We start from the raw sequence: 72,089 nt of genomic DNA on the forward strand, positions 1-72,089 counted from the left end.
ACCCCTCCCCTTTGATTTTATTTACGATTCAGCCTCAATTTTTTTTATTTATTCGATTTAGTCTAACTCTTTTTTATTATCTATTACCATGTTATTTTATATTTGTAGTTTATGTATATACCTATACATATATATTATTTATTTCATCTTGTTTTATTTTTTTCTTCATAAATGTAAATATATGTCTGTATTTATGCAATTATATATATGTGTATACATTTTTATGTTTCTTGAAACCATGCATATACATGTTTTATATAAATATATCCAATGTACGTTTTATAATTTATTTTTATACATATGCACGTCTATATGTATATTTATACTTTATTTCTTTACACATATCTATATACATGTATATACTTATATGTACTCTTCATAATTTATAACCTATATATCTATATACGCTTATATTTCTAATTTTTATAAACCTATGTATATATACATATATATATGCTTACGTATATTTCATAATATATACATCTATATATATACACATATTTTAATTTACATACATATATATGTATGTATATGTATATATTTTATATAATAGTTTTAAAATATATACTTACATATTTTTCATATTTCCATTATTTTTTATATATACATATATATATCTTTTAAATTTGTACAATTTTATTCATTTTATTTATTTATTTATTTACATATCTATTTTGATGTTTTAGTTTTTTTATTTGCTTATTTATTTGTTATTATGTATACATGATTGACTTGTCTTTTATATTTATTCCATTTTTTGATGATTGTTTGTATTATTTGTATTTACATTACCGAATTCATTATATTAACATCGTGGTTTGTTTTTATTATTTTTCGTTAAATTGTCTTTGTCCAATGCATAAATTATGACTTTTTTTATAAGCAAAATTTCGTGTTTAGATTGGAGAAAGTCGTACCCTAACTTACTGGGTTTCGACTTTCACAATAAATCTAAAGACACGAATCTTTTCAAACTCAAGTTTTTAAACGATCTCAGGAATTAAGAAAAGATTGTGTCCTAACTTATTGGGCATGATCTCTTTTCTAAACCCGAGATAATTAAATGCTTTTTTAATAAGTAAATTTTTCGGCATGTATTCTCGTATCGGGAATTCGATACGTTACGTTGTGTCCTAAACGCATTGGATATGATACATCGTTTTCTCGAGATGAGGATTTTTCTAAAAAATAATAATGCAATATTTAGCGTTTGGAAATTTGAGAAAACGTGCGCTAATGTGTTGGGTTCGATTTTTCTCGTTCAACCAAATAGCCAAATATTCCTTCAAATTTCAAAATAAGGTAATGTTTCACATTTGGTAATTCGAGGAACGTGCCCTAATGTGTTGGGTTTCGATTTCTCGTTTAACCAAATGGCCAAATATCCTTTTGAATTTTAATCCATATCATTCGAGTTTTTTTAGGATCGCATTTTAAATCTCTTTAAAGTTTTCAGTTTTTCGATACTAAGACATTAAGTAATCAACTAGGTACCAATTTTGGGCGTATCGAGGGTGCTAACCCTTCCTCGTGCGTAACCGACTCCCAAACCCGTTTTTCTAAATTTTGTGGACCAAAATCATTGTTTTAATAAAATTAAATCGTTTATTAAAAATAACCACTTTTTGAGGTGATCCGATCACACCTCATCAAAAAGAATTGGTGGCGACTCCCTTTTTCGTTTCGTTTTTCAAAATCCAAGTCGACCCCGTTTTTCATCAAAAAATGGTGTCAACATGGATCATGCCAAGCTTGATCTGAAAATTATTTGCGGTTATAGCCAGCCTTGCAATGATAGCTTGTATTGTGTCGAGGGTTGGTAGCATGTAATCTCTCAGTATACGTTCCTCTTGAGCCATTTTTCGTTCTATCGATAGTTGTAGTGGTGGTAGATCTAGTAAATTAGGATTGTCGAAAAGTGGATTTTTGTGTGGTGGATTAACAGCTGCAGGTGGGTTATTTTGCATCTGTTGTTTTTTCTGTTGACGATTTCTAAGAATTATTCTCCTTGGATCAGCGGCTGGCTCCATGGGTGTGCCCATACTTCGAGTCTTGTATTGAAACCACAAAGAAAAAAAAACTTTAGTAGAGAATAATAAAAGTAAATAAAAAAATTAAAGTCCTATCTATAGTTTAAAAAAAATCCTAACTATCCTATTAAATGTAGAAATTAAAACTAATTTAGTGGTGTTGCCTCCCCGAAAACGGTGCCAACAACTTGACTGCCTCCGGATGTACTAACATCTAAAGTGTAAATCCTCCAACCAAATATTATTGTTAGACGATATCCGCAAGTATACGGGTCCGGTTGTAATTTATATTTATACAATGAAGTATTAGAGTACTCTGAGGATCGTACCTAAGAGAGGTGAAACTAAACTAATTCTAACTTCCACGTTAACAAATCTAATTAGTAATTTAATTAAACTATATTACGATAATTCTTAAGGTGATGAAAAATCATATTTTATAAAAATAATTAAAATGCATAAAAATAAATATAGAAAAATAATTTGTAGACTTAATTAGTTTTAAGGACAGAAGACTAACTCGCTTCGGTGGTCATAACTAACTTCTATTTGGGGTTTTATTCAGTCAACTAGTCATTAACCTAGAAGGATCTCTCGATCTTCCATTAAACTAATGAGTCGACATGAACTGCTTATCTCTTAACCTCATAGTCCAGACCGGATTGGGGTAAGGTGTAGTTAAGTTGCGCTTCTGATAAAGTACTGCTAGCATAGTTTATTCCCATAGTATTTTGTCTTTCCTTTGCCCCAACATGGCTCCCACAGCATAATCGCTGGCGTCAACATGAGTTCAAAAGGCAGTGTCCATTCGGAGCTACTACAATTGGTGTTGCTATAAGTTTTTTCTTTAACTCTTCAAAGGCTACCAAACACTGTTCACCGAAATTGAAAGGTCTATTTTACTCCAACAAAGTGCACAAGGGTTTAGATATCTTCGAAAAATCCTTAATGAATATTCTATAAAAACCTGGATTACCTAAAGGACTTCTAATACCCTTGATACTAGTGGGAGGTAGCAATTTTTCTATCACTTCAATTTTTGCTTTGCCCACTTCAATTTGTCTCTATGATATGCTATGCCCTAAGACAATTCTTTCATGAACCATGAAGTGGCATTTCTCCAGCTTAAAACAAGATTCGTTTCTTCACAGCAGCATGGAACCAAATCCATATTTTTCAAACAATCTTCAAATTATTCCTGAACACAGAAAAATCGTCCATAAAGACTGCAAGAAAATTTTCCACTATGTTAGAGAATATGGCCATCATACAACATTAAAAAGTTTTCGGGGCATTACATAACCCGAACATCATCCGTCTAAACGCAAAAGTACCATATGGACATGTGAAAATTGTCTTCTCTTGGTCATTGGGGGTTATGGAAATCTGATTATATCCTAAAAAACCATTCAAAAAATAGTAGAAAACTTTCCCAGCTAACTATCCAACATCTGATCAATGAATGGTAGTGGAAAATGGTCCTTCCTAGTTTCCTTGTTAAGCTTACAGTAATCCATACATACTCTCCATCCAGTGACAGTGTGAGTTGGTATGAGTCCATTGTTGTCATTACTTACGACTGTGACACCTCCTTTCTTGGGTACATATTGCACAGGACTCACCCATGAGCTATTTGAAATAAGGTAAATGATGCTAGCGTCAAGCCATTTAATAATATATTTCTTGACAACTTCTTTCAAGATAGGATTCATTGTTCTCTACTATTCAATGAAATTGCTAGGGCAATCCTCCAACATAATCTTGTCCATGCAGAAGGTAGGGCTAATTCCCTTTATATCAACCAGGGTTCATCCCAATGCCTTCTTAAATCACCGAATAACTTCTAACAACCTTTCCCCTTGCTCGGATGTCAGCTCCGTAGAAATTACTACCTGAAAAGTACTGTTTTCACCCAAATATACATACTTCAAATGTTGCGACAAAGGTTTTAACTCCAGTGTAGGAGATTCCTCTATAGAAGGTTTAGGAGGATTGAAAGGTTGATTTGATAAATCCAAGGGTTCAAACTTCTTCCCTGGTCTATTTGCTATCTTTTTTGGCTTCCATAAATTTATCTAATTCATTAAAACTTACTGTATCACTCTACTCAAGTGAGTCTTCGTAATTTTCAGAATTGTTGTGGTAATTTCTGGTGAATTCCTCCACTACTGTTTCTATCAACCCAATGGTGTGGCATTCATCATTAACATTAGCACATTTCAAAGCATTAAATACATTGAAGGTAACCTACTGATCATTTACCCTAATGGTCAGCTCGCCTTTCTACACATCAATTAATGTCCTGTCAGTAGCAAGAAAATGTATTCCAAGAATAATTAGCACATCTTGGTCAGCTTCACATTCTAAAATAAGGAAATCAACAGGAAAGATAAATTTATCTACTTTTACTAGCACATCTTCAAATTTACCTTCCGGATGCACATAGGATCGGTCAGCCAGTTGCAACGTAACTGTAGTAGGTATTGTTTTTCCAATTCCTAGCTTTCTGAAAATAAACATAGGCATTAGATTTATACTTGCTCCTAGATCACATAATGCCCTACCAACATAATGATTTCCAATTAAACATGGGATAGTGAAACTCCCTGGGTCTTTCAACTTCGGAAGTAATTTATTCGTCAACATTACTGTGCACCCTGCAGTGAGAGTGACATTCTCAAATTCTCCCAATCTGGGCTTCTTTGACAATATATCTTTCATAAATTTTATGTAATTGGACATTTGCTCCAAAGGTTCTACTAGCGGTATGTTGATATGGATTTGCATCAAAACCTCCAAAAATCTTTTGAACTGAATATCCTACTTGAAATTATAAAATCACTGAGGAAAAGGTAAAGGTGGTCGTCCTTTAGGTTATTGATATTGTTTAGCCGTAACATTATTATTGACAACATGTTCTGATTCTGCCACAACATTTGGCTGCTTACTCTTTTTAGGTTCAATATGTTTTTCAAATGACTCTAGGATCTTTACCTGGTTGTTATTCGAGTCATCCTCTTCTGACTTGGCATCTTGAGCAATGTCATCAAGCTAAGTTCTGCTTCTAAAAGTGATAACCTTGCACTACTCCTTCCCTTGTGATATTGAGTTCTCAATATCACTTGGCAATGCTCCCTATGGTCTCAAATTTAGAGCATTCGCTATTTGCCCCACTTGATTCTCAAGAGCTCGGAGAGGTGCAGCTTGACTCTAAATTGCATTATCAATCTTGGTCATATACTCCTTCAGAAAGGCTTCAATAAATGATGATGATGAAATTGAAGCCTGACCTTACTGGACATTTTGCCTAGGCATTAGGTGAGTATAACCAGGTAGTGCATTGATGGCATTCTATCTTGCCGTATTGTTAAAATTCCTTGCACCTTGATTATTCCAACTAAAGTTTGGATGTTGCTTCCACCCAGGATTATACATGTTGGAATAGGTGTTATTGTTACGGTTGAAATTACCCATGTAGCACAGGGATGTTGGATTTGATGGGCATTGATTAAACATATGATCTTCACCATAATAAACACACGATAGTTATAATGATTTTATCTCTTGGATTGCAGTAGGCCTTTTCATTGTTTTGATCATATTAGCCAAAGAAGATATATGGACTATCAACGAAGTGATCGTGTCCAGCTCCATAGTACCAACATCTCTCTTTCCCATCTCAACTCTTTTGGTAGGATATTGATAATCATTATTAGCAATCTTTTCCAAAATATTATATGCTTAATTATAAAATTTGTCCAACAAAGTACCATTGGCAGAAGCATCAACTACCATCCTCATATATGCATTCAACCTATTATAGAATATCTCCATCTGAGTCTAGTGTTGAAATCCATGCATCAGATATTTTCGAATTAAGTCTTTAAATCCTTCCCAAGCTTCATATAGTGTCTCATCTTCCAATTGCCGAAAAGATGTGATGTCATTTCTAAGCTTGACATTCATATTTGGGAGATTATACCGTAGAAAAAATCTTTGACAAAGATCATTCCATGATGCCACTGTTCCCGACGGTAAAGCATCCAGTCATGCTCTCGCACGATCGCTTAAAGAATATAGAAACAGTTTAAGTCACAGAGCATCTTCAAGATGAAACACTATATGAAGCTTAAATGTAGTCTTGGATCTTCAGTGGGAAGTCCACCAAACTGTCCTACTATTTGTAACATTTGAAACATTACTAGTTTCAGCTCAAACTGCTGAGTCTGTATTTGTGGTCTGACTATCCTTGGATTCAGGTCATCCAAAATTGGCACAACATGCTCTCAGATTGGTCTATCTTGGTCATCTATCACCCTATGAACATGAGGATTAGTGCTCTGACCATTCAAATTATTATTCAGACCAGATGTCACCCTACGAAAAGGAGGATTAGCATCTTGATCATTCAGATTATCATTGAGTCAGGATCATTCCCATTACTAGCCATTTTTCGCAGTTCTATCCACTTTTTTCGTAAAGTTCTTTCCATCTCTAGGTTAAAAGGATATTTTTTGTTAGCAGGAATGCCTCTTCTCATGCACTGAAGGAAAACTTGTAGAAATTAAATATAACTAAGTTAAATAAAACTAACAGAGTTAAGTAAAATAACCAAATCAAATTACACTAAATTGTGCAAGTATACACATCGAATCAAGTAATAAAATGATAAGTGTGATCATCTCCACAGGGATCAGATTAGGTATAAAAATGGTCAAGTTGTGATAATGATTAATGTTATGGCAAAACCAAGTTAAATACGTAGTGGTAAATTAAAATAATAAGGATACGTGCAAAATGTGTACTGACCAATATTGGAAAATGTTAAGGCAAAGTAAGAGTCAAAATGCAATGACAATTATGAGAATAATATATTGAATAAAATGCAAGCAAATAAATAAATAACTAAGAATGTTACGAAAAAGGATAGGAGGTCTACGATGTTGATTGGAAGGTTGATATTACTAAGAATCTACCATTACTTTCAATAATGTGCCAGCAAAATCGTACTTAACCCACTGCTCAGAAGAGACCTAAAGTGACCTACTTCTTTCGAGAGCAAGATCTTAAGTTACCTGACCTGTTTCTATAGGCTTTAGCATAGCACCCTGCACTGTTTTGTCTTTATTCTATATAAACGTTGCTCTATGTCTAGAGTCTGCTATAGGTATTCAGTCAAATACCCACTTGTATCATTCAATTTTAGTCCAACTAATCCAACCTTTTCATAATTAGATTCACTTTATGGGCATACTACACATTCATCTATGTCTAGAGAATATACGCATACAGTTAGGAAATAAAAGAAATTGAATGAAACAGATGATTAAATCAAATATATGCTTCAACCATTAAAGAAAATAAAAGTTTCATCATGTAATCTCAACCCTATGAGATTTAATTCATGGGTTGGCAATTAAAATTCAAGTTCAAAATAACATATAACATCGTTTTGATCAAATCAATTTACGGGAGAATACAATAAGAAATAATGAAAGAACTCAGAAAGATGGTTGTCACCAAACCTATCTGCAATCTAGTAGCATAGTATCCTGTGCTAGCTGAGAGGGACTGCCTTCAGCTTCCTCTTTCCGTCTCTACTCAACCGCTACCCTCTATTGTTGCCTCAAAATCTCCATACTTAAGGATTCCTCCTTCGGCTTTTTATAACCATTTCTTCCTATGGTAACTCCAACAGCCCACGATACATTCTCCTTTTTTTTACGTAGATTTTTCTGGTACAAGTAGAGTTTGGCTAAGACTAGTATGCGCTGACTATTGACTCATCATTTTCCTGAAATTTCCATGGCATATAAGGTGGCAAACTGTCCAACCTTTTTCCACAGCAAACCTTCACTCCATTATTTCTTTCTCCACATCCTGCACTTGCCAAACCACCAAACACAACCCTTTCACATACTATTAAAAGTATCTAACATGTAAACACAGTCCAAGATCCTAATGCAAATGATAAAAATACTAATAAGATGTCCTAAAATGCTACTAAATGTACCCAAGTACAAGCAATTAGCTAGGTCTAAAGGAATGAAATATAACTCTTGAAACTGCCCCTCTACTTTTTAAAGGTTGGCTTTCACCTTCCCCTGCATCCATTCTTTTACACAGTACTCCAAGAGCACTTCAAGCGGGATGGTTTTAAGGAAAAATGTCGAGATAGTGGTTAGTGTTAAGGCAATAGGGAAGTGTAATGGTTATTTCACTCGAGTTGTGAAAGGAATATAATTGGAGTTCGCTTTTAGAGCTAGCCATAAGAGGAAATTTCGAGGATGAAATTTTCTTTAAGGGTGGGGTAGTTGAAACACCCAAATACCTTTATTAACCCAAAATTTAAGGAAAGTTAGGATTTAATTGAATGGGTTGGCAAATTGTCGGGCTTCACAAAATTAAAGACTAGTATCTATTTTTCATTATTTATACGCTAAACTTACACAATTTTGTAAAACTGAAGCAGTTTTATGTATCGAAAGAAAATTTGAACTTGAAGCTCGCACTGGAGGAAAATTTGAACTTGAAGCTCACTCGCTGAGACCCAAAGGCTGTAGAATTCTAGAGCCAAAGGAGGAATTACTTGGGCTACTAAATATTCAAAATTAGATGTCTAAAAATATTATTTTTGGACTCTCAAAATTCACTTGATCCAATTCTCAACTTGGTTGCTACAATTGGACAACTTCATGCAAAGGAGGAGGTCTAAAGCATACATCTAAGGGAGAAGGAGTCCACGTGTACAAGTAAGGCCCAAAAACCATCTAAACTCCCATGCATTAAGCAACCATTCTGATTCATTAAACGCTTAATTTACTAAAATTAACAAAGCCATCAACCCCTCTCCTATAATCAAGGCCGACCACATGTGGAGTGAAAAGAAAGGGATCCAAATGCTATTTTAGCCGTCCCTCACATGTATAAATAGGGTCTCACTCTCCTTTAATTTCATCATTCATCACTTACTCATCCTTCATCCAATCATCTCATTCATTCTTTCATTTTTGCATTCTCTCTTCATTTGAAAGAAAATTGAGTGAGCAATTCTAGAGTGTAAAGCTCTCAAGGTAGGCCACCTGAGGAGTAATTTACACCAGAGCAAGAGGAGAAGAAAGAAAGAGATAACCACGACTAATATCATGGAGAACCACAGAATTCTAATTGGAGTTTTCTTTCCCTTTACTCTTTATTTTTTATCTAAGTTTAAAAACATAGTTGCAATTTATTCTATTGCTTTTTCTTTTATAATAATGACTTTTTTTTATGATAGAATGATTGCAAATTGTTGATTTAAATTACCCAAGACATGTTTTTAATGTTTTGTGCCTTATTTGTTTATTCATTCAAATAAAATCAAGAATATGTTATTCATGCATTATTAATGTAATGATACAATTCAATTAATTATTCAATTGTAACCAGATTGTGATTAATTGACACAATATTTAAATGGTGCATGTTTGATATTTTAAAGATAAATTGGGTCAAATCAGTAATAATATCAAAAGGTATTTGTTACCTTACAAAACTTTAGGGTTATTGAGATTAAATTGTTTCAGTATAGACATATCATTGTTGCTTCACATAATCTCTAAGGAATGGTACTGCATAATATAATCTTTAGTTAAATATGACATAGACATATACATGTTGACTAATAGATAAACATAGGACTTCAACAGAAGATTATTAACTGCCTTTGGACCTACTTACGTCCAGAGTGTGAATACTACAATAAAATATAGAAAGACAAGGCAGTATCTGCAAGTGTGCGACTCGAGTTGTAATATATTGTTACAATGAAGTAGGGAGAATAAATCAAATTTGATTATATGTGATTAGCTCGCTTCGGTAATCTCCATCAACTATCATTTCGGGTTCCTCGTCAATCAACTAGTCACTACCCTAGTAGGATCTTCCAATCTTTCACTAAAATCACGAGCCAGCAAGAACTACTTATCTTCTAACCTCACAGTTAAGACTGGGTTGGGGTTAAGGTGTTCAAGGTTGGGCAATACCAATTTTGGGTTTATTCCCACCTTGATGACTTCCTCGATTTGTCAAGCCTAGGGTTTGTTTTACATTCTTCCTTTCCCAAACAACTGATCCGTGGAGTGACCCTGCAAAACAGTTAACAGATCATACCTCCATTTGTTAATCCCCCCATAGCTGGATTAGTTCCTCATGGCTTCCATAGACTATATATAATCAAAGTAATGAGAAAGCATGCTAATTAAATTGACAGATAGAGAAAATGAAAGAGCCTGATTGTATTGAAATTAAGCACGAATCCATAGAGTTTGAATGCTTCCACAATTCAGATATCTTGAAATCAACAAGAACAATTGAAATAAATCTGAAACCCTAAAAAAGAAAGAAAGCTAAACTAAATTTACAAGAGAGAATCTAGGCTAAAGGAATGATGTCCATAATAGGTGAAAAATGAGCCTATTTATAGCCTTCAAATGGATGTCGTCCCTAACCCTAGGTTAGTTGACGTTCCTGAGCTTAAAGTTTGATTGTGTAGACCAAAATGCCCCTACTTCATGTGTTGTTTCTATCATAGAGTCGATGTCGCGATACACCAGGATCTATGTCGCACATAGCAATCAGTATACTTCTTAGCATCTATCTTCAGGGGTATGTGGCGACACCCTCAGTCTGTGTCACGACATCGAAGGCGGTCTTGAGTTTTCTCCATTCTGTTCCCTATGTTGCGACATCGAGTCATCCATGTTGAAACATAGCGACCAGTATCCATTTATTGCACCTTCTAATAGTGTCCTGCACACTTAAAAACTGCAATAGCTCACCCTCAGGCCTTAGTTGGCCCCGAAGGTCAATAAAAGACGCAGTTTTCACATTTTATTGAATGTAAATAAAACTATGAAAAATTAACTAAAACATAACGAAAATGCTTGTATTCAAGCTCCTTAAATGTGAAAACTGATTTAATATGCTACACCGAATTATGGTAGATCAAACTCCCCCACACTCAATTCATTGTTTATCCTCAAGCATCATAAACAAAAATGATAAATAAAATGATGACCCTTGAGCAAATATGATACAAATATTGAATTTGGAGCATATGACTTAGGCATTTTATGCTTACTAACAATTTCTGCATGATGCACAGTTGATTTACCACCTTTGATTTCAAACATCTAAGTTTAGTATGTTACACAATATACAAGTATTAAGGGTCTCACCTATAGGAATCCATCAAAAAAATCATACAAGTACTTTGATTATCCAAGCAGAATACAAATAGTCGTTTATGTGTATGTTTCGTATGGTGTATATTCATGTATAAAGGTATTTAGGTCACATAGGACTTTTCAGCTTGGAATATTCTAAGGCTAAGGATAGGTATGGAATTCAAAAATAGTAAGGATAAAAAAGGTTACAAACATGAAAATAGTTTGGCACATCATATTGATCCCTATTCTTCCCCCTTTAGGGACCCTTACTCACTCACCACCTTTACTCTCCTTCTTTCACCTTTATTGTCTCTCCATGTATAGGAAATCGTAGCTTGACATAATAACTATGCTAGTTTCTGTGAACTAATAAATGTGTAACAACCCGATTTTGGGTCTAGTCAGAACAGTGGTTTTGGGACCACAAATCTGATGAGAAAAATTATTTTAATATTATTTTTTGGTATTTACAGCATGTGATTATATATGAGTGAAAGTTACGTAAAGAAATTTTACTGTTTGAATGCTTAATTTGGTAAAAAGGACTAAATTGCGTAAAGCGTAAAAGTTGAGTTCTAATAGCTAAAGGTATTAAATAGCAATAGAAATTTAAAGTAGAGGTCCTTATATGGCACTTAGACCATTAATATGTTAGTGGATGATAATGGCTTGGCATTTGTGTAAATTTTAATGTTTTTAAAGGTTAAATTAGTAAATAGGTAAATAATGATAAATTAAGTAAAGTAAAAGATGGTTGTCATCTTTTTCCCTTATCCACCACCGAAATTAGACCTAAGAAACTCCATGGAAGGATCTTAAACATTCGGCCATCATCTCTCCATTGCATGTAAGTGCAATTTTGCTCGGTTTTTAATAATTTCTATGTTTTTGTAATCGTTGCAACTAGTACTAGCTAGCCCGTGTCTTCGATTTCAAAACTTTTAAAGATTTTGATAGTTTTCATTGATGAGCTTATGTGTTCTTTGATGTTTAATGGTGAAATATGAATATTTGATGTTAGATTTCCATATTTTATAAAGTGATTTTTTTGATGAAAATGTCAAATAGGGATTAAATTATGAAATATGCAAATTGAGTGGTTAAAATGTGAAATAATGAAAGTTTTGGAATGCTAGGGGAACTATAGTAATTAATCTAAGATTAGGTTATATTGAATTGTGTGAATTGTGTATTTGTGAAATAGAGACTAAATTGAATAAATCTAAAACTTTAGGGGCTAAAGTGAAAAAAATGTCCAAATAGGTATTTTTGGATGAAATTGAACGAATAGGTGATTAAATGAGTTAAATTTTAATTCATATAGATCAAGAAAGAAAGAAATCAAATTTAGATCGGGGGAAATCGAAAGTTGACGAGTAGTTGATCCGATCCGTTCGTTTTCGTACGAGGTACGTTCATAAGTAAATAAATGTTTTTGAATTTAAATGTATATGTTTTATACATTGTCGAATTGATTTGTATGTAGATATACATTGTTGAATTTGATTCGTATATGGATATATTTTACCGAATTGATTTGAGCTTTGGATGACTGGTTTCGTGCATGAATTGATTTAATTACGAATTCAAAAGATTCGAATGAACCTTTGTAAATGTATTGGATATTGATGTCATGATATTAGGACTTCTGAGGTGAGATTTCATGTAAGACCATAGCTGGGCTATTGGCATCGATTTGAGATTTCGTGTAAGACCATAGCTAGGCTATTGGCATCGATACGAGATTTCTATGTAAGACCATGTCTAGGACATGGCATTGGTACGATACATTATGTACGAGTTTTCCCAAGTACTCATAGTGTTCCAAGTGGTTCAATGGGTAATCTAAAGATTATGTCAAAGAAAAGACAAAGTATGATCATGTTGAAAGGATACAGGTATGTACGAAAAATTCTTGAGTAATGAACTCGATGTATATTGGACATTTTGGCAAGAACGTAAATGAGTAAATCATACTTATGAGAATGATTGTGTGATGACCTTGTGATTATAGGTCTATACTTATGAGGTATAAATATGTGGTAAATTTGATTGATGAATGTGTGAGGCTTTTAGGCCAAATTAAATTGAGACATGATATGCTTAAGTCTTTGTTGTTGATGTATAGGTGAAATTAGCCAATGAATGGCATGTGAATATATGATAATGATTAGCTATTGGAATGGCTAGTTATGAATATGCTTTGGTGTTATGTTTGTCGAAATAATTGTTAATACAAAGAAATCATGGAAGAGTAAAATTTGCAATAAAATAGTTTTGGACAACAACAGTTGTATAACTTTGAAAAATCACCAAAAATTGTGGAAATCTCATTATAGGTTGAATAATACATGAAATTAAATCTTATTTAGTCTAGTTTCACATAGAAGAAATGGTGTGAGCAAAAAAATCTTATATTATGAGATATTTGAATTTTTGTGAGATAAGGTTAGAATGATTTTGGAATCCCCTGTTCTGACTTTATAAAATCATTAAAAATTGTATAAAAATAATTATGGGTTATAATTTATATGATTAAAATTATTAATGAGTCTATTTTCAAGAGAAACAAACGGAAACATCATCCAAATTTTGTATTAAGAGATAATTAATTTTTAGAGAAGAAAGGTCGGAACTGTCAAATAGTAGAATAGGGACGACTTTGAAGAATTCACTGTACTTATTGGTTAAACCAAAAATTATAAAAATTTTATGGTAATAATATATGTGAGCCTAGTTTCAGGAAAATCAAGAAGATCTTAATTTTGAGTTCTTTAGAGCAAGATATAAATAAATTAGTGACTATGACACAAGTAGATAGCTTGATGTGAACATGAGTAAATAGTGGATCTATGTGCAATTATGATTGTATTATCTTGAGAACATATTGTGAGGATTGGTAAAATCATGTTAACAGAATTCTTATTATTTACATACCAACTTACTAAGCTATATAGCTTGCCCCCTTTCTTTCTTTTTCCTATAGTGTCAGAGATACTAGCTCGGGTTGGAGATCATCGGAGATTCTATCACACTATCAAGCTATTGATCGGTATCAACGTATTCAAGCATTTTAAGTTTATGGCATGTATAGGGACTCAGCCATTTTGTGTATGAGTTATTATGTTTTGGCCAAATGTTTTGGCTTGTAATGGTTAAAGGTTTTATTTATGTGTAGCCACGTAACTTGGCTCATATTGGCTAATTGGTTGTAAGCCTATATATATATATTAATTATATGTCAAAGTCTTGTGATGTGAGTTGTGTTTGCATGATACATGATGAGTTGTGGGGCCCTCATTTGTTGATGACGTCATAAGCAGAGAGTTACACTGGCGTGTCTCGAGCCATATGGGCATGTGACCCTCCAAAACATGAAAATTTTCTTAGTGTTCCAAGGTTTTTGGTTTAGTTTCGAACCACTTCCAACGTATGTTTAGGGCCTCGTAGGCCCTTATAAGGGACGGGTAGGGGTGTTACAGAACGAGTTTCTATATCTTTTGTTACTTTGTCACTTTTTTTTAGCTCATCTCACTCATGTATGCTTTTTTAAAATTTTGCAAGAACTTTTCTACTTGTATTACTTTTGCTTTTTGAATTTCTCTTTTGTTTTGCACTCTCATGCAAACTTATAATTCCCATATCACACTAATCTTTCCTCTTTCACTCTGTTTTTACCCTCAATACGTATGGACAGACATCTATAAGCGTGCGGTGCATAACCAAAGAAAAAGGGTAAATACAAATTAACATATAAAGATTAGTGGTTTGTAATAAGGTTGATCAAGAAGTGTCACCAGGCTCAAAGATCGGTATTAAAGGTGAAATATAAATGGGACAACTTTTTGGCTCTGGATGTATTCCAAACAATGCCTTAGGTCATCTCTAAATATCTCAACATGCACAAACTTAATCAAGCAAACAAATACAAATTCAATCATTTATCATTCATACTAGCATGTTTGTTTCCTTGTATTTTTTATATCACTTGGTACAGTTGATTGCTTGATGCCTATTTACAGTGAAACATATAAAACTTAGTAGTCTAATAAGAAAAAATTTAAAATCACCTACCATCATGCCAAATTTATTTATAAACATAAGAAACCTATGTACATGATCCTAATCAATCACTTGTATTTCTACATGCTCAAGCACACCAAAGACAAGAAAAAATCAAAGAAAAATGTAGAAATTGAAAATAAACAAGTTTTTTATGTTACCCCCACACTTTAGTTGACACATTGTTCTCAATGTGTAGCCCATAAATAGATAAGGAAAGAAGTTACCCGATTGATCGTGATTGCTCCAATTACTAATGGTGGGTCATTCTTCCTTTGATCGTGTAAAGCTTGAATTGTTTGTGTCTCCTTCGTGTTGGGTTCCTACATAGAAAACTTAACCAAAATGCAATATAACTAAAAAAATCTTCTATTAATCCTACTCCTACAGAGTCAAAATCAAAATTAGTCACAAGTTAATACAAGTCTTTTAAAAGTAACAAAAATAAAACTCAATGCTCTTCCGAATCATTTAGAGGTTGGGACTGCCTTTGCTCCATAGGTGCATTGCCTTTCCTCGAGCTATATTTTTTATTGGAGCTCCCACCTTTTTAATGCGATTGTCGGCTCGGGCTATGAATTACAGGTCCTTTTAGTGTCGAATATTGTAGTTGGAATGCCACTTCATATTCATCCTCTGTCCTGGGATACTCTTAGGTGGCACCTTCCTCCTTAGAATAAGCTCCCACTCCTTCCCCCACATGTTGATCCGGTATTGAACCAAACATATCTGGAGGATAATTAGGTTTTGGCAACCCATTTATTCTCACAAATTCTTGAAGCACAGATCCCTTTTCTTGCATCCATCTAATCATGCCATCAAGCTTTGCTTATGTGCTTCCAATCATTTTTATTTTTCTTGACATTTCCTTTCTTTTGAATGATGGGGGCACATCAATCTTTTCCTTTCTTCTTTGATTCCAATCCATAATCTATTTTTGATCGAGCTACACACACTGTGTGTACATAGAGCCACTAATCACACTCTTTGTTGGTCGCATGAATTGGTCATTCTCCTCTATGGGTACCTTTGCTCTTTTACAAAGTGTTGTCACTAGATGGGGAAAGAAAATTGTAATCTTCTGACCATCAATGCAATGTTTTATGTTTGATAAATCTATTCTTTGATGCAAACCTATTTTTCTATAGAATACTATATAACAAGATAGCTCTAAAAGTATTTATGTTAAACACATTTAACGCATGTGCTATCCTAGTACAAATCAATTGCATCCACAACTTGGCCATTGGAAACATGATTGCTTGATTAAAATTGATCGGTAATCCTGTACCTAGCCGGACATTCCATTCACCCCGCTTCTCAGTTAAATATTTTACGATGCTCTCCATATCCAAATATTTAAATTTTTTAAGTCACTATTCTCTAGGAAATCAGTTTCATAATAAGGAGTATCATAAAATTCGCAGATAGTTTTCGGGTTGAATGGAACATCCTTATAGTTTTCGGGTTGAATGGAACATCCTTACCTCTTACAATTACTGTATTCCACCGGACACTATGCGATATCTGTGTCTCTCCATCGAGTTACGCAAAAGCGTTCACATCTATGGTATCGAATTAGCGACCAAATTTATTTACAAATAACTATTGTTGGTTCGAATCCCCTTCCCTGAATGAAAGTTTTTCCTTGAAGTTCAAGATAATATTTTTCAGCATTTGGATTTTTAAATTTTAAGGGATTTGAAATTGTTAATGGTTCTTGCACACTTTGCTTTTTAAACTCTATAGGAGGCATACTTACTAGAATCTACAAGCAAAATAATCAAAATATTTAATGTAACAGTAAGAAGGGATAAAAAGAAAACTTGAACCTCAATCTCTTTATGCTTGTATGTGCTTTTTTCTTTGTTTTGTTGATGACCACTCCCTCCAATGCAACCCTTTGAATTGGAGATGAAGGATTGGGAATTTAGGTTTTTGGTGAGAAAAGGGGATTTGGGAGTTGAAAGGTTTTGGAGAGTTTTAGAGGAGTTTAAGTGTTAAAATTAGGTTAGGCTAATATAAAAGGGGGGTTTATACTTAAAAACATGAATTTTGAAGTTAAAATCCAGGTGTTTGAAGGGTTAAAAAGTTGGGTTATGCTATTGGGTTAGGTTGACCCTGTAGAAAATTACAGCAATGTTGCGACACATGGGTTCCGTGTCACGACATCCTTAGCAGATTGCTCATGTCGCAACACCGGGGTTCAATGTCGCGACACACCCTTCAGTTTTGAAATTTTGAGAAACTGTTTTCTATGTCACGACATAGGTTAGTGATGTCATGACATCGAGTTGATTTTTGAACTTCTCTATTACTACCCACGAGGTTACGACACAGAATTGTTTGTGCCGTGATGTTAACCTTGTTTCCCAAATTTTTGATCTTCAGAATGTTTCAAGCACTTGTTAGACCTGTCTTTGTGCTACTTGTAATACATTAAAAACTTAGTTAGCGAAGTATATAGTTAGTAATAATCAAATGATAGGCAGATGTTTGGTCTTGCTTTCGGACTTGTCCGTCAGCTCAGTCAATATGCACCAGGATGATCCTTGTGAATTGTTTCTATATGTATTAGTCCAACACCCATCATGTCGCTCTATTCATCCGCGGTTGTCTCTTTCTCTGAATTTACCTTTCCTGCCTGCTTTAACGATCGATAACTCTTTTCGCAAGTCATGACTATTAGTGATTTGCAAAGCTACATACCTACACAATTGCTTTAATTGGTTTTTAGCATTCATGCTTCGGAAAAAGATTGAGGATTGTGGTTCACAATTGTTGTCTATGGTGTTTGTCATTGATCAGGTATTGCTTTTCAGAAGTACTTTTTAAAGCGATTCACGAAGGGGTAGGGAAAAAATATTCTATTGTGCTATTGAAGTTCTGCTTCTATGGGATTTTAAATTCATCCATCAGCCTTTAGATAATTCTCTTTGATGGTTCTCGTAAGACTCGAATATTTCATAACGGCCAAAGCTCAATGCTTATGCACATCAATTTTTTAATTTGATTAAACCCTACTATATGATCGTAAGTTCTGTCAACATATATTTTTCCCACTCTTTTCAACATCTGGAAAATTCTTGGATCTATAAACTTTTTGGGGTGCTTGATTTAGGACCAAGTATGTGAAAAGGACGGTCGATTTAGGCTTATCCTTCAGGGCTATTGATTTCTCTCTTTTTTTTGTTCTGTGAATTTTTGAATCGACGGACATTTTCTATTAACTCAGTCCTAACTATCATTGTCTCCGTTGGTGGGTCTATATTATACTGTTCTTGTAGTTTAACTTCGTTAGCATTACCCAAGATTTCTAGGACGATGAGTTCCATGTCTATTTGATTCTTCAATTAACTGTCCATTTCCTTTATTAACTCCATATCTTCTCTTTTTGAAGTTTCGTTTGATTCATCTGAATATTCTTTTGTCTACTGAAGTGGATAATAATCTGGGAGTTCTCCTTCTTTGCAAGCATCTATGATGGCATTCTTCTTTCTACTCCATTTCAGACTTAACACCTCTTACTACCTTTCTAATGGCATATCATCGTGGTCATTATCAGCTTAGGGAAGAACCGGGGTTTCTCCTCAGAGTTGACTTAATTCAAGCATTAGTAATCATCGATTCTCCAGGATCTTCTAATCTTCCACTAACATAACGAGTTAGCAAAAACTATTTATCTTCCGACCTCAAAGTTTAAACTGGTTTAGGGTTAAGGTGTTCATGGTTGGGCAATACCAATTTTGGGTTAATTCCTACATTGATGATTTCCCCGAGTTGTCAAGCCTAGCGTTTCTTTCATGTTTTTCCTTTCCCAAACAACTAATCTGTTAAGTAACCCTACAAAATAGTTAACAGATCATACCTCCACTCATTAATCCCCCATAGAGGGATTAGTTCCTCATGGCTTCCATAGACAATATATAATCGATGTAAAGAGAAAGCATGTTAATTAAATCGACAAGATAGAGTAAATAAAAGAGCTTAATTGTATTGAAATTAAGCACGAATCCACAAATTTTGAATGCTTCCATAATTCAGATATCTTGAAATCAATAAAAACAATTGAAATAAATCTAAAATCCTAAGAAAGAAAGAAAGCTAAACTAAATTTACAAGAGAGAATCTAAGCTAAAGGAATGATGTCCATAACAAGTGACAAATGAGCCTATTTAGCCTTCAGGTGGATGTCGTCCTTAACTCTAGGTTAGCTTACGTTCTCGAGCTTAAAGTTTGATTGTGCAGACCAAAACACCCTTGCTTAGTGTATTGTTTCCATCACAGATTTGATGTCGTGACACACAAGGACCTGTGTCAGGACATAGTAATCAGTATACTCCTTAGCATCTATCTTCAGGGGTATGTCACGACACCCTCAGTCTGTGTCACGACATCGAAGGCGGTCTTGAGTTTTCTCCATTCTGCTCTCTATGTTGCGACATCGAGTCATCAGTGTTGTGACATAGCGACCAATATCCATTTAGTGCACCGTCTAATGGTCTCCTGTACACTCACAAAGTGTGTTAGCTCTCTTTTAGGCCTCATTCTACCCCTAAGATCAACAACAGACTCAATTTGCACATTTTATTTAATGTAAATAAAACTATGAAAACTGAACTAAAACATAAAAAAAATTCTTGTATTCAAGCTCCTTAAATGTGAAAACTAGTTTAATATGCTACATTGAATTACGGCAAATCACTTATGACTAAAGATTCTAAGTTAGTAAATATTTGAGTTGCCATGGATTTTTTATGGAACATTTATTAACATTTTTGTGAACTAATTAAGTTAATGAGTGTAATTATTCTAGCTCATTCATGTCATTGCTATTAAACCTCGTGAATTGTTGCTCCATTTTGCATTTTCATTTTTAGTCATTTAATTTAGTTAACTCATAATTCCCACTTCACATTTAATTTATTTTATTTTTCAAACACCAATTTTCCAATTAACATTTTACGACATTTGCCTATACAGCCCCTGTGGAGACGATACTCGATACTTATCACATTTTCATGAATCAAGTTTTTGGTGTCATTGTTGATCTGCTGCGATTCGTTGTAGAATGTTAAACCATTTTCTGTACTTGAGGAGCTCGTATAAAAGTAATTTAGTCATATTTTTTTACTTAATTTTCATTTATAGTTAATAAATAATAATAAAAAGTGTAACTTGAGCTATTTATATGACCTTAAGGGCCAAAATAGGCCTAAAGAAAGGCTAACGTATTTAGTGAGTGTGCAAGACATCATTCGGAGGCATAGGAAGACAAGACTGATCGCAATGTTGCAACATGAAGCGTCAATGTCGCAACACAGTGAGCAGAGCACTCAAGAGGAGAAAATTGCCTTCAGTATCATGACATAGCCAGTAGGTGTTTCTACACAGCCTTGTAATCAAGCCTCAACTTGTAAACTGTCATCAGTGTCACGACACATACTAGAGGGTGTCACGACATCGCCTTGATGAGGGAAATTAATTATTCAAGAGCATTTTAGTCTGCACAACAAACTTTAATGCAAAAATGTCATTAGAATTAGGGCAATGGACAATGGCCAACCCTAAGCCTATAAATATATAACTCTAAACACTCCATAAACAGTTCTTATTCAATTTTTAGTTTACGGCTTCATTTAGTTTTAGTTTTAGTTTTCAATTTTCTTTAGTTTATTTTGTACTAAGGTTTGTTTTCATTTGTAATTCTATTCTAGTTTTTATTTCCGTTCGTCGTTGAACTCAATTTATGGATTCATCAACTCTTCGTGGATTGTTGTTCGCACGGTTATCAATATATATCAGGATTTTTCTTAAACTCTATTCTTAATCTTCTATTTATGTTCATCTTTTCAATCAATTTTATAATGTTTATTAGATCCATGAGGAACTGATCCTTTTACAGGAGATTAGCGAGTGGATGTGAAAGTAATTAACTTCTATGTAGGGTTTATTAGTGGATCAACTGGTTGAGATAGGAAGAACTTAAAACCCTAGGCCTGACAACCCAAGGTAGTCATCTAGGTGGGAATAAACCCAAAATTGGTATTTCCTATCTTTGAACACCTTACCCCAATCCGGTCTGGACTGTGAGGTTGAGAGATAAGTAGTTCTTGTCGGCTAATTAGTTTAGTGGAAGATCGAGAGATCCTTCTAGGTTAATGACTAGCTGACTGAATAGAACCCCAAATAGAAGTTAGTTATGACTACCGAAGCAAGTTAGTCTTCTGTCCTTAGAACTAATTAAGTCTACAAATTATTTTTCTTTCTTTATTTTTATGTATTTTAATTATTTTTATAAAATATGATTTTTTATCACCTTAAGAATTATCGTAATATAGTTTAATTAAACTACTAATTAGATTTGTTAACGTGGAACTTAGAATTAGTTTGGTTTCGCCTCCTTTAGGTACGATCCTCGGAGTACTCTAATACTTCATTGTATAAATCTATATTACAACCTGACCCGTATACTTGTGGAAATCACGTAACAATAATATTTGGTTGTAGGATTTACACTCTAGATGTTAGTACATCCAGAGGCAGTCAAGTTGTTGACGCTGTTTTCGGGGAGGCAACACCACTAAATTAGTTTTAATTTCTAAATTTAATAGGATAGTTAGGAATTTTTAAAAAAAAATTATAGATATGACTTTGTTTTTTTGTTTTTATTTACTTTTATTTTTCTCTACTAACATTTTTTTCTTTGTGGTTTTAGTGCATGACTCGAAGTAGGGACACACCCATAGAGCCAACCACTGATCTAGAGAAAATAATTCCTAGATATTGTCAATAGCAACAACATCAGATGCAAAATAATCCACCTACTACTGTTATCCACCACACAAGAATCTTCTTTTCGATTAACCTAATTTACCAGATCTACCACCACCACCACAGCTATTGATAGAATGAAAAATGGCTCGAGAGGAACGTAAACTGAGAGATTACGCGCTACCAACCCTCAACGCAGTACAAGGCAACATCGCAAAATCGCAAATAATTTTGAGATCAAGCCGAACATGATCCAAATGATTCAAAATAACCTATAGTTTAGAGGAAATATTTTTTAAAAAATATCAATAAATTCAAAATGGTACACCGGAACAGACCGATACCGATATGTATTAGCTTCAATAAAAAAAAGGCAGTACGTCCACTGGTGCAGTACTGACTACCTTAATTTATATTCCCGCATGTTTTTCTTATTAACCTCGAACAAAGAATCACATACTATAGTACCGTTGCCTACCATTGAATACCCAAAATAAGCCTCATAACCCATTAATGACAACACCATAAAATCTATTGTGAAATGGTTTCCTTGAGCAAACCAACCCACATCCTTGCATTTTCCCAAAGTATAAAGGTTTCCACCATCTACAATGGCAGTGTGTAATTTGGCTTAGTGTTTTGGTTTAAGTTTAGATTAGGTGGGATGTCGAGAATAGGCAATAATGGTGGTAAGTTTTGTGGTTTAGTGTAGTTGGTTGAGTAAGGAAGGGTGGTCATGTGTGTGGAATTTTTATAAGGAGTGGTTACTATTATAGGTTTCCAAGTGCCAATGTACAAGATATGTTCAATTCTTTTGGCTATATGTAATGCTTCATTTAATGATTTGGGTCTAAAGAGTTGAAGTGATTGGGAGATGTCATGCTTCAAGTTATTGATAAAAATGCTTAAAAAATATGAGTCAGATAGCTTCAAAAGGTTAAAAACACCTAAGAAGTCTTCATAAGAACCCACAATAGAAAATGAAAAGTAACAATAAAATATCCTGATAGTTATGCACCTGAGTTGCCACAAGCAACTTAAGCTAATGAATCTCAATATATTCTGACCCATAAAACATTATTTTGTTGTATTTATGTTATTTTTCATATTTATGCCTTGTATGGTTATTTATAATAATTCAATTTACATAATAGTTTGTTTGTTAATATCGCTTTGTTTTTCAATTGACAACAGATTTTGCATGATTCATTTGTTTAAAAAAAAAAAAAGAGGTGAAGTATTTGTGTTATATTTTCATTAGAAAAAAGTTTGAAATATGGTTAAGAAGCCAAAGTGTGTACATACATATATATTTAAGGTAAAAAAAAATCATTACGTAATGTTAGAAAATATATTTATTTAATTTTGATTATAAAATATATAAATTTAATGTTGCATAGGTAAAACTAAAATTGCAATATCAAAAAGTTTGTAGTCTAACCAAAATAACTAAAATTAGTTCGAAAAGTGTTTCATATTGCAACGGTAATAAAAGTAAAATGGTATTAAGTATATTTTCCGTTAAATTGCAAAAGTTTGTATCAAATAATATAATAATTTATTTTTTATTTGTGGTTTCCATGAATAATTATTGCAAAAATAAAACTAAAAAAAATGGTATTAATGATTTGTTTAATCAAATTGGATGAAACAATAGAACCAATGGCTTGATTTGTTCAACCATCGATTCGATTATGAAAACCTTACTTTTAAGTACTATTTTTATATTTATCTTGCCTTTATAGACCCCGTATTTTGTACAGACCTACTAATTTAGATCGTAACAAATTCAATTTTTAATTTGTGAATATCAAATAATACAAAATAATAGTTTTTAATTGATCGATTTTCTTTATCTTAATTTCTGAAATAAATATGAATCATAGTATTTGTCAAGTCAAGATTTGTGTTGAATCGAACCGATTTGATTAGATACAATTAATATTTATAAAAAACATTTAATTTAATTATTAAAAATATTTATTTTCTTTTGAGTTTTGACATATAAATTAAGAATAAATAAATTTATACATTATAGACTAGATTATCAATATATTAATACTATCTTTTTATATATATAATATTAATCTCACACATTTATTTTTTATTAATTATAAAAAATGATATTACCCTTATTAATTATTATCATATTTAAAATAAAATCATACTCATATATAAAATTATATTTATTTAATTAAAAAACTTGGATTTTTATTATTTTATATTTATCTAATTACATTCGACAATTTTATAGATTTTTAATTTTTAATTAATAATATATTGTGTTATTTTTTAAGTGAAACTTTGAAAAGATACGGCAAAATTAATTAATTTCAAATTAATATGCTACCATATTAATTAATATTACTTTTGTTAATATCATATAATAATACTAATAAATTATTATTTTAATGTATTTTTAATAATATAATTAACAATAAAGGGTATTCTCATCAATTTAAAAATAAATCAAACTTGTGCTTTCATATATATGGTAGCTTCTATTGTCATATGTGTTGCATGTAATTTTCTCGTTTAATCTTTAATCAATTTTTAAATATTGCATTTTAAATTGCAATAATTAACATAAAATATATTATTCATATATTATAATGTGAAATTTTCCATTCATAATTAAAACATTTTTTATTGAAAGGTATAATTAAAACATTTTTAACATATTCAACATAAAATATAGTTTTACAATGCAAAGTAACATTATTCAAAACAATAACTAATTAACATAATTAAACTAAGTAATAACTGAGATGCTTAGAATTATATTCAAATAAAAACTCTATTTTACATCAATAAAATTAGCATAACATATTATTTTACATAAAATTGTTTTAACTAATAAGTGTAATTTAAATTGTAATTATAATTATAATTATCACAACTTTTCTCTGCATTTTATGTTTAGTGTTCCATTCAAGTAATAACCCTATTTTGAAATTAGCACAATTGTTTAAACTAATAATTACAAATTAAATTATAACTCACTACAGGCTTTTAGCGGCATTTTTAGCGGCGTTTGGATAAAGAACACCACTAAAAATCAAGCATTAGCGGCGCTTTTACAAAAACGTCGCTAAAGATCGAGCATTAGTGGCGTTTTCCTAAAAGCGCCGCAAAAAACCAAAGCCCAACGACACCGTTTTCAGAGTTTTTGGGGGCATTTAGAGGCGTTTTTGAAAAAGCGCTACTAATGCTCGAGGCTTTAGCGGCGTTTTTGAAAAAGCGCCGCTAATGCTCGAGCCTTTAGCGGCGTTTTTGGAAAAGCGACGCTAATACTCGGGCCTTTAGCGGCGTTTTTGGAAAAGCGACGCTAATACTCGGGCCTTTAGCGGCGTTTTTGAAAAAGCGCCGCTAATGCTAGCCTTTAGAGGCGTTTTTGAAAAAGCGCCGCTAATAATAAAATCTAATTATCTCATTCTTTGATATATTCTCAAGTAATGTTTCAATTATATTTTTTTATTATAAGTTGAAAAAATTAATATTTCGTTGTATTTATTATATATTGGTTAAATTTACATTTAAATGATAACAAATATTATTGTTTAATACAAAATGTTTTTATTAAAGAGAAGTCCTAACTCCTAACTATTTATTATTATTTTTCAATCACAGTTTATTTAAACTACTAATTTACTAGAAAAATATATTAAATTATGAGTAAAATAAAATACCATAAAACTTAAATTGTTGTGTTGTAAAGAATAAAAAATAGAATAAATTTTTATAAGAATAATAAAATTTGATAGTTCGACTAAATAAATAATCAAAGAAAGTAATATAAAACACCAAATATCGTGATAAATAATATTATATATTGATAATTTTATTACCAAAAATAATTTTATATTTAGTTAATCAAACATGAACACAACAATGACCTAATAGTACCTACTCAAGAGTAAGAACTGAAAATGAATGAAAAGGGACAAATGAGGTTCTTACTTGGTCTAATACCCACTAGAAATTAATACTATGTTTTTTAGGCTGAGAAAGAGTTATAGGAAAATATTATAAATATTGAAATTCGAATAAAATTTATTAAATATTGAATTTTAGAAAATAATTAAGTGAAGTTGGGATTCAATTTAGCTAGCTAGTAGAGTCGGTGGGGTTAGTTGGACGATTTGCTCCCGAAAAGAAAAAGCTGTTTGTTTTTTCTTGATAACAAAAAGTGTTAGCTGGGTGTCGAGTCTAGAGCCGAATGCTGCTTCAAGCGGTATAGTGGTAGTGGTGGACAAGTAGGTCTAATTTATCTGAACAACCCAATTGCAAAAGAAAGCAAATATCTTATATTTGCAATCATTAATCGAATTACGTTGGGTACTTCGTTAGGGTGGGTGAGTGGCGAGTGCTGAGGTCCAGAGTTGGGAAAACAAAATGAGCAGAGCAGGGTAGGGTTTGCATTTGGATTTTGGTCGGGTTAGTGGATAATGATGAATAAATATCATCATAATGTTTATTATTTTAGGATTACAATTTTGAGTTCAGGGTTTAGGGTTTAGGTTTAGGGCTTGAGGATTGGGGTTTAAGGTTTAGAGTTTACATTTTAGTGTTAATATGAGGTTAGTGTTTACGGCTTATAAGATAATGATCAAATTTACTGTTTTAGGGCTTGATGTTTATGGTTTACGGTTTAACGTTAATGATTTGAATGTTACAATGCATGGTTTAGAGTTTAAGGTTTAGGTGTTACCAATGCCCAATTTCAAAAAAATTTCCCACTTCAAGCTCGTTTTACCCGAATCACCCATTTCATTGTTTAAAAACAATAAAAAAATATAACTCTAAGCCTAACCATATTTTGGACTAGGTGGGTTGTATGGGTAGTGAACATTTCTAATTATCATTTAAAGAGTAGATAACATATATTTTTCTAAATTTTGAAAGGTTTTATATTTTTCGTGATTTAAAATTTTAAAATGAATTTTAAAAGATTTTAAACTTTTATTTTTATAATATTTATATACTTTTAAAGAAAAGACCAAATTAATAAAAATTACAAACATTAAAGACTACAAAATTATTTTATCATTTTCTAATTGCTACATTGATAATTTTAACCGCAAAATTAGATGTTTAAATTAAAAAAATAAAAAATTTAATATCTCAAAATTAAAATGTAGAGATTTCCTTTTAAATTTCAAAAGCGTATATATAGGGTACTACATTCATTACACCGTAAGTTCTATGATTTTGGGCCGACTTTGTTATACGGGCATATCCATATAAAAATTTTGGGCTGACTTTGTTATACTGGCTTATCCATATAAAAATTTTATCCATATAAAACTAAAATCATTCCACTTCGAACATCTAGCAAAATAGTTATATTTTAGTTTGGAAGAAATATCTCTAATAAAATGGAGATTATATCGGAAATAAATAATATAAAATCATGATTAACGTCTCAATCTTTAATAGAAATTTGATCTGTGAGAGATTAATTGCTTACATTGGATAATTCTAACTTAATAATTAATTACAGTCATTTAATAATTTTTTTCTTATTAAAATATACGATATTTATTTTGAGAGTACTTGATTTTTTTAAAAAAATTCAATTTATAAAAAATAATAATAAATATTTTATAAAATCACTTAACTAATAAATTTTAAAATGAAATAATTTTTACGGCGTTTTTATGAAAAAAGCTGCAAAAAGTAAACAATAGCGGCATTTTTATAAAAAAAACACCACAAAAAATAATTTTACTTTAAAATAATTTTTAGCAGAAAAAATATAAGATTTTTAACATAACAAAATGGCGTCGTTTTGTACAAAATAAAATGATTTTTTTGTGGCATTTTTTGTAAGCAATAGCGGCGTTGCAAAAAGATATTCAAAATCCCGCCCACTCCAAAAAAAAAAAAATTTGGTTACCTGCTCGTTACTCCCTCTTCTCCTCATCTCCATCGCGCGCCCTAAATACCCCAAATTTTGTACTTAATTCTTTTTCCCTTTTAATCTCAAAATTCCATGAGTTCTTTTGGCCCAACATCTCGTAATACCGTTCAAATCCCTAAACCTTTTCTTTTTCTCTCCATGAATTTATATATATATGCATATAACAAATGATTCATTGATTTGGGGTTTTGTTTCTTTCTGAATCAGGACAAATGGGTTTTTCGATCTATACCAAAAGACCACAGGGATTGATCTATGGAATTCCCATTATGAGGTTTACAATTTAGTTTTTAAGCTTTGTAGGGTTCTGTTTGTTGTTGTTCTTTATTCCATTTTTGTGTGTTTTTGCAGAGAATGGAAGAAAATTACAGGAGGTTGAAGGAGATAAACAAAAAGCTGAGAAGGGAGATTAGGTATAATGAAAATTATATCCCTTTCCCATGGTGTATATATATATAAACCAAAGCTAGGGTTTATTTGTCAATGAAAAGAAGGGTTCATGCTTTTTTTGTTGTTGTTGATTAAGGGATCTGGGTTTTTATTTATTTATTTGTAGGCAGAGAATGGGTGGAGACTTGAATGAACTTAACATTAATGAACTGCAAGCTCTTGAAGCTAAAATGGATTCTTCTTTGCTAGCTATACGTGAGAGAAAGGTTTGAAATTATTGGAACTCTTTCTTTGTACCAAAAGGGTGTGTATATATATATATGTTGTGTGTATGTGTGCATTATTATATATATTGGGTTTTTGTTTCTTGATTGTTTAATATGAAATTAGGCATAGGGTTCAAACTTTGGCGACGGTACTTTTAGTTGTTTGAAACTTCTTTGGTTTTACTCGACTTGCATTCTTTTTACAGTCATCAATATATTTTTTACATTTCTTCCATGTAGCATGGAGTCACAAGAAGTAATTGATGCAGAACTCTCAGCTCGTGTTCTGCAGTTGATAAATGTCACTGATAGTGGATTGCACAGCCAGGTACACTGAGCATGGTAGCTCGGTTTTGATGATATTTATTTTTAATACCTCTAGGAGGATGATGGAAGTGATAGTCTTGCAGTTCAACTAGTAGATGAAAAACACTGGGAAGATCTCTTCATCGTTATTGCTGTGGTGAGTATTTTCTCCAATCCTCATGTTTTACATTTTTCCAACTATAGGTTTATAGTGCTACTTTGCAGGGAGATAATTTTTCCCCCACAAGAATATGAAATATACTTACGATTAGATTTTGCAAGATTCTGTCTCAATTAATCTGCATCCTTTCTCGTGGTTTGGTATGATTGATTACTAAGTGTTTTAGATCTTGAAAGAATGAAAGCAGCATATGAAAATCAGTAGTCTGACCTGCATTATTTTGATCATTTGAGAATGCGTAATCTCAGATCACTTTCTTCCCATGCTTTGCGTCTACAATTTATTTTCCACTTAGTTTCCACATATTACTTCCAAGCATCTTATTGTTTATCTTGAATATGAAGATGAACTTGCTTGTTTATCTTGATTACAGAGTATAAAACCCACTTGCCTATGCTTATTTATCTTGTGCCCATTAATATGAGATTTTCTTTCTGATGAAAACGAAATCAAAGACTTTTAATTTGTAAATACCAGAGATTCTCTACCACTTTACCTTGATATAAAATTCCTCCTGTGATACGTTTTTAAGTCTGGGAAATCTGTAATCCTACTGATTTGCTTTACAGAGCTATTTTAAATATATTATCATCGGAGAATGTGAAGATTTTGACATATTTCAATCACAAGATGGTAGGTAAACCATTATTTTGGTCTCATATGGAACATTTAGGGTTAGAGCATCAGTTTCTATTTTTCTCATAATCTCGATTGAGCAGATATTTTATATGGGCACCTGTTTCTTAACTTTGCCATGGTTGTACTGGTGTTCACTTGAGTTCATGTTTGGAGGAAATTTTTGACAGTATATTACATATGTTGTGCATGGTTGCAGAGCAAGGAGTGTTTAGAGAAAGTTACTCAAACAATATCTTTTCTTGCTCAACCACGAGAATCTCACTTGCTTTTACTTACGGGTAAAGCTTTTACTTCCTTTCCAACTAAACATAACTTGCAATAAATGCTGTGAGTTAGTCATCTTTACTGCCGTATATGGATAACTCCAATATAGTGCAGAATATAAGTATGGATGTCAATGGTTGTTTTAGTGGCTTTTTTTAAGTAAAAGCTAAGAGAATGACTTGCAGGAGAGGTGCAGAGGGATAGAGCTGCAGAGCTTTTGGGTTTGCGTGCATGCAATTTTCGGCCATGACACTCAAGCAAACTTGGAAATGAGTTTCGGGTGTTCACAAACTATGACCCTGGGGAGAGATTAGGAGGATGGGAGCAAGAATAATAGGTGCCTTTTTCTTGCCATCGTTTGCTAAGGATATTTTCTCATGGATGAGCTTCATGCAACCTAATTTTTATCCATTATCAAGGCATTTCCAACACTTACCCTTGGAAAAATTAACCAGCTTTTCTGCTAATTTTCCCAGAGAAAACATGCAGATGAGAAAACTTCCAAGCAAGTTCATCCTCATATTATGCATTTTGGTCTACTTTTTTAAACTAGTGCAATTTTCCTCACTTGTGTAGATTTCGTAATATATAAAACTATTTAAGGTTGTTTAAAGTTGTACTGACTCATGCCTACTCATTGCCATTTTGAAATGTAATTAGGAAGTTGTTCCAAAACGCACAATATAGATGGAAGAAGCCATACAAGTTTCTCATATGTATTATTTATTTTAGTTTTGATTCTAAATTTTTATTTTTACTTTAATATTTACAACAACTTGAGTTCTAACTTTTGAATTTTAATTGTGTTATTAATTTATTATTTTAAATTCTAAAACTAAATTCATTAATTTTTATATTTAGTTTTAAAGTTAAAATTTTCATAGAAAATTTAATTTAAATAATTTTTTTATTTATCCTTAAAAGTATATTTAAAGTTCAAATTTAGAAAATAAAACATAATATAATATTTATCATAAAAATAAATATAATTTGATTAAAATAAATTTTTTTAAAGGTTATGTTTTTAGCGGCGTTTTTGCGAGAAGCGCCGCTAAAGGTTTGATCTATAGCGGCGTTTGTGACAAAAAGCGCCACTAAAGGTTATGTTCTTTAGCGGCGTTTGTGGGAGAAGAGCCGCTAAAGGTCTTGGTCTTTAGCGGCGTTTGTGGAAAAGGCGCCGCTTAAGGTCATGGTCTTTAGCGGCGTTTATTTCTAAAAACGCCGCAAAAGTTAGCACCGCTATCATTAGCGGCTTAGCACCGCTATCATTAGCGGCGTTTTTCGCGGTGTTTCTCAAAGTAAATACTTTTAGCGGCGCTTTTTAGCGACGCTAAAGGCCTAAAAAAGCGCCGCTAAAAGCCTGTTTTGGTGTAGTGACTATTTTTAAATATAAATTTAGTAATATGATGAAAAATAAATGGTATTCTTATAAGGTCAAATTTTTTTCTAAACTCATCTTTTTATATATACTATTTTATGTATTTAATATTTAATTTGTTCTTTTAAATATTGTACTTTTAATTGCTGAAAAAAAATTAAATAAGTTCGGTTAAATATTATTGTCGAAACCATTTTTTTGAAAAACAAAAATTAGTTGTCGACTTTAAAAACAAAAATTGGAGTCGCCACCGATCCTTGATTGAGGTGTGATCGGCTCACCTAAAAACGACTTTGGTCTGCGAAATTTGAGAAAATAGGTTCGGGAGTCAGTTACGCACGAGGAAGGTTTAGCACCCTCGTAACGCCCAAAATCGGTACCAAATTGATTATTTTAGTGTCTTAGCGTCGAGGGTTAAAAATATTTTTTTAAAAAAACTAAAAATGATGAAATCTGAAAAGAATAATCAATTGTTCAAGTCATGCGATGAAATCGAGACCCAATACGTTAGGGTACAATTTCTCAAAATCCCTGAACTTTGAATATCACTTTTTAGCTTTTAAAGAAAATCTTCATTTCGAGAAAGCAATATGTCATGCCCAATACGTTAGGACACCACAAATTAAGTTCCCGAAAATGATTTTTATACTTATGCACTTCTAATAAAGAATATTCTCGGTTATTTAGGATTAATAAAGAAAATCGGAACCCAATACATTAGGGCTCAATTTCCTCGAAAATCCCGAATATCGAATATTGCACTATTTTTTAGAAATTCTTATTTCGAGATGACAAAACGTCATGACCAGTAAGTTAGGACCCAACATTTCTGAATTCCCGAGAATAAGCTTTTATTTGAAATATGTACAATTGTAAAATAAATATTTGGCCCTCTAAGTTCATCGAATAGAATCGAAGCCCAGTAAGTTAGGACACAATCCTTCTCAAAAAACGTGAATGCCAAATATTTAAAAAATTTAAAAATACGATTTTAAATGCTTTGATGAAACCAAAATATATTTTAAAAGTATGATAAAAAAATTTAACATACAATATGAAACAAATACTTTAATTTAAACTATACATGTACATATATTATAGAAAATACGTGTATATGTGCATGGAATATGAAATATAAAAGATGCATATGTATTATAAAATGTCAATGCATATATATATTTACAAAAGTCATGAAAATAAAATAATAATAAAATTTATATAAAATATGTACATACATTTTAAGAATAATAAAAATAAAAAAATGTATAAGCACAATATATTAGTAAATTATGAAAATATGGATATATAGGTATATATAAAAAAATGCAGAAAATATATTTATAATAGTTTTGAATAGAGTATGTATCTATATATATTATAAAAAAATGTATATATATTTGGATTTTAAAATATGAAAAACTATATAAATATTATAACATATAAATATATGTACGTATATATATATGTATATAAAACTAAGAAAAAATAAAATAAAATAAAATATAAGATATGTATATATATTTAAAAAAATTAAAATATATACATATATAATAAGATGCATATATGCATATATATGTATTGCAATAACCATAATAATAAATACTAATAATAATACAGTAATAATAATACAATTTAACAGTATTAATAAAAAATAAATAATAAAAAAAACCATAAAATGACAAATTAAGGATTAATTTGAAAATAAACAGAGTTTAAAGGTTGAATTCAAAAATAGAAAACAAGAAAGGGAGCAAATTAAAACACGCGAAATAGAAAGAGGACCGAAATAAAAATTTACCCAAATCACCCAAAACGCTGCGCATCATTTGGATCAAATTGAAACAGAAATAAAACATATTGTGAAATTTAAAAGAAATAAAAAAATGATTTAAAAACACTGTAAAAAATTAGGGGACGAATTTCGGAAATATCCCATTTTTAAGAAATGCGCGGATCCTCCCCGGGTCGGATTGGGTCGCACACGGGCATAGTCTATACGGTGCCGTTTTAGGGCCACTGAAACAGGCCCTAAACGATGTCGTTTTAATCCATATAAAAACCCCATTTTAAAACCCTAAAAATCATTTTCTTTCTGCCTTTTGAAGTCGCGCCGTTGCCATCTCCCTTCCACCATTTCAGACCCATTTCCGACCGGCCACAACGACGACGACGGCGCCTCGACGGTAAGTTCCCTTTTTCCTTTTCCCTTTCCCTTTCGTTTTTATTTTTATTTTTAAGAATCAAAGGAAAAACCCAAAATAAAATAAAAAAAACAGTAAAAAGAACAGAAAAATTAGAACAAAACCGATCACCTTTCCAAAATTGTTTTTTTTTTCTTGATTTCGTATTTTTTAATACTCTTCAATACAATATTTGTCTCTTTTTTTTACCCCCCTTTTTTACACTGATTCCCCCTTTTTATTTGCTGCTGTTTGTGGTTTTGCTGCAGGTGGAACGCGCTGAAGTGCGGGGCAATGTGCACAACGCACGGAGCGACGTGCGCGACGTGCAGGGGGCTACTGCGGGTTAGGCGACGTGGCGATGGTGGTTCTGGGGCTGTCTGCTGCTTAAGGGGTTTTTTTAGTGCTTTGGGCTAGTGGGTTAGGGTTTGTAATGGGCTTTAGGTTTAGTTGGACCCAGGCCAAAAATTGGGTATTACAATTGTACTTTTAAATATTTTAATAAAATATTCAGGTGATATTTTTAAATTAATTAATTAAGGATTTTTTTAGGATTCTGTTAATATTTAATAGTAGGATATTATTTTTTTATTCTAGTAAATTCATAAAGTTTATTTATTGATAAAAGATAGATTTTTAATATTTTTGTGTATACTAAGAGATACCAAAAATTATTCTACTTTGCAATGTTGGTTCACTCAAAAATTGTAACTAACTCAAAGGATCGTAATTAGATTTTATATTTTATATTTTTAAATTTCGAAGTTTTTCAAAGCACGTGGTTAATAAAGTATCAATTTTAAGCGTAAATTTTCAAATCTAGTTTTTCTCTAATTTCTTAAATTGTGAATTTTAAAAAATATATTATAAAAATATAGGGTAAGCTATTAAAATAGTTATTTTTGTTTATCTCAGGTTACATTTTAGTCATTTAAGTTTGAAATGTTACGTTTTAATCACTTATGTTATCGTGTTGTAACATTTTAGTCACTAAGCCATTAATTGCCTTCAATGGTGTAACGGTAAATTGATATGACACATTAAATCATCATTTCAAACAAAAATTTTAGGTTAAATTCTACAATTGATCCCTATATTTTTTCACTTTGAGTAATTTAATTTTGTTTCTTTTATGTTCTTTTAACTTTCATTTTTTCCATTCTCTTCTACTTCTCCCTCTGTTTTCCTCCCTTCTTATTTCTTTTAATGTATCTTTTCTATATATTTCATTTGTTAAAACTAGTACACAAGCTCGCCTCACTCAAAAGAGTTAAATTGTTAAAAAAAATAAAAGTATAGGGACTAGTTTTAACAAATGGAAAATATAAAAAAAACTACGTTAAAAGAAAGGGAGAAGGGAGGAAAATAGAGGAAGAAGCAAAAAGAGAATGGAAATAAAAATTTAAAAGAACATAAAAGAAAAAAAATAAATTGCTCAAAATGAAAAAATATAAGGACCAATTGTATAAATTAACCTAAATTTTTGTTTGAAATGATGATTTAACGTGCCACGTTAGCTTACCGTTACACCATTAACGATAATTAACGTTTTGGCGACTAAAATATTACAATACGATAACGTAAGTGACTAAAACGTAACATTTCAAATATAAATAACTAAAATGTAATTTGGGATAAATAAAAATGACTATTTTAATAATTTACCAAAAAAATATAATTGTACGACTTCTATTTTAATTTTAAAACCTCGTTTTTTATAAATATTCAAACCTCAATAACTTAATTTTTTATTTTTAACCGAAAATTAGTCCCGGTGTGAATAATGTGCTACTGCTTAACGAGAACATTCTCGGGCATAAGCGAAAACCTGTCCCTCTAAAAATTCTTTAAATATATAATAAAATAAATAAATAAATAAAACATATCGGATATTCAATCTGCTTTATCAATAAAAAGAATGTAAATACATCTGCTACGTTCAGCATACATTCTTCAATTAGTGTAAAAATTTTAAATAAAAAAAATAAACCAATATGCCATTCCCAAAACATCATCCCAAAGTGTTATTATCAGACATGAAATTACCAACTCAAACAACAGCATATCAACTCAGACCTGCTTATATCTCCTGATAAGCCGTGCTGCAGGATGCGTTAATGTCTGAACCATAAATGTGTCCCAATTTTTCTATTTTGGTCTCCAAGTATCTTTTGTTTTCTTTAGTTATTGGGTTCAATAATGGAACTCTGCCGGAAATCGCCAAACCATAACCTTTAAGACCGACGTACTTTGCTGGATTGTTTGTCATCAGACTCATTGTATGAACACCAAGATCTCCTAGTATCTGCAGAAAATTGAACACTACATTCAGCGATTTAACGGTGCGAGCAAGTGAAGGAAACCGTGTTTTATAGGATTCGAAACAGTCGGTATAACATATGGTGTAGGTAACAAAGACAAATGGCTGAAGAAATCTTACTTGTGCACCGATGCCCGTATTCCCGAGAATCAATAGGTAAAGCTCCTCATTGGCCTCAACTGTGTCGTGTCCATCATCTTGTAGGTTATAAGCACGAAGCTTGTGGCCTAAACCGATCCCTCTACCTTCATGTCCACGAAGATAAATTAATACACCCCGTCCACTTGCCTCAATTTGCTTCATTGCTAGTGTTCATTGCTAGTGCTAACTGGTTTCCACAATCACATCTGGCCGACCCAAATACGTAGCCGGTAAGGCACTCGGAGTGTACCCTCACGAGAATATCTTGGTCATCACTAATTTCACCCTGCATGTTACACAGTCCAGTCATCAACGTCCTACTAATACAACCTAGTCAGACCGATAAAGTTTTCGCATGTGGCTAATGACACAACAAACTATAGTAACGGCATATAAGAATACTTTTGAATTCCCAGATTTTAGAACTGGTTAGTGTTGCTTACTAAACAAAAATAAGAAACAGATGAAGGTGGTGAATATTCAGATGAAATACTAACTTTAACCATCGCTGTGTGCTCAATCCCATCTAGCAATGACCTATAACAGTATGCTTTAAATGGACCCCACATTGTGGGTATCAATGCAGCAGCAGCCAGATCCACCAGCCTCTCTCTTTTCCTTCTATATCTGTCAATTATTGTAATATAAATAACTTCACTAAATGGGTCACTTTGATAGTCAACAAATGGAAGAATAAAGATCAGTTGTGATGATGATGTTCCTCCATACCCTACTATAAAAGTTGGTCACCGTTCTAACACGTTTATGTTCACCTTCAAAGAAACATTTTCCCTATACTTAAGTCATAACCTTATAAACACCAATGCTTTAGTTTGAGGAGACTTAAGTGGTAAGAAGAGCAAGTGAAGGACCCTAACTTTAACAATAAGATCACCCCTTATGAAAAAGGATCCCATTAGTGTACTTGATTAGATCAGCGGTAGAAATAATCTTCAATTTTTCAGCCTGAGCGAATTCATGAAGCTTTGGCAACCCAGCCATTGAGCCATCATCATCCACAATCTCACATAAAATTGCCACAGGTTCTAGCCCAGCTAATACAGCTAGATCAACGGAAGCTTATGTGTGCCCAGCTCTTTTTAGCACCCCTCCCTCCCTATACTTTAGGGGAAATATATGACCTGGGAGATTGAAATATTCGGGTTTTGAGTCTTTAGATGCTAGTGCCAACACCGTTGTCACCCTATCACGAGCAGAGACACCTGTTGTTGTTGTTAGAATAATAGCTGATCTAGGGACTGGCTTCTGTTATTATTCAAAATTGTCAAACTTAAACCTGATCCCACCATCATTGTTCCTTCACAGTCAAGTTCTAAGTTACTTGTCATGCTTCCTAGTCGTCCACCTATCACTACATCAGTACATAATGTAACACCCCTAACCCGTATCCGTTGCCAGAATAGGGTTATAGAGCATTACCGGAGTTTACAAATTAATTTACAAACATTTCATTTCATCAAGCATTCATATTTATAACCAATCAAAATCAAAACATTAATGAGATTATGTTGGCCAATTTAACTTATTCATGCCATTATAACCAGAATCAAATCATCCAAAATTACTGATAGAACCAATGGATAGTGTGATATATCTCCGATAAGCTTCCAATCCAATCAAGCTTTCGATAATCATTTCAATGCATCTAATAATTATACATATTACCAATAAGAATTCAATTCCAATAATAAAACAAATATTTATATAATATTCATACCAAATAACATTCACTTTAATTAAAATTATACAAAATATAGTTCATACGAACTTAACAGGCTAAATTGCAGAAATACTAAAATTTAGGGACATTTTGGTAATTTTCTATTTTCCTCGAATTTCCACCCAATCTTGATCTAAATTAATATTTCATTCAATTTATTAATTTAAATAATAAAACAATTCATTTCATGCAATTTGGTCACTTTTTGACATTTTTACAAATTTACCCTTTAAATTTTACTTTTATTCAATTTAGTCCCTGATCCTAAAACATGCAAATTAGTCATTTTTAATGAAAACTCATGCTAGTTGAATAATTATATATTTTCCTCCTCCTCTCCATTCCACATCCTTAATGTATATAACATGCTTATATATAACATTATCTATAATTTCACTATTTATTTATATGTTCATTCAAAGCTGTCCACTTGAGTCATAGTCACTAAATTATTTATATCTTGAGCTACGGAACTCTGAATTAATATACGCTAAATTTTTATGAAACTAGACTCACATATATTCTTACCATAAAATTTTCAGAATTTAGCGTATATTCTCACTTTAAAGTCATCCCTGTTCTGCTGTCTGACAGTTTCGACCCTTCTTCACTAAAAGTTAATTATCTCCTCGTACGGGATTCGGATGATATTAATGTTTGTTTATATTGAAAATAGAATCATTAAGTATTTAAAAATATAAATTTAAGCCCATAATTATTTTTCTCAAATTTTCTATGATTTTCCAAAGTCAGAACAAGGGAACCCGAATTCATTCTGACATTGTCTCACAAAATTTATTATATCTCATGATTTACATTTTCATTACTTACACCGTTTCTTCTATGAGAAAATAAACTCAATAAGATTTAATTTCATATTTTTTTCATCCTCTAATTCGATCTCCACAATTTATAGTGATTTTTTAAAGTTAACCTACTGCTGCTGTCCAAAACTGTTTTAGTGCAAGATGTTGATTACTAAGTTTATAACTCCCTTATTCCCTTTCTCTATAATATTTCTCATCACTTTCACTTATTTCCCTTCACTAATATACCAAGAACATAAAACCTTATATAATAAAACTCTACTATAACATCATTTCTATGCTTTTTTAATAATATAAAACTTAAAAATATATTGAAATCTTAATGTTCTTACCTTGTCCTACTAGTTTCAACCTTTAACTTGATTTTCTCTCTCCTCCAGCTTCTCTTTCTTGAATCTAACTTGATATTCTAACTCCTCATAATCTCCTTGTTATCTTTCTCTCTTGATGGATATGGAAATTCTTTTAATTTCTAGGTGAAAATGGTGAATTTTTGGTGGAATGACCAATTGTAAAGAAAGCAAAACTTTCTTTCTTTCTCTCTTCTTCTCACGTTGGTGCATGGAAAAAAATGGTGGGATGGTGATTCTTCATCTTCCTTTTCTTATATATATATACTAAATAAAATAATAAAATAATAATAAAATAATATTTAAAAATCAAATTAAAATATTAATAAACTAATATTTATTTAATTAATCTAAAATATCTCTAACATCATCATTGCCTTCTAGATTTCTCTCTCTTCTAATTGACCATTTTGCCCTTTATAACCTTTAAAAATTTCATCCTTGAGTCATCACTTAATTTGGTAAAATTACGATTTAGTCCCTCAAAATTCTTCACCTTTTCAATTTGGTCCTAATTCATCCATTTTCCTTAGTTTCTAGATTATTCCACCCTTAAAATATTTGCACCATTGGTCCTTCAACTTTTTCATGTTTACACTTTACTCCCTCAAATTTTGAGTATTTACTCTTAATTAACAAAACTTTTCTCACTTTTGTGATTTAATCCTTTCTTGAATTAATATATCATAATATACTTCCCAATGTTGCCATAACTCAAAATTTCCCTTTTTGTCATTTTATATCCTTATTTTACTATATCAAGGATACCTACTTTCTTACTGTAGTAATTTTTGGGATATTACACATAATGAGATCCCTAGGCTATCAACAAACACTACTCATACTACTCCTTCGGCATCTAGTCCAACTTAGCCTTTGCTAAATTCCACTCTCTCCTGGATACCTAATAACATCTTAACTACTTCGTCACCTCAACCTACTGCTCATCAACCTACTGTCCCTCAACCTGCTACCCAACTCAATTCTTATGCCATGATCACATGTAACAAAGCTGGAGTATTTAAACCTAAGGCATACCTAACCAATGCGGCTTGTTTGTCACATGATACACTTGTTGACATTCATGAAGCAATGCAGAATGAGTGTTGGCAAGCAGCGGTGTATAGTGAGCTACAGGCTTTTCTTAAAAACAATACATGGAGCCTTTGCCCTTTTCCTATTAACCGACGAGCTGTGGGATGCAAATGGTTGTTTAAGGTGAATAAAAAGGCTGATGGGACAGTGGAGAGATATAAAGCCCGATTAGTGGCCAAAGGTTTTTCTCAACATGCTAGAATTGAGTTTCGCGACACATTCAGCCCAGTGGTTCGTACAACAACCATTCGCGTTGTGCTTGCTACAGCTGTTATGAAAGGGTGGTCCTTGCGACTGGTTGATGTCAATAACGCCTAGTTTTGAGGTGTTAGGTTGATGTCAATGGCGATCTGATAGAAGAAATCTACATGGAACAACCGTCTGGTTTTGAGGTGTCAGGTGCCAATGGCCAGCAACTAGTTTGTAAGCTGAACAAAGCGCTTTATGGCTTACGCCTCGAGCGTGGTTCCATACTCTCAAGCAGTATTTGGTTACTCAGCTCGATTTTAATACTTCAAAGGCTGATACCTCATTATTTATCTTTACATCATCAGGGAATATGGTGCTACTTCTAATGTATGTGGATGATATTGTAATAACAGGCAGTTCAAATGATGAGGTGGACAATGTGATTCGCCAGCTTCATAACAAATTTATGCTTAAGGACATGGGGTAGCTGAATTTCTTCCTAGGCATTGAAGTGCAGCGCACGCCACTAGGGGTGTTTCTTAGTCAGAAAAAATAAATCTTGGAGATTCTTGCTAAGAATGACATGATAAGAGCTACAGCTACTCCTACACCTATGGTAAATACTCCAAAATTGACTACTTCAGATGGCAGCCCTCCTTTCACCGATGTTCATTTATATCGCAGTACAGTGGGAATACTTCAGTATCTGTGTATCACACGTCCAGAATTGTCATTTTGTGTCAACAAGTTGAGTCAGTATATGAACCTTCCAAGTGAGATTCATTGGAGAGCAGTCAAACGAGTGCTAAGGTATCTTATTGGGACTGGTGATCATGGTTTATATTTCTCTAAAAGGTGAGTTGAGGTTGTTGGTTACTCGGATGCTGACTGGGCCTCTTCTGTTGAAGATCGACGTTCTACCACAGGGTATGTTGTGTACCTAGGACCAAACCCTGTTGCGTGGTGTTCCAAGAAACAAAAGGTTGTGTCCAAGTCGTCCTTTGAAGCAGAGTATCGAAGCCTAGCCATTGTGTATCGGAGCTTTTGTGGGTTAAACAACTGATAGATGAGATTGGTTTGTCAAATTGTCCGCCACCTATGATTTGGTACGATAATACTTCTACGGTATCTATAGCTGCAAATCCCACACATTATGCACGAATAGAGCATGTAGAGATAGATCACCACTTTGTCCGGGAAAAGGTTCTCGATGGAACCCTGTAGGTGAACTTTGTCCCGTCATTAGAACAAATCGCTGATGTCCTTACCAAGCCTATTACACCTAAGCACTTTGAATCATTTCGGCAAGCTCTTCGAGTTCTCACACAAAATGATGCTCTCAAATGTTCAAACAACAAAGAAACCGGGAAAATGTTAAAATAATAACTGATCTAGGGACTGGCTTCTGTTATTATTCTGTTAAGTCTGTTGTTAGTTGATATTGGTTGCTGATAACTGTTAGTAGTTACTGTTAGTTGTTATTAGTAGTTATTGACTACATGCTTTTCTATATAAGCATGCATAGTCCCTACTCAAGAAGATAGAACTTTGATGTATCTCTTTTGAAGTAATACAAGAATTATTCATGTTATCATCTATTTGTCAAACTTAACAGTTGTACCATGCTCTGCATCCTATATGAAATCAATGTAGTTTATCTCCAAACAAGGATACCAAGCACAACAATGAAACAAGAATCCACCATTAAATGAAAATTATCATATTGTAATAAAAACCTTCGAATTTTGGCAAATATAAAAGGTGTAGCTTTCACATGTACTTTGAATAAAGCGAAGAACATACCACTGATACAGTGAAAGCCGTACAAAGTTTTCCCTCATTCTCCTTCTGGGTTACCATTAATGGTAGCTCTAACCTTTCCAAATCTTCAGTTTTCATGCTCACACAAACAATTCCAGTTCCATGCTTGACAATAAAGGCCATGGCCTTAGGAGTTGCCATTGATGCTTCCATTATCAGATCACCCTCATTTTCTCTATCTCCATCATCTACAACAATTACTAACTGGAAATTTTCTTCAATTAGCAGTGTGATAATAACATCAAATTCAAACATGTAACTAGGACAAACAAACCTTTCCTTGACGAATATCATCATTGGCTTCTCGGATGGAAGCAAACCCTTTTGTAGGATGATCAAAGTCGTATTCATCAGCAAATAAACCATTAGTCACAGGAGTTATTTCGGCTGCAAGTGTTTCGAAACTTATGGCATTAGGCTGTACCTCAATCCCAGCTTGCTGTCAACAAGTCCATCGACAAAACTAATCTTCCCTACAACAACTCCATTACTCTTAGGATAAGATAGCACATCCGCTTCTCCTGATACCAAAGCAGCTCTAACTTTACCAACACCCATGAAACTCAAGCCCATCTTTCTTGTACAACTACTTGCAAACAGAACAGGGTTGCACCTATTTGCTGTAGTTACTAGATTCCCATAATTGTACCCTTTAAATTAAACAGAAGGATAAAGAGAAATGAACCATGAATACTTAACACCACCAAAATATATAGCTAATGAAATCCAAACCCAAATATTAAGAAATAATACTTTATAAATTGTTTTACTTTCATAGTCAACTAGTCCTATTTCCTTAAATATCACACTTTAAATGATGAAAATTATCAACCTTTATTCCAATTAACCAAAGATTCCAAAGCATACAAAGGAAACCCCGGAAGAAACATGATTTAATTAAAATTTACATATTAAACATAATTGGAAAAACAAAATGTTTGGAGAGAGGCATTGAGGAAGAATTGAGATTAATGATCGGAAAGAAAGTTTAGAGCATTATTGGAGAATCATGGTCATCGCCACCGCCATGAAAAGCGCTGAGTTTGGTGTGGATGATTCAAAATTTGGGCTGACGTGGATCTTTTTGGATAATTATTGATCATTTACCCCCTTTGTGTTTATGAAATGATCCTTGGATAAGGTATCTAATAATAAAGTATTTCTACTGTAATATTCAGTCATTGATTAGGGTTTCATCATTTCCTGTAATCTTGGAATTTAATTAAAGTTTTAAAACTTTATTAACCTATCTGAATTAATGTCGTTTGATTCATGACAAATACTATAACAATATTCTTTTTCTTTATTTTAGTTCAAATAATTTTAAAAGAAAACAAAAACAATCGCCAACACTAACGTAATAACAAACATTAATATTATTTTTCAAAACATTCTTCCTTTCACCGATTATATCGTTTACTTTAAGCTTACATATATAATATATTCTTTATTATTTTTATTTACTTTACTTTTCAACCAAATTAACCAACTTCTACAAAAACTTTTAATTCGTTCCTAGCTAAATTAATTTCAACAAACAACTAATTCGATTCGAGTAGAAATTGCACGTGATTTTTTAATATGTATTTAACATGAGTGTGAAGATTTTTATCATCCTTTTTTCTACTTTATCAAAGTTATGAATTTAATCCTTATATTTTAACTTGATCTCTTTTAGTCTCTAATTTTTTCAAATTTTAAAATTCCAGTCCTAGTCAAACTATAACTATTAAATCCGTTCAATTAAATTCTGCTATTTCCAAAATCTAATGTGGGAAACATACTATTATATGTGTAATACTATGTCAGTTTATTATTTTCATATATTACCCACTAAAAAATCAATTAATGGATTAATGACAGTCTCTTGTGTTAAGATTAAAATTTCAAAATTTGATGATATAGGGACTCAGAATGATCTAATTGGAGAATATAGACTAAATCTATAACTGCAAACATATTATAGGACTGGTAATTGATTTTAACCCAACATATTTAACTTCTATTATTTGGGTCAAGACTAAAATTTTAAAATTTAAGAAGTACAGGGACTAAAATTAACTAATTCGAAAAGTATTGATCAAATTAAAGTATAAAGACTAAATGCATAACTTCCGCAAAGTATAGGAGCTAATAATAGAATTTGCCCTATATTTTCCTATTGATTTGAAGTTTCTGACTACCTTTACCAATTCTCCAAAGCACATACAAGATGGAGATTTCTAGATTTAATTTCGAGTCTTTTTGTGTTTGCGTTGAACTTTTTTGCTTACTGTTCCAAAAGTAGTAGCAGAAAAATATTCTGAATCCATTATGTTACTTGGCAAGTAATGAATTTCGGATTGGTTATTGTTTGATATCATCTTCGATTCGAATAAAACTCGTAAAATGGATAAAAACATTTATAATTATATATATATATAAATATAAAAGAAAGTAATGTGTTCAATACTTAATATTTATATTTGAATCTGTATTGTAAGTAATTAACACTCAAACCTGAATAATAATTAATCATCCTTACTTAATTTGATCCAACCTCTACGAGGCAAGCTCCATTTAACCAAAGTATTACAGCTGCTTCTTGACATCAAATGCTAGTGGTCCAAGCTTTTACTCTGCTTGGCTTTAAGATGGGAAAGCTGTGGAGTTGGAACATGGGCATTCATTTATTTTAATGGGAGTTGAACCAATGGACAGAATTCATGCATACTTTACGGTCTCAGTTCTAATCCAAATTACTTGTTTTGGAAAGACTCTACCAGTGGGGATGTAAACTACTGTTGATAGCATGCTCAATCAAGGCACCTATGATTTGCCGATGCAACTAGGGACAGCAAGCAAAGTTTGCATTTCAATCCCTCTTTAATGCTTAAATTAGTAGTTTTTGTTTAAGAAAATGAATAAAGATAGAAGATCATGAATAATTAACATAATCAAAAGGAATCCCTAGAGACCTTTTTATGTTTATCTCTTCCTTATCTCTCACATTATAATTTTTTTACCTTTGAAGTCTAAGATGTCTACGGGATTGGTTCATTCTCATATTTTATTCATTTTCTTCTTTTATCAAATTTTTATATATAAATACAATACTTAATTTATCAAACAATACCTAAATTCATATATTTTTATTTTTTTGTAATGTTAAATATTTTTTGTATATTTTAATTATTTAATTAGAATATAATTTTTTGCACATTGAAATTTTAATAATTATATATGAAAATTTTGATAAAATGATTTATGATATTTGAAAAAAAATATTTGATTCTAATTTTTTTATATTTATATATAATGTTTAATATATGTTTTCTTAATAAAATTGAAAAAATAACCTTAACAGCTTGTACACTTTTTTTAATATTGAAAACCTTTTATACATCAATTTTTAAATATATTTTATTTAAAAAATAAATCTAAATCGATTCAAACTATTACTTTGAAAAGCTATTCGGACCAACGCATCAAATTCATATAAAATTTGAACAAATATAATTGTAGCCACTATTTTTTTAATATATATATATTTCAATTCTCTGGTATTTTCAATTTTCAGTTTTTTTTATACACTTTTAGTAAAAATTTAAGATTTCATAATAAGATTTAAAGATGATATATACAAATTTTTTTTTTGAAAGTGATGATACATACCTCCTTAAAGTATAGTAAAACTACAAAAATAAAGTATACAAAATAGAAATCTAGTAGCATTTAAATCTTACTTATGAAATTAAAAATTTTCACTAATTATATATCAAATGCTAACCTTTATAACTTTGTATTTAAGGATTTTAGATTACGTTTTATAATAGAATTATGAGAATGTATAATTATAGGTGGAATGTAAAATTATTCTATTTGGTTCATTTGATAGGAATGTAAGATTTTAGATGTTAGGTTGACCGAATGTAAGATTATTTAAAAGCAAAATTTACTCTATTGTCATTCTTATAGAATGTGTTTTTTTTTAAACAAAGTTTAGTTCTTTTAACATTTTTTTAGTCTCAATTTCCTCAAAATTATAATAAATTATTACAATTTTTAATTTTTTATTATAATTTATATATTAATAAATAAATATATGATGTTGTAATAAATTTATAAATCATAATTATAATAATTTATGAAAAGTGATTGAAACATCAATCATAATCATAATCATAATTAATATATTAATAAGTAATTTATTAAATAAAATATAATAATTGTAATTGTAAGGTATGGCATAGAGGTGATAATGGGCTGGGCGGTCTGCCCGAAATATGGGTTTGGGCAAAAAAATGAGGCCCGTTTAGAAAATGGGTCGGGCCTCGGGCACCACTTTTTTGGCCCGGGCCTGGCCCGAATATATAATAAATATATATTTTTTATTTTTAAATTTTAAAATATTTTTAAAATATATTTTTATTTTTTTATTTTTAAAATAAATTTTTGGTGTTTATTAAAAATGGGCCGGGCCGTGATCGGGCTTAAGAATTTTTTCTCGAGCCGGCATTGGACAAAATTTTAGGCCCATATTTCGGGCCGGGCCGAACCCGGGCCTAGGACGCGGGCCAAAAATTTTTTGGGCCCGGCCCACACCCGGCCCGACCTGGCCCATGATCACCTCTAGTATGGCATGTTCTGGTTCATTATTAGAAAAATATATATTTTTTATTTTTAATTAGTCTTGAACTTTATTTAAGAAAAAAACCTAAATTGATCCAAAATATAAGATTATGCTTATAATCTAAGATTATAACATCTTAATACTATTTCATAATATGAAATTATTGGATGACCGAAATATTAATAATCCAAATATCGTAATTTCAATCTGAAATGTAAGATGAATCAAACTCCGTAAAACCCCATGAAAAAATAGTTTATTTAGAGCTACACGTCCATTGGATCTTAGGTTGAAAAAGTCGATTTTTCTTTTCTTGGCAAGTGCTTTTTTGTTGAAGAATTTATGTAAGAAAATAGGAGAAGTCACATGCATGCTCGCAACTCACACGTATTGTTGTGATCAAAGAAATAATTCCCCTGAGACCCACATTTATCGAACCAATGTTTTCATAGGAGTGGGTGGGTTCCCATCTCAATACTACACCTAAATTCCCACTTGTGCTTTCGCTTAATTGTTTCTTTTCACTGTCTGGGAAAGCAAAAAACAAACAAACAACATAAAAAAGAGTAAACTTTTTTTAGTGTAAAAATTGACAAATGCAGGACCTTTCTTTGATAACAACTCATCAATTGTTCTTCACCACAAGCTGTTTGGCCAATGGATCAGTTTTGATTTCATGATGTGTTGAAAAATGAATCAAGTTCTAACGTATTATGGAATGGGAATTCCATTATTATTGATTTTGATGAAAATTAAATCAATTTAGGTAACACTTCATACCCGGCCTAGACGATAAGGTCAAATTTAGGAAGTTACCTCGAATATCTCTCAAAGCACATTATCGAAATTTAAGTCTTTAAGCCAATCTAGTAGAAATTAGCAAATGCATAGCATAATACATTACTTATACTCTTAAAATACTTTACGTATTGAAATTATTGAAAGTAAGTTAACAAACTAATAACACTAAAATAGATAAGGGGTATGACCGAGCTCACGATCTGCCGAACCGATCAAGTCTGTGATTTACCTGTAATTTAGTCAGCAGAAGAAATAAGTTAGTGATTTCCTAAAAAAATTAATTATTTGTTCAATATATTTAAGTTAAAACCAATAGGGTCCCAATATTGGATTCCAGAGTCAGATCCAGAAAGCAGATCATTCAGTTTAACAGATCATAGCAGTTTAGATAGATGGTAAGTCAGGCTATTCTCAGAGACAGAACATATCAAAATATATGCAAGCTTCCTATTTCCCACCCATTACACACTATCTTCGACCAACCCAACACACCAATCAGGGTATTAAATACCCTTCCAACCCTACACACCACACAGTATCTGTATAACATGTTCTGATAATTATAGACTAACTGCCACATCAGAATATAAATACCAGTGGTTTAACCACCATTTCAGAATAGAATACTTCCTCCTTTACTCAATTTCACCCAATGCAAATCCAGATTCAAACAACAGTTAATACAGAGTCGTACATGGCCACTTAGATACAGTTAATGTTCATACCGAATAATTCAATATCAGTAACAGTTACCATATCCAATATACATCAGATCTCTCAATATTTAGTTTTAGATCATGAAATCATAGCTTATACAGTTTAATTCAGTACATATGGACACTACAGAAAGCCTACAATTGTTTCAAACGACGCATACTACCCGAGAGAAAAATCCAATTTTTGGGTCACACGTCCGTATGGTTTCACGCGACCGGAATGGCTGGCTCATATAGCTCCACATAACCTGGCACTCGCCCATGTGTATGCTCGTGTGTCTCACACGGCCTGGACACCCGCCCGTGTCTCTGGCCCGTGTGGTCTCTAGTGGCAAACAGTGAGTTACACGGCCTGGACACATGCATGTGTCTCTGGCCCTTGTGAACCCTGCACTAAATATTCCCCACACACAGTCTGGACACAAGCCCGTGCCTCTAGCCCATACATCTCTAATTCGTGGATAGTGAGTTACACGGCCTGCCACACTGTCATGTGGCATCAACAATCATGTTTTTTGGCGTCCAAAATTCCTAAAAGTTTGGGTTTTCGGTATGCACCTAAAGTAGTTTTGACGCAGAAACAATACAGAGAAATCTCAAAGCCTAAATTAGCCAACCAGAATCAATCAATCGACTAAAACAGTGAAATTCGCACAAATTAACACTTACTGAACTATGTCAAAAACTTCGACAGAAAACCTTTAAAGAAACCGATACTTACCATTAAATCAACGACACCTGTTCAAATTAGCCTATTAAGAAATGCTACTTTCGACACACACACCTAAAACAAAGAAACCAGAATCGCTTAAAGAAGAGACTTCAACCTACTAACACGGAACTATTTCGACAGTACAAAATCGTTGTTTTTTAGAATTCACAACAGAACTACACAATTAACTCTTAATTGACATCACAGAAATTGTACTTACTTGACCAGAATAGCAAATAAGGAACAAGAAGTTCAGGGACCGATAAAAGAAAATAAAAGAGAAACAGGAATAATAAAAAAGAAAAAAAATGAGGAAGAGAGAGGAGAAGAGGAAACGTTAAAATTTAATGTTTTAACCACCAATCAGAATTCCTAACGCATACGCCAAGACTCGAACACAAGACCTAAAAGTATATAGAAGCTTAACCATTGAACCACTAGGTTCATCGTTGACACAGATTTACAACAAATTAAGCTTAAGTCAACAATTCAAATATAGAGGTTAGTTTAGAATAAAATAGCAAAGCTTTCTAAAGACGTCACTCGAACTCATGACCTTGAACACATAAGCAGGGCACACAACCACAGAAACAGAGATTCATTTATGCTAGCATTTCTTAGTCAAACATTCAAAGTTTGGGGTGTTACAACTCTCTCCCCTTAAAAGAAATTTCAGCCTCAAAATTTACCTGACTCAAGCAGATATGGGTATTTTTGACAAATCGAATCTTCAGGGTTCCCCAGTTGCTTCCTTAGTACCATGATTTTTCCATAGCTACTTAACAAAAGGGATTATTTTCTTTCTAAATACCTTGACATCTCACTCCATGATCTGAACAAGTTCATCCTCAAAAGTCAGATCCAGTCGTACTTCAATCTCCTCAATAGGGACAATGTACGACGGATCAGATCGATACCCTCTAAACATTGAGACATGAAATACATTATAAATACGGTCCAACTCCGATGGTAATTATAACTTTCAAAAACACCTGGTCACCTACAGAAAACTCGATATCTTTTCTTTTTAAATCTGCATATGATTTATATCGGTCAAAAGCAGCCTTAAGTCGATCTTGGATTAGCTTAACAGTATTCTCGGTCTCAGAAACTAGCTCGAAACCCAAAACTCGATGTCTACCTAACTCAGTCCAACACAGAGGAGTACGACACTTACGACCATACAGAGCCTCATAAGGTGCCATCTAAATACTAGACTGAAAGTTGTTATTGTACGTAAACTCAACCAGCGGTAGATAATTCTCCCAACTGCATCAGAAGTCAATCACACAACCCGAAGCATATCTTTTAAAATCTGAATAACCCGTTTAGACTGTCCGTCAATCTGCAGGTGATACGCCGTACTTAAATCCAATCGAGTATCTAACGCCTCGTAAAGATTTTTCCAAAATCGAGAAATAAAGCGTGGATCTCTGTCTGACATGATTGAGACTGGCATTCCGTGTAGTCTGACGATTTCAGAAACATATATTTTAGCAAGCTTCTGTAATAATTAATCTATCCTGATAGGAAGAAAATGAGCGGACTTGGTCAACCAATCAATTATAACCCAACTGAGTCCTTCTTAGTGGGTGTCAAAGGTAACCCACTCACAAAGTTCATCGTTACCCGTTCCAACTTTCATAGAGGAATCTTAACTGGCTGAAGTAGACTAGAAGGAAACTGATGTTCAACCTTTACCTTTTGACATGTAAGACAGTGCGATACAAAGGTAGTCACTTTCCGTTTCAGCCCAGGCCACCAATAAAATTCTTGAAGGTCCCGATACAATTTATTTCCATCTAGATGCATAACATAAGGACTATTATACGCTTCCTAAAGAATCGATCACCTTAACTCGTTGTCGTTAGGCATACAAATTTGACTCTTGAAACATAAAACCTTGTCATCGTTCAAACTAAAATTTGAAGTTTCACCCGAATTAATCAGTCGCAGACGCTGAACTAAAGACTTATCACTCAACTATTTTGCTCGAATCTATTTAACCAAGGTTGATTTAACTTGCAATTCAGCTAGCAGACTCCTATCCTCGAATAAACTCAGACGACCGAACATCACCCTCAGGTTGGTAATTGCTGAACGACTAAGAGCATCGACCACCACATTCGCCTTACTAGGATGATACTCTATCGTGCAATCATAATCTTTAAGCAACTCAACCCGTCTACGCTGCCTAAGATTTAACTCCTTTTGAGTTAATAAATATTTGAGGCTCTTGTGGTCAGTGTAAATGATGCACCTCTTACCATACAGATAGTACCTCTAGATTTTCAAAGCAAATACGACTACAGCAAGCTCAAGATCGTGTGTAGGATAGTTACCCTCATCGACTTAAGTTGTCGAGACGCATCAGAACACATGCCAGATCGACGTGGGACGTAGCACTGTACACCACAAACTCCCCACCTGGCTCAGGTTGAACCAAAATAGGAACTTGTTTCAAAATAGACTAGAGCTTTTTGAAGCTCGACTGTTGCTTGTTAGACCAAATAAAAGGGGTTTTCTTACGCAACAGCCTAGTCAGAAGAGACGTAATCAGTGAAAATCCCTCAACAAATCTCCAGTAGTAACCAACTAAGCCTAGAAAACTTTGAAGCTCAAGCATATTCTTTGGTTGTTTCTACTCGACTACAACCTCAATTTTTTTAGGATCAACTCGAATCCCTTTGAAAATTACCACATACCCTAGAAAAGAAACCTCCTACAACCAGAACTCACACTTACTAAATTTGGCATACAATTATTTTTCACGGAGTGTTTGCAAAATGATATGAATGTGCTCGTCATGCTCAATCTCAGTCTTAAAATAAATCAAGATATCGTCAATAAAAACTACAACAAACTGATCCAGATATAGCTGAAATACCCGATTTATTAAATCCATAAATGCAGTGGGAGCGTTTGTCAAACTGAAGGGCATAACCAGGAACTCATAATGTCCATAACGATTCTTGAAAGCGATCTTGTACACATTAGTCTCCTTAACCTTGAGTTGATGGTAACCAGAATGAAGGTCAATTTCAGAAAACACTGATGCTCCATTGCACCCTATCGCATGGCACCTAAGAAACTAGCAGAGCTAAAAGTACAACTCTAGGAACTTCTCGACGAAGGGTTTATTAGACCGAATGTCTTCATGGGGAGCACCGGTATTGTTTGTCAAAAAGAAAGATGGTACGATGAGAATGTGTATAGATTATCGTCAACTGAGTAAGTTAACGATAAAGAATAAGTACCCTGAGCAATGGACACAAGAGCGATACTTGGTAGCAAATCAATACCAAACTCAACTTCTCTATCCGGAGGTACCCTGAGCAACTCTACGGGAAAGACATCCGAGAAGTCCCTCACAATATGAATATCCCTTATAGAAAGCTTTGCAAGAACATGATCAGACACGAAGGCAAGGTATGCCTCGTAACTTTTCTGAACTAGCTTTTCAGTTATAAGGGCAGAGATTACATTGAAGAGGTAATCTGGACACTCACTAATCATAACAATCTCACTATTCTTATCGTGTTTCAGAGTAACCCTCTTAGAGGCACAATCTAGACTAACTCGATGTTTCATGAGCCAATCCATTGCTAGAATCAGATCAAACTCATCAAAAGGAAATTCTATTAAGTCAGCCAGAAATACGACACCCTGAATCTCTAACCGAACCCGTCTATATACCTTATCCACCATAACTGACTAACCTAGAGGACTAATCATAGAAAATTCCCTAGTAGTATTCTCAACAAATTTACCCAATTTTACAGAAATAGTACTAACTACATATGAGTGAGTAGACCCGATATAAATCAGAGCAAAATACGGAACATGATAAATAAAAAACGTACCCGCTATAATGTTGACGTTGTCACTGTCCTCACAACATCTTGCCGCATAAACCAGTGTAGGTTGTCGTGCTTCAATTTGACCTGTACCTTTTCCTAGTGCTCTCTGACCTGTACCAAAACTGTTACCACCTATGACCATATCACGACCCCTAGGTGGTTGTGGAGCTACTCTCGGAGGTTAAACAGAACTCGGCATTGGAGTTTGTGTCGCAGCAGGCACCTGATCTGATCGATGAGGGTAATCTCGTACGTGATGCTCTATTGACCCACATCGAAGGCAAACTCTGAATTTCCTTTAGCACTCGCTTGGATGACGCCTCTCGCAATCACTAAAAAGCTAAATCTCAATTGCTGCAGCAGGTGCCTTGGTCCTCGAAGGCTCGTCGAATCTCGCCCGTTTCTTAGGGCAATATCCAAAACTAGAGGGACTCGAATCTCTCTTTACCCTATATAGACTTCTCTCTCGGTCTCGTCTCTTGTGCTCATTGCGCTTTACCTCCTCTGCTATCTTAGTCTTGTCAACTAAAGCAGTAAAACCCTGCTCCTTCTAAGGAACTATTAGAACCCATAGATAGTAACGCAAACCCTCCTCAAACTTCACACTCTTGTCATAATCAGATGCTACTAAAGCTCGAACATACTTATTCGATTTCAAAAATTCAGCTTCATACTCGACCACAGATTTTTTGCCTTGAACCAAATTTATAAACTCGCGTCAACGAGCCTCCACGTAACTCGCCCCCACATATTTACTCTGGAAGGCAGTCTTAAAGTAATCCCAATTAACCTATTCGAGTTGAGCACCCTGCTCAACTGTCAGCCACCACTGATAGGCTTTGTCCCGGAGTAGAGATACTGTACCCCTCAATTTCTAAGTGGGAGTGTAGTCAATATCGGTCATAATATGCTCAGTAGCCTCTACCCAACACTCTACTACAGTAGGGGAAACTCCAACGACACCTCTAAACAACTCAACACCATTTGACCGGAGTCACTCAATTATCGACCCTTGGCTTTTGGATCCAGAATGGGTCCCAACGACCCTTTCTAATGCTCATATCATAGCTTGGAACAGTGCATCGTCCTGAGCTGTTGGAGTCTAAGACCTACTCTTAGTAGTAGAAGTGCCAACAGTCTCGCTGGTATTTAGATTGGGCATACTACCTAGAAAGGATGACTCTACTTGAGCTCTTCTACGATGCCCGCGGCGTCCACGAGAACCACGTACACAACTACCGTGCGAACTCATACTATCAATTTATCTACAATATCAAAAGTGCGTAGATTAGTTCAGAGTTTTTATCACAATTCTCATGTCAGTTCATATCAAAATAGTTAACCAAACAATAGTTCAATCACTACAGTGTCTTAACCAATCACTATGACAGAACAAAAATACTCACAGGTTCGGCGTCGGATGTTCGGTCATTTATAAAATCAGTTTTCAGAATGACTCAGATAGCTTATTTTCATTTAAACACCTTTTTAACACAACATAGGAGCCTAGATTACAACCCGAGTGTTGCCAACCTAGCTTTGATACCACTGAATGCAATACCCCATACTTGGCTTAAACGATAAGGCCAAATTTAGGAATCTACCTCGAATATTTCTCAAAACACATTATCAAAATTTAAGTGTTTAAGCCAATCTAGCAGAAATTAGCAAATGCAGAGCATAATACATCACTTATACTCTTAAAGTACTTTACGTCTTGAAATTATTGAAAGTAAGTTAATAAGCTAATAACACTAAAACAGATAAAGGGTATGACCGGGCTCATGATCTGCTGAACCGGTAAGTCTGTGATTTACTTGTAATTCAATCAGCAGAAGAAATAAGTTAGTGATTTCCTAAAAAACTATTTATATATTAAAAAAATTTAGGTTAGAACTGATAAGGTCCCAATATTCGATTTTAGAGTCAGATCAAGAAGGCAGATCATATCAAAATATATGGAGTTTTCCTATTTCCCACCCGCTACATACTATCTTCGACCAACCCAACACACCAATCAAGGTATTAAATACTCGTCAACCTATGTAGTCTTAAATCAAGGTATTAAATACCTACCGGTCAGGAATTTATGTGTCTCACACGCCCTGACACACGCCCTTATCGTTTGCCCGTGTAGTCTTAAATTGCAAACAGTGAGTCACACGGCTTGGACAGATGCCCGTGTTTCTGGCCCGTGTGAACCCTGCACTAAACATTTCCCACACACAGTCTGGACACACACTCGTGCCTCTAGCCTGTGCGTTCTAATTCATGGATAGTGAGTTACATAGTCTACAATACGGCTTGGTACACAACCGTGTGGTATCCGTGTGGTGCACCTGGCCTACCACATGGTCTTTTGGTGTCGACAACCATGGTTTTGGGTTTCTGAAATTCGTAAAAACTCAAGTTTTTGGTACGCACCTAAAGTAGTTTTGTCGCATAAATAACGCAGAGAAATCCCGAAGCCTAAATTAGCCAACCAGAATCAATCAATCGCTAAAACAATGAAATTCATACAATTTAACACTTATTGAACTATGTCAAAAAACTTCGACAGAAAACCTCTAACGAAACCGATACTTACCATTGAATCAATGACACTCATTCGAATTAGCTTGTTAGGAAATGCTACTTCCGCACGCACGCCTAAAACAAAGAAACCATAATCGCTTAACGAAGAGACTTCAACCTACTAACACGTAACTATTTCGACAATACGAAATCGTTGTTTTTTAGAATTCACAACAAAACTACATAATTAACTTTCAATTGACATCACGAAAATTGTACTTTCCCAACCAAAGCAGCAGATAAGGAAGAGGAAGTTCAACGATCGATAAAAGAAAATAAATAAGAAATAAAAAAATGAAAAAGAAATTTAGGAAGGAAAAGGAAACGTTAAATTTTAATGTTTTAACCACCAATCATAATTTTGAAAATAAGCAAAAATATTCCTTAACGCATACGCAGAGACTAGAACACAAGACCCGGAAGTTTACAAAAGCTTAACCATTAAACCACTAGGCTCATCATTGACACAAATTTACACAGAATTAAGCTTAAGTCAACAATTCAAATATAAAGGTTAGTTTAGAATAAAATAGCAAAGCTTTCTAAAGACATGACTCGAACTCCTGACCTCGAGCACATAAGCAGAGCACACAACTACAGAAACAGAGATTCATTTACGCTAGCATTTCTTAGACAAACATTCAAAGTTTGGGGTGTTACAATTTAATCAAAAAATGGTGGTGTATTCAATCTGGAATTGGTATATAACCAACAAAACTTCCATATTGTTTCATAAATTGAAGCACACTAATTCAACTAGTTTAAGCTTGGTCCGAAACATCTTCAAGATTCTAGATCCCTATATATTCTAAATTGTGCAGTCTGTAAGACTTTAATTATATTGGTTAAATATAATAGAATAAAATTGTAATGGGCTTAGTTTTTTGTTGGAAAGAGAATAGAATTTCTAATGGGATGGTCGTCATAACAATATTCCTACTTTTGGTTAACGAGAATATGTAAATGGTGGCATTACACAAAACTAGAGGGTGGCTAGCCCGAAGGTCCACTCGAAAAGTGAGAGGGTTTAGGTAAATTATAGACCCGAAAAATGAGTTTAGGCAAAAAAATAAGGCTCATCTAGAAATTGGGTTAGGCATCGAGTAAGGCTGGCCCTAATTTCCAAAAAAAAATGATGTTTTACTGCTGTTTTTCCACTGTTTTGTTGTTGTTTTCCTACTATTTTCCCATTGTTTTGCTGCCATTTCACTATTATGTTGCTTCCATTTTATTATTATTGTTTAGATATTGTACAACTCTTGTTTTATTGTTAATTTTGCTATTAATTTAGAGGCATTTGCTTGTTAATTTGCATTTATCTTAGTGTTATTTAAGTATAAAGACTTTTTAAATTTATTTTTAATTTGTAGAGAAATATTTATTTTAATGTTTTTAGTATTTTTGATGTATTATATATTTTTAAAAAATTATATAAAAAATAAAATAAAAAATTTTAATACCGGTGGACTGGACCAGGCCAGGCCCAGGTTTTAACATTTTTATTCGGGCCATGCCCGAGCCGATCAATCGGAACTAAAATTTTGTTAGGGCCTGGCCCAACCCATGGACAACTCTAGCTAGAATCTCCATCATTCATCACTTAAAAGCTTGTGATAGCCAATCATAGCATATTTTCAGGATTTTGCAAGACTGAATGTGAAAAATTAGAGTTTGGAAGGAAAATAGTTGCTCCTCTATTGAAAAAATAAGTAAATTAGTCACTGTATGGTAGATGCGTGTGGAAATCAATCCCTCCATTAAAATTTGGTGTTTATATATAAGGTATAATAATAAATTTAGCTCTCAACCTTTACACATTTATTCAATTTGACCCTTATTCTTTTATTGGAAGTAAATTAGAAATTTTTTAAACTAATAAGGCTAAAGGGTCAAAAAGGCCTTAGTAAAAAAAATAAAAAAATAAATTAAGTCCTTTCAAAATTTAAAATTTATTTAAAAAATATAAAAACTATAAACAAAAGTTATAAAAAATTTATTAAAAATAACAATACTAACCCATTAAAAATCTAATGGTTATAAGATTTTAAAAAATTTGACCCCTAATCTTTTATTGGTTCAGTATTGTTATTTTTAGCAAAAAAGTATAATTTAAAATTTTTATAATTTTTGTTTATAATTTTATTCTTTTTTAATAATTTTTAAATTTTAAAAGAGCTTAATTGATTTTTTAAATAATTTCTTACTAAGGCCTTTTTGACATTTTAGTCTTATTAGTTTAAAAAATTTCTAATTTACTTTCAATAAAAGAATAGGGATTAAATTAAATAAATTTATAAAGGTTAAGGGCTAAATTTGTTATTATATCTTATATACAAACACCAAATTTTAATGGATGGACTGTTCTACTCATTCATGTAACGTGTATAAATAAATTTTCTCATTTTCTAATAGAAAGATTAAAATGCAATTCAAAATATATTAAAAAAACTGATTAAAGGAAGACAAATATTTGGTGAAGACTATCTGTATATGGGAATATTGTGCAGATAACAAAGACTTTTGACAACATTTGTTGGTAGAAGAAAAACGTATAGACAAGTTTAATGGGGGTAATATTGGAATAGCATTTTTATACATCTATGCTAACCCCACTTGTACTAAGCGTATAAAGCTGGAATGAGCAAAAACAAAAAAAAAAAACAATGGAAAAATGTGGGCCCATCTAACAAGAATGAAATGCATAAGCCCATTACATTCAATCAAATAGCATATTAGTTTTAAGGATTCGAGGGGCAAATTACACATAAAAACTCTATTTTTTTTTAAATTTATCGAAATGGGACCGATATTTTATCATTTACCGAAATGGGTCATTTTTCCCGAAATCGCGTCTATGTCAGCGCGATGTCAGGGGACGTGTCAGCAAATCGCGTCCACGTAAGCGCGATTTGCTGACGTGGAAGCAAATCGCGCTTACGTGGACACGATTTGCGCCGCACGTGAACAGTACCCACCAATCAAAAAATTGACTGTTTATGTTTTTTAGTTTGGAAAACTTTGAAAGGCCATAACTTTTGGCTCGGTTGTCCGATTGAGACGATTTTTTTACTTCTAAATTTTGGCCGCAGTTTTCGTCGAAAAAGATCCTTTTTTACCTCTAAATTTTGATTTTTTCGGTTTAAAATTAAAATTTGAAACATTCAAATCATTATTTTCCTTATTTATTTGAAGTAAACACCAGATTTTTTTACAGAATTGTTGTATTATTTTTTCTGATTTGACACGTGTATGGAATAGGTTCGATAAATCGTTAGAACGTAAGTAATATAATTAAGATAATAACAGTATTTTTATAATATGTCAATTAATTAGTTTAGCTTAGTTGGTTAAGATGCTTACTCTTTTTCCTTAGTACCTTGGTTCAAATCTTGTTGGCAATAATTTTGAATCTTTTTTTGTACTTGTTGTATTTATTTTTTTAATCAATTAACTCTTCAATATTACAGTAATACATATTGGGGCAAAATACCAAAAAAGCCCTATTTTTTTAAAATTTACCGAAATGGGCCCGGTATTTTATTATTTACCAGAATGGGTCATTTTTCCCGAAATCGCGTCCACGTCAGCGCGATGTGTCAGCAAATTGCGTCCTCGTAGGCACGATAGCTCGTTTAGGTTAGAAGCTTGTTGGAGCTATATCACCCTATCCATCGGCTCTTTTGGTACTTTTAGTTGGTAACATTTTGGTTATAATAGCATGCATAGGTTATTTGGCTAATATTAGCCTATATGTTTTTTTATGTTTATGGCCATATGGTTTGGCTTGGGATTTGGTATTTGATTGATGAAATGGTATAGTTTGGTAAGCTTATAAGTAGCTTAAACGTGGTTGATGATATGGTTACATGAGAAAAGGTAAATGATAGCTAGATGCGCATTTTGTACTTGTGTTTTGTGATGTGATGAATTGGTACCTTGTTTTGTAAGGCATATATGTCTAAATATGATGGTTTTGAAATGCATTTTGGTATCAAATGGTTGTGTTTTGCTAAATAGATTTTGGTATGTTTTGGTAAGTAAATGAAGTGGCATGAAATGATGCAAAATGGCATGGTAAATTATTGGTTTATTTGGTTAAATTGTATACATGAATATACATGTTTACACATTGTCTTTTCAGGTGCCTAAAGACATATTGGTTGTATGTGAATATACTACATGTTTGAAGCTTGCTCCTGGTTGTTTTGGATGGTTGATTATAGCTAGTGTATGTGTGCATTTTTGGGTGTAGGTTGGTGCCAATTTGGGTGAGAAATGTAGCTTTTAAAATGCCCTATTTTCGTCCACACGGGCAGAGACACGGGCATGTGTCTCAGCCGTGTGTGACACACAGCCAGGTGACACGATCGTGTGTCCCCTGTATTTTTTAAAGGTTCGTAAGTGAATTTGTTACATGGCCTGGAATACGGGTATGTGAGGATACTTTGAAGGGTACACGACGTCACACACGAGTGTGTGGCTTGGCCTGTGACACAAATCAGTGAGTTACACAGGTAAGGACACGGGCTGCGACATGACTGTGTGTCCCTATTTCGATGCCCACATGGCCTAAGACACGGGCATGTTTGTTGGCCGTGTGACCCCTACAGCTTTGAAAATTTGCAATGTTTTCTGAAAAATTCTAAGAGTTTTTTATTTACTCCCAACTTATTTTTAACGCGTACTTAGGGCCTCTAGGGCTCGTATAAGGGACAGTTTGTATGATTTTGACTATTTTTATTACGAATATTGATAAGTTATGAAATGATAGAAATTCTATTTATTTGTACTATAAACTTCGGTAATACTTCGTAAACCTGTTCCAGCGATGGATACGGGTGAGGAGTGTTACATCTTTGAGCTCTTTTGGTGCTATGCGATAGGGCATAATGGACACCGGTGTAGTACAAGGATAAAACTCAATTCCAAACTCAACTTCACGGTCTGGTAGCAAGCCCAGTAACTCTTTAGGAACCACGTCAGGAAAATCCCTAACAATGCGAATATCCTGAACGCTCAACTCCTTACTAACCGAATTCATCACATAAGTCAAATAAGCTTCACAACCTTTACCCATCAACTTCTCAACATTCATAGCTCAAACCACATTAGACATAAAACCTGATCTTTCACCAAAAACAACAATTTCTAATCCATCACTATTACTCAAAGTAATTCGCTTAGACTCCAAATCTACCCTAGCCTTATGCTCAGTTAACCAATTCATACTAGGTATCAAATAAAAACCTTAAAATGGAAAATCCATACATGTGCTTGAATCAAAAGAGGGCATCTACGATAAACTTTGTTCACTACTACACTATCACGAAAAGAACTAATGACAGTCATACCAAACCAATAGTCTTAACAGGAATCTCTAACTTATATGAAAATTCACTCAAAATATACGAATGTGTCAAAATAGAATCAACTAAAGAAAAAAATGGAGTAGATTGCACAGTAAAAGTACCTGTAATAACATCAGTTGGATCCTGATCCTTAGGCTCTTTAACAGCATAAACTTGAGCTTGACCTTTAGACTCAACCTGTGTAGCAATAGTATGAGCTACAATTCGCTACCAAACCTGCCACTCTCGACCTCTAGATTCAATCAGTCTCCCATTACCTTTACCGTGACCATGACCTCTAGTAGGCGCAAAAGCAGGTACCAAACTCTAAGTCTGCGAAACCTCAACTCTATTCAGAAAATCCCTAAGGATATCTTCCTTTGAACCACATTTAAAACATCCACCCATCAACTTAGGACTCTCTCCAGAATGCCTACGCTCACAGTGTGCACAAAACGGCCATCCAAAACCACCCATTGAACCACTAGCACTAATCACAATACTACCCCACTGTCTAGACTGACTCAATCGAGACCTACGTCTCGCTCCCCTACCAGAGCTATGACTGTCACACCCTCTCTTAGGCGGTCTACCCGATGCACCATCAGGTGTTCTCTTACTAGTGTTAGTAACCATAAAATGAGGTGGCTCCACTAAGGTCTCCTCAACCGCCTTAGCTCTCTCAACTAACTTATCAAACATCTCCACATTCTAAGATACCAAATAAACTCAGGTCTCACGGCTAAGCCCAAAACAAAACCACTTATAAACCAAATCAAATACTAGCAAAATGTCTAGAAATCAACATGGCTATAACAAGTCTACCATATTGCCTTTTTTCCCAAAACGTAAATAAATAAAGAACACCTACGGGATAACACTAAACTGGCTTGGATCACCTCTCAAAAAACCACATCGCTCACACTGGTACATAACTCATCTGTAATAGGTAAAGAACAGAGTGGGTGAGCTTAACAAGCTGAGTGAATGATTAGAATAACCACATCGCAAACATATCATCATGCATCCTCAAGACAACCATTTAAGTACAATTACAATAGTCTTATGTCCAGTGTCGTAGAGTACCTAGCCATGCTTTATCTACTGGTTCTTCTACATAGCATTTACATATTCATGCAAACATATATCATGTAACACACATATTTAATCAAACATATATCACAGTTGTCTCAATTCACATATAATGATAAATTGGCAATATAACACATACTCTATTAGGCATAAAACATGTTCCACACAGTTACATATAATATGATAGATTGACACTTAGGTTATGGAACATATAGTGAGCTCTATCATCATTCATCGAATACACGGATCTCTAACACACCAAACAAAGAATCATAGAGTCAAACATGTCACAAAAGTGTAGCATAAAGTTAACACTCTACTTTCCTCACATGTCTCGTTGAGTGGAGCTTAGCTGACATATCCCCAGGCCTTAACGCCCCAAAATCACTATACATATAGGTGAGTACTCACAATCCTATGGCACGCCAAATAAAGCCAATGGTTTCAATATCATAAGGCCAAAATATCTGAAAAAGAATCACATATCACTTACTGATTATCCGTGCACTATCACTGCATATTACATCTTTTGTAAAACACTATTGCTGTCATTTAAGATGTATATATATCATGTATACATTTACACTTTTCACAACAGTCACCATATCCACATATCACATGTTTAAGCTTTTCATTACCATGCACAATTTCATAATCACATAAGCACAAAACCATAATCTTGGCAAAAAATAAAATTATATAATAGACATATAATATCACATCCATTCCTATATATAAGTCAAAACATGTATAAAATCTAAAGAATACCACTTTTTATGTAATCAAATCATTCAAGAAAAAGAGAAATCTATTTTTATTATTTGTTTATACTTAAAGATAGAGCACAACCTGACTCTGTTACCAATTGTTGGAAAATAAGGTTTGGAAAAAGCAGCGAAAATAAGTTTAAGGGAAAAACCAGAGTTTGAAATTTTTCCAAAAAAGAACTTGGTTGTGTTATCTAAAGTAATAAACACTTAATCAAAATTGTACCTTACTGAATCGTCTAGGATGAACGCTTCGATCGAGTAGTCTTTTTCGCTATCCTTCAGCTCAAGTCTGTCGAGTGTGGGCTCGCTTCGAATCAAAACTTTTCCAATAAATTACTAGTGGAGTAATTTCAGAATTTCTCTAAACTTTTGGACCAAGTTGTAAATAAGAAATATATCTCTAGAAAATTTCTGAAATTATTTCTTTAGAGAATTTACTATCTACACCTTTCACTTGAATTCAACCATGTGAAAAAAATAATGACCCATAACTCTATTTATATAAGGAGAGTTTAGAGAGTTCAACTATGATTAAACTTAACCAGTTTAATACTAAATTAATATAATAATTATCAAGATAAATATTAGATTAAATTTAATATTAAATCTATTAAATTAATAGAATATTTATCTACAAGATAAATATTCAATTAAATTTATTACAATCACATTAATATTAAATTAATAAAATACTATTAATATAAGCAGTAAATTAAATATAATATTAAATTTATTACAACAACACTATTTTTTGGAATAATTAATATGAAATCAAATTATCCGGTAGAATCCCAGTAGGAGTGTGATTCCTTCACTATTCAACCATCAAAGGACCACCCACTGGCCACCGAAATGTTGTCGTTACTGCCGTCAACACCAATGGGTCTGGTGGTGCCATTGCATGTGCAACAGCCCCAATGCACCTTGTGCCGGTTCGGTTGTTGCCGATTCGGTTTGGGCCAATGACGGCCCAGCCGATCTGGTCCTACCACTGGTTGGACCATCAATCCGGTTTCACATACCAAGCCCAATTCGATTAGTTTTTCAATCTCGATCTTGGTTTTGGGTTCTCAAGCCCAATTTTTTATCTAGGGTCTAATTTTCAAGTTCAATTACCCATTGGGTCAATTGTCTAACTGTAAAATTAATTTCCAAAAATATCATATTAATTTCAATTAATTTGATTAATTTAATACTTAGATTTTCAAATTTAATTTTTTAAGAAAATTCTTTAATCAAATTCTTTAGTTGCACAATTTTCACCACTGTCTAATTTAATTCCACATTGAATAAATCAACTCAATTAAATTATCTCAAAAGTTGTAGAACTTTCTTCTAATTCAAATGCAGTCTGATCGAGCTTTTGTTGAGTTAGCAGAGGGACTAATCAGACATATAAAATTAGGCTTGAGCAATTGTAATTATGTCCAAAAGCATCCTTCCGATAATTCACAATTTACTTAATCATGGAGTCAGTCCACAAGAAGTACCATGATTGAAACCTCTTTATTATATACTTTTTACGAAAGCAATTCATCCAACTACTCTGTCCAATGACCTCGTCTTGTTTGTGTTACCCTCATATGATATCTTTGACTCTTTTAAGTTAAATCCATTCACTCAATACAATGCTTTTTGTCTCATTTTCACCATTGTGTCTTCTTAATGATTAATATGATAATTGTCAACAAATGACTGTGATAAATTACTCGTTCGAGAACTAGCAACCTGTGACCATATTTCATATTTATCAATCCATACAATGCCAATTAGAAGATATCGTTTACTCTTTAATCAGTTAATCACACATCCACTCGTTAATCTCCCATAAGAGGATTAGTTCCTCATAAATCTCATGAAAATAATTATCTTGACAAATAAGATATGCATAAAGAATAAATTAAGAGAAAGGTTTAGAGAATACTGAATTGTATTTGATTAATTGTAAGCGCAGAATCCACAAGAATTGTTCCAAGTCTACAAAGCAGCTTCTTTAAATTCACAAAAAAAACTTAGAATATCAAAAGCTATTTTTAACAATTGTTTAACAGTATATTTATAAAGTTAGGGCTGTTGTCATCCTCAACCATAGGACAACTTACGCTCTCGTGTTTAACTATTGATTGTATAGACCAAAACGCCACTAGGTTGTGCATATTTCTTGTACTGGACCGAGGTCACGACACAAGCACTAGGGTGTGTCGTCAAATCCCATAGCTATGTCGTGACACCGAAGGTAGTCTCAATATTCTTATATTCTGCTCCTTATGTTGCGACATCAAAATTCTTATGTTGCAACATAGCGACAAGTATTGAGTTTATATGCCCTCTGATGGTCTCTTGCACACTCACTAAGTATATTAGCCCACCCTTAGGCCTCATTCGATCCCTAAGGTCAATAAAAGACTCATAATACACTTTTTATTCAATTTAGACTAAACTATAAAAACTTAATTAAAACTTCATGAGCATGCTCGTGTTCAAGCTCCTCAAGTGTGAAAACTAGTTTAATCTGCTATACCAAATTATGACAGATCACTTGTAACACCCCTTACTCGTCTCGACGTACGGTACAAGTGGGAGGTGCTACAAGAACACTTTCTAAGGTAGTACAAAATTTTCTTTTTATAAAACATCATTTAAAGCCTTATAAAAATTCATTAAAACAAATATCTACATTTAGGAAGCTTGGATACCTTTTTAAGATCATTTTGAAACACTTCATAATGGTTTGGACATGTCCACAACATAAAACAAATGCCTGATGTTCATTGGCTTAAAATGAGGTCGTTTGGATTGAAAAAGGTATTGACTTTACCATAATTTAAAATTTTAAACAGTTTAAATGAAATTACCAAAATATTTTAAAGGCTTTAAAGTTAACTTAAAACCATTTAGAATTTTTTTTGGGTGATCAGAGGTGCTTAGGGTCATGTATGAGCCTCAAAGGGCTCAAAATGGCCAAAACAGTGCAGTAACCTTGTTCAAGGGCCTATGTATCGATACCAAGGGTCTAGGTATTAGGTATCAGTACCTAGTCTTTTTTGTAACAACCCATTTTTTACTGGTTTCAAAAATGGTGGTTTTGAAATCCCAGTTTCGATATTCTAGTAATATTTACGAGGTTAGAATTAAATTTTATTAAATTTTGGTTAATTTATTTTGTGAACTTGATAGTTAATTAAGGTTCAAGGACTAAAATATAAAAGTGGTAAAATTTTATCACTACAGATTTTAAAGAGTCGAAGGACCAATTCAGAAAGTGGACCCCTAATATATGACCAAACGGTAGTGGAGAATAGTTGTAATCCACTAATTAAGTTAATTAATTTTAAGGTTTTAATTAACTTATTTTAATTAGATTAAATAGGATTAAATTTAATTCAGTATAAAAGTAAAATAAAAAGAAAAAGATGACAATTTTGATTCATCTTCAACCTTTTGCCATAAGGAGAAGGAAGAAAACTCTTAAATCTTCCAAAATTTTGGTTCTTCAATTGCTTAGTTCAATTTAGTCTTTTTCTTGTAATTTTTATGTTTTTGAGGTCGTGCGAGCTTGATTTAGCTAGCCCAGACACCAACTTGTAAAAATTTTAAAGTTTTCAAAAGTTTCCATTGATGAATTCTGGAAGAAATTGATGTTAAATTGTTAGATTTTAAGCTTAGATGTGAAAAATTACCAAATTGTGAAGTTTAATTGCTAGTTTTTGAACATATGGACTAAAGTCTATCAATTTTGAAATTGATGTGAAATTTCTGTAATTTTAGATAATATAGGGTTATAGAAAGATGTAATTGAGATCGATTTTGAAATCAAAGCTCAAATATGAAAGTTATGACAATTTCGATTTTAGGGACTAATTGAATAAAATAAAATACTTTAGGGGGAATTTGAATAATGAAATGGAATCGTTCCATCCATATAATTGAATATTATAAGATTTTTGAAAGTAACAATTTGAATTTGTTTATTGTATAGATCGGGAATTCATTCAAAACGAGGATAATTAGGGAAAAGGAAAAATTGTTTATTAGTCCTTATAGAGTTGTTCGTTTGCTGTTTGTCCAGGTAAGTTCATATAGTATGATTATATTTAAACTTTTATGTATTTGAATTATGAATATGTGTATGCTTGGTTGTAATTTGAAGTGTTTGCAATTTGGTACAAAAGGTGAGACTTGGACTAAATTGTAAAGAAATGTATTTATGTATTAAATATGCCCGGATGAACCTAATAAAATATTCGATGCGATTGAAATTTAAATAAGGTCTTGTGCACACTGATACACATTTATTACCTATGATTATCGAGGTCCAGCATTTGTTGCGGACTCGAAGATGAATGTAACATAGATTTAACTCAGACGAGTAACTTGATGTCATTTTAATGAAGACCACTATTACTGAATGTCTCTACGAAAACCACTATTACTAAATGTCTCTACGGAGACCACTGTTACTGTATGTCTCTACGGAGACCCTGGTGTGGTGGAGGGATGTACTTTTACATGATTATACATATGATAGCCTATGGGCTTTGTAATACTCCTCACCCAATCGTCGGGTCCGAGTTATGGGATGCTACAGCCATTGCCGGTACAACTACTGACAAAAGCATTGAAATTAAACCAATATATAAACATTTCCAAAATTTTAGACATTATATGATCAATAGAATTTCCCCGAGGAACAATCGAACATAAAAAAAAATTTAATTGTTAATCCATACATGAAATAGGGCAAAATTACAAATTTTTAAAATTTTAGAATAGGTATTGATACCCCTGAAATGGTACCGATACTGTTGTTAGTTTCGATGTTCGGAAAAATTGAGTTAAATCAATAGGTATCGATACTAAACTTATAGTACCGATACTTCTCTTTAGGTATCGATAACTTACCTTAGTATTAATACCATTTTAGCATTCTGTTTTACAACAATTTAAAAAATAGTTCACTAGTATTGGTACCTTTGTATAGTATCGATACTCTAATATCCAGTTTCGATAATTTAATTTGGTATCAGTATCGTTTTGAAACTCGATGTTTAAAAAATTAACTGAAAAATAATAAGTATCGATACCTTTATCTTTGGTATCGATACCTTAGAGCCAAATATGTTTCCATGCCCAAAATAACATAAATTCATTTAAAACTTAAAGCAAGCATCAAACCTGAATAAAACCCTCCAAAATACATACCATTTCACCAGTTATTCTATGCCAAAATCAACCAATTCATTTTACCTAAAATTGGCACCAAACAGTTGACATAACTTAACAAAAGTACCAAGTTATCTATCATGCTTTCAACCATTCAAAACAACACTTAGCTATACCATTATCATGATAAAAATTTACCATACCACAAGATGCACATATAAGGCCTATCATATTGCCAAAATACACATTTTTGCATATATGAACATTAGCTTTCAAAATTTAAACATTAAATAAGATTTCAACCAAACCAACCATTCACAAGGTATTACTTATATTAGTACCTAAGTACATGCAACAATACTTAGCTTAAAATGAGTAAAAGTCTACCGAGTTGATAAAGGGATAGTGTGATCTTCGAACTAATTCGAATGACAAGTTTCACAAACCAAAAATCTACAGAAAAGGAAAACAACTAGGTAAGTATTTCGAATGCTTAGTAAGTTCATAGGTGTTAAACTATAACTTACCTCGATTTACAATTAATCATAATAGACTAAATAACGTGACATAATATAATTGACATAGCATATTCACAATAAATAGATGAGTTCATCATAAATCGAGTCATATAGCAATTCAACATTTAATAAGCTAATCAATTTGGTACCATTCTCATAGAATTCACATTTCAATACCATATACCATTTAAGCATTAAGCTCGTAGCATGCCATTTTCAATTCTCTGTCCATTATTCAATTACCCCGAAGAACTCTAGTAAATAAACTCAGATATACGGGTAACGAAACCACACCAGAGAGCACTATAGTGCTAAGCAGAGAGCATTGAAGTGCTAAGCAAAACGCAGAAGTGTTAAACTTGTACATGTGCGCAACTAACCTTATTGGTATGCCAATCATATCATAATCGCTTACTAAGTTCACACGAGCATTAACACTATATTCGTAACATTTAAATCATCGTAGTGTCATCATAAACATAACATCCTAACATAAAACATTTCTTCACAATTTAGTCAATGTCTCACCTTTTTGTACCAAATCGTAACAAAATCAAAATTACATTTACACACAAAAAATTTCATAATTCAAAAATATTGATATTAATATTATATATAATTACACCATATGAACTTACCTGGCAAAAACTGCAATAACAAGATGCCAGAGACTAATCTACAATTTTCCTTTTTCTTTGATTATCTTTCGGTTGGTTAAATTCTTAAACTATAATAATAATTCATTTCATTAATCACTTTCAACTACTTTATAGCATTCTATTTTATGAATATGAAAGTTCAATTTCCATTTTTAAATATTCCTTAAAGTTTTGCATTTTATTCAATTTAGTCTTAAAAACTGATATTACTATAACTTTTAAAATTGAGCTTCGATTTCGAAATCGATCTCAATTTCATCCTTCCACAAACCTCTAATATCTATAATTATAGAAATTTCATACTAATTTTGAGATATTTCCACCTTAGTCCCTATGTTCAAAAGTAGCAATTTTTACTTTACAACTTAGTCATTTTTCATATCTAAACTTACAAACTAACAATTTAACATCAAGAAATTAAAGAAATAAACATTGGGAACTTTTGGAAACTTTAACAATTTCATAAATTGGTACACAGGCTAGCTAAATCAAGTTCCCAAGACATCAAAAACATAAAATTTATGAAAAATGGACTTGAAAACATTTACCATGCAAGGGCCAAATATCCTTAAAGCTCAAAAATGGCTTCTTCAAGTTTTCTTTTGTGTAAAAACAGTGGAAACGAGAAAAATAAATGAAGATGAAAACTTGTTATATGTTTTAACATATTTTGATAATAATTTAACACTATTTTAACATATATTTCTCTTAATAAAAAGCACCAACTGCCCACCACCTTTAATAATGGTCTAATTTTCATTTTAAATCTAATTTAATTACTATTTAAATCATTTAACAATTAAAAATCTATAGAAATTGAATTTTTCTACTTTTACAATTTAGTCCTTGTACCTTAATTAACTATCAATTCAATAAAATTTCTAAACCAAAATTCACTATAACACTAAAATAGACTCGTAAATAATTAAATAATAATATTAATGACTCGATCATCAAAAATGGGGTTCCAAAACCACCGTTACTGATGTGGTGTAGTTGCTACTTTAACAATCAATCTGGTGTTGTGTAGTTACTCGTGTATTCGAACCTGTTCATTAGAGTTCATCGAGCCAAATGGTTAATGAAAAGTGAAAAACTACATTGAAATGGTAGGAGCTTGATTTGCAAATGATTAAATGTTGAAGTCATCATGTGAATGGTATTGAAATGTGATTCCAAATGAATTAGATTGTGATATACATTTGAATTGCTATATGATGTGGTTAAATGTTAACTCACCTTGTTGATATGTGATTTTCCATGTTTAGGCAAACTTTTCTAAGCTAAATAACTTATTGTGTTTTGATGTATATTGAGATAATTTTTCGTTTAATGCCTATGAACTTACTAAGCATTTGTAATGCTTGCCCCATTATTTTTCCCTTCCCTATAGATATCCAACTTATAGATATTCAACTTATAGAACGTGTCAAATGGATCTACAAGAAGCTTGCACTATCCTGTTATTGACTCGGTAGTCTTTTGATCATTTTTAGGCTCGATTATATGGGATGTAACTAGGTGATTGTTTTGGTTAACTTTGTATAATGTCATAGCTTGAAATCTATATTTCATATGGCTTTGCAACAAAGCCAGTGATGTAATATGCTTTTGGTGAATGGAATGATTTAGGTTAATGGAATATATGGGTACGAATTACATTGCTAAATTGATGGTTTTGAGTAAAAAAATGCATGTTTGAATAGGTTAAAATTGAACTAGTTGAATTGATAGATTTTGATGCCAAATTGTACAAATATTGCACTGGATTATTGGAATTGGTTATATGCTATGTTTTGACATGTATTTGGTATATTTGTGTGCAGGAAAAAATTGTGCAATTTGCACCAAATGGTAAGTTTGAAAGGTTGACATGAAATAAGTACTAAATGACCTAATTTGTACCAAAAACAGAGTTCTCGTCCCATCGATCGCACTTCCTCATTGCAACATCGACTGATAGTATGTGACGTCGCAACATGACAAACTGTTTGGCGATGTCACAATGTGGAGGTAACGTCGTGACATCGACTCTAAAGTTTTAAACTTTGCAATTTGGTCTTATGTCATGTTCAGGTCAACAAAAGAGCTTTCGTAAGCTTGATTGAGACTTGGAAAAGAATTTATGTCATGACGTGAATGTGTTTATGAAATGATTGTATGTCTAAATGGTTTTTGTTACAACCCATTTTTTAGTGGAGTTGAAAATGGTGGTTTCGGAACCCCATTTCTAACGAGTGAGTTCATAAATATTAAATAATAATATTTACGAGGTTAGTATAAGGGTCAATTAAATTTTAGTTCTGAATTTTTTTTCAATTGGATAGTTAATTAAGGTATAAGGACTAAATCGTAAAAGTTCAATTGCTATAGATTGTTAATTTGCTAATGGACTAGTGGAGAAATTAATCCAATTGATAATAGTGGGTAGTAGGATTCCATGATGGAATCCACTTTTTTTTTATTAGTTTTTAATCATAGTATATATAGGAAAAATAAAAAGAAAAAGAAAATATTTTTGTGCTCATCTTTTCTCACTCACGGAAGGAAAAAAAATTGTTACATCCCAAAAAACCAGGTTAGTAGAAATTGGGTTAATGAACAGAGAATGTTCACGTCCAAATTTCTTTAGATGACCTTAGCACAATTGATAATAAATAACTATCAATTATAATGATTGAGTAGTGGTGGAGCTGTCCTTGATGATCTGAGTTCGAATCTCTTCCCTCTCATTAATTGATAATAAATATCAATTTGGTGCAAATTTGTTTTAAACCCTTAGAAAAGGTCATCCCATGCTTTTAACTATTTTATGTTAAAATGATAGTAAGTAAGTATGTGGTCAAGCGGTTAAGAGCTTAAATATTTTCCTAAAGGTCCTATTTTCAACTCCCTACACTCCTAAATTTTATTTAATTTTTTAACAACTTTAGCTAGTGTGAACACTCTTTGTCATCCAACCTATTTACCATGCATGGGGAAAGATTCTTTACTTGTACGTGAGTCAACCTTCTCTCAATAAGCCCCATTTTCACTCTCATGATCCCTTTTTTGCACTTTGTCCCCTCAACATACCATTCTCTTCACCCATACCTTGTGTGATGTTCATTGAACCTAGACAAGATGAAGAACACCCTTTTGTTCTATCTTTTCATTGCCATTCCCCTCTTTTGCTTCT

General features: G+C 32.8%; 1 protein-coding gene, 1 long non-coding RNA gene, 1 other non-coding gene and 1 pseudogene across 3 annotated transcripts; 3 read left to right on the plus strand and 1 right to left on the minus strand.

Moving 5' to 3' along the window:
- The first annotated feature begins 5,880 nt into the window (after positions 1–5,880).
- Positions 5,881–5,987, plus strand: LOC121222863 (small nucleolar RNA R71). The gene has a single exon (XR_005920233.1). It is a non-coding gene; the product is annotated as a small nucleolar RNA R71 (small nucleolar RNA).
- A 21,941-nt stretch (positions 5,988–27,928) lies between these two features.
- LOC107914631 (uncharacterized) lies at positions 27,929–30,757 on the plus strand. Its single transcript, XM_041103189.1, has 7 exons — positions 27,929–28,095; positions 28,206–28,272; positions 28,350–28,411; positions 28,555–28,654; positions 29,037–29,117; positions 29,977–30,058; positions 30,230–30,757. Exons 3-7 carry the CDS (start codon positions 28,353–28,355, stop codon positions 30,292–30,294), a joined length of 387 nt encoding a protein of 128 aa, XP_040959123.1. The 5' UTR covers positions 27,929–28,095; positions 28,206–28,272; positions 28,350–28,352; the 3' UTR covers positions 30,295–30,757.
- A 2,446-nt stretch (positions 30,758–33,203) lies between these two features.
- Positions 33,204–34,134, plus strand: LOC107915829 (uncharacterized). Its single transcript, XR_001689289.2, has 2 exons — positions 33,204–33,605; positions 33,872–34,134. It is a non-coding gene; the product is annotated as an uncharacterized lncRNA (long non-coding RNA).
- A 1,354-nt stretch (positions 34,135–35,488) lies between these two features.
- LOC107915712 (bifunctional riboflavin biosynthesis protein RIBA 1, chloroplastic-like) lies at positions 35,489–43,164 on the minus strand (annotated as a pseudogene).
- Positions 43,165–72,089: the final 28,925 nt, after the last annotated feature.

Source organism: Gossypium hirsutum, chromosome D10, assembly GCF_007990345.1.
Source record: "Gossypium hirsutum isolate 1008001.06 chromosome D10, Gossypium_hirsutum_v2.1, whole genome shotgun sequence".
Lineage (NCBI taxonomy): Eukaryota > Viridiplantae > Streptophyta > Magnoliopsida > Malvales > Malvaceae > Gossypium > Gossypium hirsutum.

What these genes read in the sequence shown, in the direction of transcription:
- LOC107914631 (XM_041103189.1), top strand. Translation starts at nt 28,353, where the DNA reads ATGGAAGAAAATTACAGGAGGTTGAAGGAGATAAACAAAAAGCTGAGA. An exon ending in AAGCTGAGAAGGGAGATTAG is followed by an intron (nt 28,412 to 28,554) that starts GTATAATGAAAA and finishes ATTTATTTGTAG; the next exon opens with GCAGAGAATGGGTGGAGACT. An exon ending in TCTTCATCGTTATTGCTGTG is followed by an intron (nt 29,118 to 29,976) that starts GTGAGTATTTTC and finishes GCATGGTTGCAG; the next exon opens with AGCAAGGAGTGTTTAGAGAA.